Below are 67,158 nucleotides of genomic sequence, written 5' to 3'. Positions count from 1 at the left end.
GGAATAAAGAGGTTATAATTTTATTTTTTAGATGAATTAATATTAATATAATAATTAATTTAAAACTTTAACTTTTTTTAAACTTTAAAATTTAAATTTAAAAGTTAAATTAAAATTTAACAACTTTATTGAATTGACTGAACATTGTTTTGATTTTATTGAATCCGGTTCTTTGTTTGATATATGAATGTGATGTGTTGTAAAGTAAATCTACTATTAATTAGAAAAAAGGTTATTAAAAAAAAAACTATAAACATCTCAAAAATATTACAATATAGTATATATATACTATAGAATATAATAATAAAATAAATAGTAGTGCTAAGAAGTTGGAGTAGTTGGTTGAGAATAGTCTTTTCTCTTTTCTTGAGTATATGATATAATGTTTAATTTAAAATTGATATCATAATTGACTAAAAATTTGATATCTCATTTATCATTTCATTTTTAGTAGGCACAATTTTTTGTTTTTAGAAACATTCATTTTTTTAATTTAATTAGACATGTCTTATTGAGAAGAGCCTAAAAGGTCAAATTATAAAGACAAATGTATCTCTAGAAGCAGGCGCTCATTTCATAGAATCTCTTCACCTTCAAACTGCAGCTGAGTGCCAAGAAAAGTGCTGTGAACATGCAGAACCCTGCAACACAGCTGTTATCAGAGTTAAAAATGTAAGTGTTGTGAGTGATTTGAGTTTGCTTATTTATTTTTTTCTAGACACTAATATTAATTTACAAACTTATCTTATATACTTATAGCTTCAAGTTTATTAAATAATATAATAAATCTACTTTCTCATGACAATGTTCTTACCTAATAACTATATCGATATAATAAATGCATAATAGTATAAGCCGGGGGTTTCCTGCTACCTTTTCGATTGCAAATCTCCTAGTGTCTGTTCTTTTGATACGCACTCCGATTTTAAAGTGATTCAACTGTCTTCATCCTCATCATCTGTGCAAGAACATCAGCTAGATGAATTAGCTAGCACATCTCAGCAGGACAACAGACATTCACATGCCTCCACCTCGCCTACATCTCCTACCAATGTTCAGTGCTTCCCTGGCTTCCATCCTGTTGCGGGTTCATGCAGTAAGTCTGCTTGCTCTCAGTTCAATTTTGTTTGTGAATAATCATTAAACTAGATTTTAATTCCTCACATCTTTCATCAGTTAATTATTTTGAACAATATTGAACATTACTAACAATCAGGAAAAGATTGTCAGAAGTTGTCCTTTGAATGTTTAAATGTTGACCAACCTTCACTGAGTCAGTGCATTGCCCTTTACGACAAGTGTGATACGTTCAACCAGTGCGATGATGGTTCAGACGAAGTTGCCTGCTCATACGATCAACAGCAGGACCACAGAAACGACGCCGCTGCTGGTGGTGGGGCTGGTGAGAAAGATGATAATGGCAGCCACCACACCGCAGGTGAGATAGTTTTTGTAGGGAAAGTTTAAAGTTTTTTGCTTTGAGCTTGAGATTAGGGTTAGGGTTAGGGTTGTCATGGTTCCGGGGTGTTTAAAACTGTTTAAATTTTGACAAACGGGTCCAACATTTTGGTAGTGTAGCCCATTTTTTTGGCTTATCATGTCAATATTTGGTCGATTTCCAACATAAAATGGTGCTTTTTCTGTTAAAACAAAGAGTTTTACTGACTTCTAATAGAAGTACTAAAGGTAGTTCTAATAAAAGTACTACTCACCGTGGGGGGAGGCAACCCCGGCCCTCCCCTTAGATCTGCCGCTGTCAGGGTTGAGTATTTGAAACGTTATTTCTCAGATTTAGGTAGTACACATGTTGTATACATACTTACTCAAATTTTAAATTTTTTATGTCATAATTAAATAATCTACTGTCATAGTTTTCTATATTTCTAATCAACCTTACAATGATCAGATCATGCTGAGAGGAGGTTTCATATTTTTTAATGATTAATTAAATTACTCTGATTGAAATTTTTATTTCTATGCTCGCTTGCATTCACAATGTCCTCATCATCTTCTTTGGCTGCTTCAATTGTTGCCATTGTAACATCATCATCAGTATCATCATCAACAACAACAAATGATCTTCCTATTCACAATAAACTACCACCGGCCATGACGACTGCCGCAACTGCAGCAGCTTCTACTACGGCGCCGTCATCCACGTCTACCCTGACCAACAATGTAGGAGGCATTGCATCTGCTGGTTCGGGTAATTATGTTGATGGCGTCAGTGAAGCTGGAGACAGGAAGAAGCTCATTGATCGTGCTGAAGAAAATCCCACAGGGCGTTCAAATCGAAAAAACAATTGGAATTACCCAGCTGATTATATAAGTAATAATGATGACTCTGATGGCAGGGATTATAATGGAGTTCATGTCAAATCTAAAAATAGTCACGATTTCCAGAAAGTAAGATATGAAAGTGAAAGTAGAGATGGGGGTGTGAAATTAAATAATTACAAAAGTAAATCTTATTTCAATGAAGCAGGTCCAATGGCAAGAGGAGATAGGAACAGATTGGCTGGCAAGGCTACAACATCATCCTTGGGTAGGCATAATGAAGATTTCAGTAGAAGTTCACTTGTAAAGCATAAACCCTACAGCACAGCTGTTGATAAAATGTATGCTGGCCAGGATGTAAATGAAAACATCGCTGACCAATCACAAAATGGGTATCATTTTGAAAGAAGCAATCAGATTGGTCGAAGCAGAGGTAAGGACAAAGGTGCAATTGATCAGCAACCAAGTGAGTATAATTATTTCAACGAAGGAGGTGTTGGTAGAAGAGGTCCAGACATGGATGACATGTACGTAAAAGAGTTGTCTGCTTTCAAGATCAAGAATCATTACAACCGTGAAGATGCTGATGGTGGCAACAACAGTAAAGATAACAAAGTTGATGGTGATGGAAAAAAGGTTCTTGGTGACAGCGTAAGGGAGGAGGGAGAAGGTGGCGAGAATTATTCGAGAAAGTCAAGTAAACCTTTTTTAAAATCCAAGCAGCCAGCCTTGAAATTGTTTTCGTCGCCGGCCTCACAATTCAAACATGGCAGAAGCAAAAACAGCAGCAGCGGCATCAACAACGACAACAATGACGATGGCGATGATAATAAGAACGCCGATGAGCGCCTCACTAACCAGCAACGCTATTCTCGTCCGTCATCATCTTCTTCATCGTCTTCTTCTTCTTTGTATATGCACCAATCAGCTGAACCCCGGAATGGCTATTTCAAGAAATATTATCGAGACCACTATAAGAGGAGAGATGATGATGGGGAGGAGGATGCCAGCAACGTAGATGACGAAGAAGTTGCATCGTACAATGACCGGTTCGTCAATCCTGCGGCTGATTATTTACTAAGTGACTCGAGAGGCAGCAGATACAACAACAATAACAACAGATACTTCAACGATTACAATGATTATGAAACCAAGCTTAAATACGATCCGGTCTATCGGGACTTGTTGCTGGATAGATACAGATCCTATTACAATAGTAAAGTTGGACGCCAAATGAAGAACCACAATGATCTCAATTATTTTGATTTGTTTTATAGGGGTAGAGGTAAAACGTATTAGAACTGATTGTTTGCTCTTTTTGTTTATACTTCTGCCTCTGTTTCCCTCGATTTATTTATTTTCATTTCTGTTGAATTATTATCCATTTGCACATTTTTTAGCTATTCTAACCATTTATTTCGATATTTTATTAATGTTCGTTTCGTTTTTATTTCACGTGAGGAATGCTGTGTTGATCCTATCGTTGTATTATTCATTTCTGCCTCTGGTTGGTTACATGTCAGTTTTTCGTTTATTTTCATCATGGACGGTCTTCAAGTCTCATTTTAATATTATTTCTGTTAAGGTTTAGTTTTTCAGTTTATAAAAATTTAATTTTATCATTTTGGAAATTGTTGGCCTTAAATGAATTACTTAAACATTAAATATGTTAATTAAAGTAATGAAATTTACTCATTTAAATTTATATTGTGCTATAATGAATTTATTACCAGACCCTTCAACTGAGATGTTGGAAACAACTGATCATTCCAAATCAACCCCGCGTTTCTCCACTGGTTCGCCTACAGAACTGCTTCCCGCGACCACCGCACCAGCTCCACTCTCGACGACAGCAGCTTCAAAATCTGCAGATAGGAAAAATAAGAGTAGTGTTGTGGCGAATGTAGGTCAGAGAGAGGTCAACACAGGAAGCGTGTCACCACCTCAGATGATCCTCGAGTTGGTGAACACTCACCACCGTGTACATGGCACTGATAATGAATCTTATGATAATTTAAAAGGCGGAGCTATAGTAGCGTTATCGTTGGGAATCGCTTTGACGTTGTTATCTCTAATCTTGCTATTCTGCAGACTGCAGAGTTGCAAAAGGTTAAGTAGGAAGAACAAGGCAAAAAATATGAGCGGTGATTCAGATTATTTAATCAATGGCCTCTACCTCTGAAAATTTTATCTTGTTACGTGCTGCATTCACGTTCAATATGGCTCTGAGTTAATGATGTGTGCTTCATGTTGTTGGCTGGTTGGTTGGTTGGCTGATGATGCATTTTACACATTTCTACGTTGCTTTTTAGCGAGGAGGTGTGCCAGGAGGTGAATCTCAAATTTCGTTTGATCGATTGTTAGTGTTTGCATTCGCCGTACATACTTGCGCATGTATATACTTATATACAGCATCCATTACTGTTTATTTATTTTTTTAATATTTTGATGTTTGTTATCTATTTAAACGTATTCATAAATTTATATTATTTATTATATGTATATATTTTTAGACATTTTTGAAGCCGTGGAAATAAGCTTCAAATTGTTGATGATATTATATGTAAATAAGTTTATGTTTAATTCTCGAGTAAGTTGTTTTGAAACATTCCCATTATATTTCATTCATGTAACTCGGACTCAAACAAAGTTCGGTTCATTATTTGTTGGCTAATTTTATTAAAACTCTAATCTTAATAGTCTATTAGTCCAATGGAAGAAAATCAGTTTTTGCCAAACCGGGAATTCTGTAGAATTGTTTGGATATTGCATAAGTTTTTTGCACGCGTGTAAAATACTACTGAAATCGCTTTTCGGAAAACTGAAATTTTTAAACATTCTAATTTTAGTAGCTTCTAGTAAACGATAGTTAATTTAGTGTGAAGTTTTATTTTAGCGAAAATAACTCGAGCGTGTTGTATTTTAATGTCATGTAACCAGTGTATGTCATATCATTACGGAAGGAATCCTGCCTAGAGTGTTTGGCAGATTTCGCAACAATGCAAGCATTAAAGGGTTATGAATATCGTTTGATGTCAATCGTGTTTAACACGAGTTAAGAAGTGAGAACAAGAAGACGACCGTAGCGTCAAGCCACCACTTGTTTATGTTAACTTTTAACTGATAGCTCATTAAATACCTACCATGACCAATGTGCATTTCTATCAGATGAGCACAAGAAAGTTTTAGTTTAAATTTTTGTTAATTTTTATACAACAATCTTAAGATCTGCAGGTTTCGCAGCATGTCAGACAATTGATGCTGACTAGAGGTGAGCGGAAATTGAAATTTGTTCTCAATTCCCTCCCATTTTTTTCTCATTCCAGATTCTCTCCAAAATTCCCATTTTTAAAATCAAGTAAGGTTAAAAAAAGTAATATCAAATCGAGAAGTTGAAGGCAGGCATTTAAACACTTGTATATCTTTATGGTGGAAAAACGACGGCAGTCTGAATCGCAGGCATTGCACCACGTACTGTCGTTTTGTTTTTAAAAAAAATTGTCCAGTTTTACCAGAACAGTTACCTCCAACAAAATCTGCAGCCAGATTTCAAATCTATCACGCTTACATGATCTACACTGGAAAAACTAGATCCAGAAAAATGTGGATGAAAACTCTTTGATGACAAACAATATATTCTCTCTCAAGCTACGTTAATCCAGCAGCAGATAACATGCTCAAAGTTGTTCGTTCTAAATGTCACACAACATGTCAAAAACCATCGGCAGGTAGTAGTACTATATCACAAACATGGTGTTAAGAAATTTTTTTAAAATCAAGATTGCTAAATTTACCTTAATTTACTTGCATTTGTTTCAAATAAATAGAATTAGCTAATAATCTATGTATTTTGTTATTTCTTTACTTTACTAAAAACACTTATTCAGTTTAAAACATGTTATTTAGCGAGAAAATGAGCATACTTTCAAGTAACCATGACTTTTATCTCCAGAGTAGAATTTAGTAATATTTTCCGGAAGTCATTTATACACATTATATCATTTACCCTATTTGCGCTGTTTAATGCTTGTACAGAACTTATTAAGGATTATTCAATCCATTGATGCATTCTAAGCATATGAGTAGTTATACTTATAGGTTGTAACTTGAGGTATAAATTTTTTATATTTATAAGTCCTTATAGGTTATAACTTCCTATACCTCAATGATTCAAACATCTGCCTGACTATTCCCACAGCACGCCGAGTTTCAGCGATGAAGTTTGGGTTGAAATGTACATAAATGGTGAAACTCCATGCGTTTTCCCAGCTCATATCGTTTGGATTCGACTCGATTCGACTCGATTTGCACGTTTTTTCTAAGTTCGCTTTTGGCATTTGTTTCGTGAATTTAGCGTTAAAAAGGGGTATTTTTATTTCCCTCTTAGTTACTTTATTGCTCTGTGTTTTTTAATTAGTTTAAAAAAGTTGTCTGCGGTGGACAAATTTTGTTTAATTGTCAATAAGTTTCCGGTAGAAATTCTCTTTTTGTTGAATTGAAGTAAAGTAAGGTAAGAAGGTGAACTCGTGTTTGCGTGTGTGTCATTCATTTCATTACTCATTTGTTCTTCTGTTCTCCTTCTTGTTCCTGCCTCCTATGTTTGTTTGCATTTCAATTGGGTGTGGTTATGTATGTATGTATGTATGTATGTATGTATGTATGTATGTATGTATGTATGTATGTAATGTATGTATGTATGTATGTATGTATTTGTAGTGTGTGTAATGTACTTTTTAACTTTAAATTTAACTACTCTAGTGTAAAAGTTTGTTATAATTATGAAAATGTAAGTAATTGTGATGTAATTTAACACATTACTAACAACAGAACAAAACTCTACCTAGTCTTAATCTACCTAAAGGAATCTCATATCATAGATATAGCTAGAATTACATGTACTGTAGAGAAAATTCTATTTATAATTTTATTCATCTTATAACAATTGTTTTGTATAGTTTGCAGTATGGTATAGAAAGGTTTTTATACTTTTGATTTTTCAAACCACAAAATGGTTTTGTGGACCCAAACCCATTCACCATTTCTTTATAATTCATTATGAATAATAATAAATAAATAAATTATAAATTTTAATAAATAATTTATAATTCATCATTCATTCATTCAGCACTTTTCAAAAACTCCATAGATATCACGATGTTCAGTAACGCTAACACGAAAAATGCCTCAAGTTACAGCAGTGGCCCGCAGCTGATGAACATGGCCAACCTCACAATAGCTCCTTGTGCAATAATAATGGTTGGCCTGCCTGCCAGGGGAAAGACATATATGGCCAAAAAGCTGTCCAGGTTATTGATTTTATGCTACAAAAACTAAAATACTAGTTTAACTAATTTTTTTTCCTCCTAAGTTGGTTATAGTAAAATTATCAAGTCTTTAGAGGGAACAATGTGTGAAAATGTATTCGTTATTTGGTATGTTGGTGAAATTTTGACCACCCATCTGGAATGTAGGTATCTGAATTGGATCGGGCTGAACACAAAAGCTTTCAGTGTTGGAGATTATAGGAGGAAGGCATCCAGTAGTTTCAACAACTTGTCAGATTTCTACGACCCTAACAACATTGAAGCGTCAAAAGTGAGAGAGAAATGCATACTGGATGCGCTGGGTGATCTTCAAGCCTTCCTCATGGACAAGGGAGAGGTTGCCTCATTTTACACCATAATCTCTTCTTCTTCCTAGTACTAGATTCAAATAGATTTGCACTAGCATTTGTACTACTAGATTATTTAGGCATTTTTATTCATGCTAGGGGGGAAATATTTTGAACTAGCAGCAGTTCTTTATTAAGAAATGCTTTTTTAAAGGATAAACGTATGTTCTGTTTTTGTTGCTTTAGTGATAATGTATCAATGTGTTATTATCGTTACCTCTGGTTGCATAGAGATGATGGGTGATGATGTTTACTTCATTGGATAGTTGATTCACTTTACCTGTTAACTGCTGCAGGTTGGCGTGTTTGACGCGACGAATGGAAGGCGTGATGAGAGGCAGCACATCTTCGATGTCCTCACTATAAAATGTGGCTTCAAAACCTTCTTCGTCGAGTCATTCTGCCATGGAGACAAGATTGTGGAGGCCAACATCAGGTTGCTCCTCTTACTTTCTTATATATGCTTTCTTGCAGGATCCAAGCTTTCAGTTTAATTCTTTTCATGTTATTCTCATTCTTGTACATTTTGCATTACTTGCTATCGGATCATTTGCTTTGTTTATCAATTGATTAATTATGTTGATTAATTATTCATAATTGATTGGTTGGTAATTAATTATGTTGATTAATTATTCATAATTGATTGGTTGGTAATTAATTATGTTGATTAATTATTCATAATTGATTGGTTGGTAATTAATTATGTTGATTAATTATTCATAAAAAGTCGATGTTGATCATCACCACATCAGACAGGTCAAGATCAACCACCCGGACTACAGGGGACTGACTGTTGAAGAGGCTGTTGCAGATTTTAAAAAGAAAATTAAGTAAGTATGCTCTTGTTGTTGTTGTTGTTGTGTATGTGTTGTCGGTCGGTCGGTTGGCTGTTTGATTGATTGATTAAATGAATGAATGGTTGATTGAATGATAGGTTGGTTGACTGGTTGATAAATTGTATCAACTAATAAATTGTATCAACTGATAAATTGTATCAACTGATTGGTTGATTGTTTGCTTTGTGGTACGGATGAGTGTTATTTAAATTAACCTTCAATGCTGATGAATAAGGCGAGTTTCGTTTTAAAATTTTGTCGCGTGTGTGCCACGACTCGACAAACAGACGCTTGGAGCTTGAGTACGAGACAATAGATGAGATTAAGGATGAGCACCTCTCCTATATGAAGATCATTGACCAGGGTCGCATGTTTCTTGTTAATAAGGTCGGTTTTCCAATGGTGTTGGGTTTATGATGGAAACTAGCTTCTGCATGATGTTGTTTGGTGTTATTATGAATTGTTGTAAATATGAATTGTTGTAATTATGAATTGTTGTAATTATGAATTGTTGCAGTTATGAATCAGAGGGCTGTTAAAGATGAATAAATAATAATTTTTGCTCGCTTTGGATCAGGTTCACGGTCATGTAGAGAGTCGAGTGGTCTACTATCTGATGAACATACACGTCCTACCGAGAACCATCTACCTGACCAGGCACGGGGAAAGTGTGATGAATCTCGCCGGCAGGATCGGAGGTGACGGAGATCTCTCTGAAAACGGAGTTGAATTTTCGAAGGTCCTCACAGATTACGTCAACAATCTCAATAAGCCCAATCTCAAGTAAGATCTTATCCATTGTTGGATTGCTGGTTGGCTGGTTGGTTGGTTGTGTTTGATTGGTTGGCTGGTTGTGTTTGATTGGTTGGTTGGTTGTATTTGACTGGTTGGCTGATTGTGTTTGATTGGTTGGCTGGTTGTGTTTGATTGGTTGGCTGGTTGATCACCTGTACACGCGAGTTTGTGCTTGATACTTTGTCAATTGTTTGATTTAAATGTTAGATAAAAATTGAACATGCTTTGTAGGATATGGACGAGTTTGATGAAGAGGACGATACAGACAGTCTCAGGTCTCAACAATCAGAAAGAGCACTGGAAGGCATTGAACGAAATCGACGCTGGTGTCTGTGAGGGGATGACCTACCAGGTGCGGCGGTCCCAATCAACATCCCCAATTCATCATCCATTTACTTCTTTTTCAATTTTTATATATTAATTTATTAATAATTTTTTAACTTTTCAATTATATTCCTGCCCTGTAAAGCTGTTGTATTCGTCAGGTGGAGTTCGCGAACATTTATTCTTTCATCTGTACATTAGTTTTTTTTTTCAATTTTTATCTTCCTTTCATATGTTATGCAATCTTGTTGATACAGATCATCACATTTTGTTTGTGTTGGCTACGTTTAACGGAACGGTGTTGTCTTTCCTGTTTGAGTGATCCGTTCACCAAATTATGAATGATATATTATAATTGTATCGTGATATATTATAATTGTATCATTATTTTTCTAGGAGATCCATGAAAAGTATCCAGAAGAGTTTGCATTGAGGGATAATGATAAGTATCATTATAGGTTATTTCTCCTTCCTTTTTTCATGTTTGTTCTGTCATTCGCGTTTACTGGTGCTGTGTTTGCATGTTTCTTTCTCACTCTCTCTCTTTTTCTCTCTATCTCATTCACTCCTCTTCTCTCACTCTATTTGACCATGTAGTGCGAATTATCCATGATGATTCTATGACAGAAGTGTTATCTGTACTGACTTCTGATGTCGATTTTACCAGCTATAATGATCACGATGATCGCGATGTGAGTATAAAAAAGATTGTGTTGATGAAAATAGTGATGTCGGTGTCTTGTTTGTTGTGCCAGGTATCCAGGTGGGGAGTCATATGAAGATTTGGTGGCCAGATTGGAGCCAGTCATCATGGAGCTGGAGAGACAGGAAGATGTCCTGGTTAGTCATCTCTTTCTCTTTCTCTCTCTCTCTCTCCTCTCTCTCTCTTCTATCTATCTTGCACCTCTATCTGTCTGTCTCTTTTTCTTTTTTTTAAGTACTATTGTCTTTTTATGTTCCCATCCCAATTTGATTTAAAATTGTGTAATGCTTTGTCTATCCTGCCTTGTTTGCAAACTGTTCCTTACGCTCTCAAGTTTTGGCGAATTTTTTTGCGTGTAAGTGCTTGGCGGAATGAAAGCCGCCGGGTCCAAGTGGTTGAAAGCGTCTTCTCCTGGCTCGTGTTTTGTGTGTGGTGCGTCGTTTAGCGCGTATTCTTTCATATACGCTTTTTGGTTTTTTTTTGTTTCTCTAGTCTTAACTTTGGAAGAGTCTGTAAGATCATCAACCTTTTTTCTAAATGCGACTAAAGAAAAAAATGTGAGATTAATATTAATTAAAATCATTACAAACTGTGAACAAATGTAAAACTAATGCTGTTTGAAAATGCGTGCATGCATTGCATAGCTTGCTGGATGCAATTGGGTAGCAAAAGTGAAATGATTCGGACGCACGCAGGTCATCTGCCACCAGGCTGTGGCTCGCTGCTTGCTGGCCTACTTCATGGACAAGCCCCAGGAGGAACTTCCATATTTGAAGATCCCCCTCCATAACATCATCAAGCTTACTCCTGTCGCCTACGGGTGTGAAGTTAGTTCTCATCTGTTTTTTTTTATTATCACGCAATAATTTTTTCACTTTGAATTGTAACTGGCAAAATGGCAATAGTTAGCAATCGAAGCCTGGATATTATTTCTTGTTAAAACCAACAACAACCAACAAATAGATTGAGTTTATCAATCTGAACGTGAAAGCCGTGGACACGCACAGACCACTTCCAGCAAACTTGCAAGTCACTCGGAGTGCTCATGATGCCTTGGCCACTGTACCACCAACACCCACAACTCTATCTATTTAGGAAATTATTTTTTTATTCATCTATATATATATATATATATATATATATATATATATATATATATATCTCTGTGTAGTTTGAATATATTTATCAATCTAATGCTCATTGCTGTTTACTACTGATTAAAATCACTGGAACTAGTGTGACTATTTATTATCAGTATCATAAGCATCATATTTGCATTGTTGATTACATACTAGCTAGTGTCACTGCACGGTTTTTTAATATAATTAACGCATAGGAAGATTTTTAAATAATTTTTTTTACTCTGGGTTGCTCCGTACAAAGGTACGTGTTGGGTTTTTATTTTCGGGTGCTTTTTAAAAGTTATTTCCTGCTTACGGTTATCTGTTAATTTACTGTTTTTGTTATATTTTGTCATATCATTAATTATGCATTATATTCTGAGTAAGCTAATTTCTTTAAAACGAATTTGTTTTTCTTATTGTGTCCCGATATGGTCGAGTGAGTTACTCTGGTGCCTGTGCGATCGTCCGTGCGAGGCCCGGCTTTTGCAGTCTCGATCGTGTTTAACGGTAGATATGAAAGCAGTTGGGGAAAAATTTTATCTATGCTCATGTTTCCCATCGCAATTAACTTTTAGTTTTTATCGTGTAAAAATTTTCTCGACGTACGTGAATAATTTCTTCGAATGATCCGTGCATAAATTTTCTCGAGGTAAGTTTGAATTCGAAAACTTTCTGTAGTTACGTTTTTTATTAATTTTTATTTAAACAAAACTTTTCTAACAATTTTGAATTTTAGGAATCTGTCTATGGTTGCTTTGCTAGGCGACATGACATCATTCGTGCATCTGGTTTATCGTCGTCATGCATTGTGGTGGTCCATTGCGGGTTTTTTGGCAAAGGGATTGAATATTGGCCGATAATATAAAGGGGTTGTCACTTCATTCAATGCAACTCATTACCTTGCAAATTTGAGAAAATAAATATACCACCAAGCTAAGATTCTATCTAATTTTGTTATAATTCAATTAAATTAAAATAGTAATTTATAATTTCAAATAACATTAAAATTAAATCACTTATTGAGTTATTAATTAGCTTCAACTGTTCATTTCTTTATAAACTCTATCAACACCATAGAGGTATCTTATAGACAAGGTATATATTGATTAAGCTATAAGTTAATTCTACCTCAATGATCAACGCCTTGTTTTATTTATTTTATTTCTATTACAATACATTAAAAATTAAAATTTAATTTTACATTTGCAAATTTAATATTTTTTATGTTTTTGCCTAAATATGAAAAAGTCATTCAGGTAAATTTATACATATACATGTGGATGTGTTTTTTTAGTTATTTTGTGATCAAACTTTTTAGTTTTAAATTTCTTTTTATCCTAAACTTAAATTATTTTTCATGAATTATGAGAGCTTGTGCTACATAGTGTTTAAAATTGAATTTGTCGAAATGGCATATCTTTATGATATTTTTTCATGTGTTAGATTTGTAAACTATCTATTTGACTAATTTAATTCAAACAGGATGCATTTTCTTAGTTAATTAAATAATTTTTTTGTAGCAAGTGAAAATGATGAACCACAAGTTTGTTTCTGCTACTGGAGACCTATGTTTAACACAAGTTGGAATTCTCTCGTCAAGTTTTCAACTTTCTTATCATGGCTGAGTTGGACAACGCTTCATGTACTTTAATTTTATAAAAATGTTGTTTGTGTTAATAATATTTCGTTTATGAAACCTCATTTCTTAATTAGTAGTAGAGTAGGTTAGTGCATGTAAAGATAGGCAGACAAGTTTTCAAAAACTCAGAGAGTTCTATAGCGTTAACAATTTTACATATTTTAATTCATTTCATTTTCATTCATTTTTATGTCTAGGTTGATATAGGTTCGTAAATTAGTTTCCGATTAATGAATTGGCGTTACAAGTTACTCCTGCTGGTAAATTAAGTAAAGGCGAGAAACAAAATGAAAATAGTAAATCTTCAGAGTTATTTGAATCTTTGTCCAACTAATTAACATTAAAGTCGCCCGCTATAAAAGTTTTGTCGGCGGGTTAGATGGCGTGTAAAATCAAATTGATTTTATTTAAAAAAGGCTCAAATTTATAATTATAAAAAAGGCTTACATTTTTAATTATATATTCACATATTAGATTAGTTCGCTTAATGTTGATCTCCAAGCCAGAAAGTTATTCGAACTTTCTTATTGTTTGTTTTGTTCTGGTAAATAAAAAGTATTTTTGATTTGATTTGATACATACATACATTCAATAATTTAAGTCTGTTCACATGAAATTTTTAATATTAGAAAACCAATTGTTCTGGTAAATAAAAAGTATTTTTGATTTGATTTTGATTGATTAAATATGCTTAACAGCATTGTGAGTTTTAAAATTCTTTTGACTTAACATTTACTATTACTGCTGTTGCTGTGTAATAACATTGTTATTTATGATGGAATCAATCGTTACTAAAATGTTTGTTTCGACACATAGCGAGAGTTTTTTCGTGCTTCCGACTCTACATCGTTGACGAAAGCGACGCATCTGCTCAACGCGTGCAATGATAGTGTGAGGAAAGCAAGTAGCAGTTTGAAAGTTTATTTAACTGTGAAAAAATATCGATGAAAAACAATAAAAATTTATAATACATTTGGTTAACGATTGGTCGGTTGTTTCTCACTCGAAGAAGCGTTTTGATTCAACTGGTCAGACCCCTCCAAGGTTTTCAGGAGGCGAAAGAGAGCGCCGGCTTCTCTGATCTTGCTGAACTCGATGCAGAATGCCTGAACCTCTATGAAGATGTCCTGTCAACGTTGTTCGTCGGTGAATTAGATAGGCAAATTAATTCATCTGAGAGTTGGTGAATGATTGGATGGGTGCATGGAGGTGAGCGGCTGAAGGGATCGCATGTACTAACCCTTATGTCGATGACCTTGTTTCTTATAAGTGACTGAAGAAAAACACAGACGAGCCGTACGTACCTGTGGGGCGAGATGTTATCGAGAGATGTTGCGTCACTGTCTGCTACATTTTTCACGTACATTTATAATTGCATGCATACACGCACATCTTACGATCGATTGATTGATCGATTGATTGATTATAATTGCATGCATTCACGCACATCTTACGTACTCACCACATTTTTTTACCGTTAAATCATAAATGAATTTAAAAAGATATGAAACTGCTGAGGTATGGCGGGATTAAATAAAACAAAAATAAATTAAATAAAATTGTGGAGAAGAAGCGACCTGCACTGAAGATACTTATCCTTGGTGGTGTCGCAGGTCGATATGCAGTTGGAAATGTACAGGTGGATGAACTCTGTTGGCAAGTCACAGACCTGAATATGTCATCGTTGTACGTTTATTCAATTTTTTTCTAAAAAATATTCACTAATTTCATTTGTAAAAATGCATAATCGGCGAGTGCATACGTGCATACATTACACACGCAGAGATATATTACATACACAGAAAAATATATACAGTATTGTACGAATTCTACAGAATTGTTGGCATTAATTCGGAAAAATTCGTACAATACTGTAAAAAATATGGTCTCCTTCCAAGAAAAATACATACATATATACTTGAGAATGATTTACTTGAGAATGATTTACGATCAACCGTTAAAAAAAATCGAAAAATTAAGCAGGATTTTCATTAATAATTGCAATTTCTGACAGTCTTAATCCAATATATATATATATCTTTTATAAACACATAAGCTTATACCGAGGTTTACATAGAATCAAACATACAAAAATACATAGGTATTTATACACACACACAGACACAAACATACATACACACAAACATACATACATACACACAGACACAAACATACGTACAGTGGTCAGTCTGTTGACGACCTCCATGGAATGCAAAGAGACCTCCATGTTGACTAGAACTCCAAAGTAACTGGCAACACATTTCAATCATTACATTGGTTAGTTAGTTAACTAGTTGATAATTGATTAGTGTGTTGTCGAATGGTTTTCAGTTGTAGGTTTATTCACTTAACATTGAATTTTCAAAAAATTAATAATGTTAATTATAACGAATTTAAAGAAATGTTGAACCAACTGACTCAGATATCTGGTGACCTGCCTGCATCAGTCTGTAGAGGACTTCAACTGCCACAAGAGGGTTGTGCTCTACCAGATCAGGCAACTATTCGTTTGTTCATTAACCAAATCGTTAATACATTAAATAAGTCAATTCTTTCGGACAATTTATTACTTCTAAGCGCATACTGTCACAAACTCAATGAAAATTATCTGATAACCTTTGCAGCAGTTAGGCCAACATGGTGGACGAGTTTTGGATTCCTGTTTATGAATTGTTGGAGTTGGTGTTGCTGCTGGATGGAGAGAGGTCCAGAGATGGCCTTCAGCAGCAATTTGTGGCCTTCATCATTCAGGGCGGTTGTGGACTGCAGCATCGCTTGGTCCCAATGTAACTGGTGTTCTGACGCTGGCAACTGCAGCCAGGATAACTTGGGTGGGGAATCAAGTGCAAGCATCAGTGTATGGGCAAATAATGTACACTAGCACAAAGCAAGAAATGAATAAAGAAATAAATAAATAGAAAAGTGAGGAGTACTTCTTCATCAAGAGCCGTGTGGAGAGGCGGGATTAAAGTGATGAACTCAGGACCAACCGACCAATCAAAGAAAGAATTGTTCTGCTCCATTATGGCCTCAAGTGTCTGTCTTTGAATGTCGGCATCTGTTTGTCCAGGTTTGTGCAACCCTTCCACACTGTGAACCGTTCAGATTTGTAATATTAAATAACTCATTCATAACTAATTGATAGATTATTTGATGGTATTATCATCCACCAATCGTTAAAATCATCCAACAGCCAATCAACTATGACAAACATTCAATCATTACTTCATTGGCTTGATATCAGGTTGTGGCACAATGCAAGGTATGTATGATCTGGTATGTATCGGCATTTCTGATTGGTTTTCAGTTACTATAAGTTGTAGGCCGGTGATTTCGATTGGCTGAAAAAAATAGAATGAGTGATAAATATTTGAGTAATAATTTCATCACATCATTCAACATTCACCACTATCATCATCACCATCTGATGATGATCACGACGATACAGTCACCGACATGAATACGAAGCAGAAACACGTACCGGCAGCATGGAGACGTCCATCTGTAAGACTTGAGAGGGAGTTTTCTTGGAGAGCTGCACGAATAAGTGAAATAATTGAATTGCAGCAGTACATACATTCAGCTGGAGTCTTACGTAGAGTCTATCGTCAAACATATATTAATGTTTTGAAACTCATTAATAAGGACCGTCAATTATTTAAGCGTTTGTTTGAGCAAGTCAAAACTCATTTCATAAAATGTTTAACGAGCAAATTAATGTGAAAAGACAACAAATAGAATTAGCATATAGAAAAACAGTGGGTGTGTAAATTTTAAAAAGTACTCTAGGCAAACAACGCAGTTTAAATACATAGTGGAAATAGATGGTGCAACATTAAAAACAAAACATGGACAGTGCATGGCAAGCCCACATACACCTACTTCTTTTATTGGAGAGGTGATCAGTTGTGACAGGAAATACTTCTCTGATGCTGAAAGATTCGTTGGCACAGCATCATCTGACTGATATTTATTCATTATATTATTTATTCATTCATTCTATCAATCATTTATTCATTCGTTCATCCAATCGTTCACTCGTTTATTCATTCTCCTTGTTGAATATATAATCCATTCTAACATACAGATACACTATTTGAAAATTAATTAAGATGGAATTACTAATAACTCGAACATAATCTTTTCTTCACCAGAGTTGATTTTGCACAAAATTTGTATGTAAAATATCATCCAGTTGAATAAGCATACATGAGACAGCACGGAAACAAAACTAATTTAAATCACAAAACATTCACTGGATAACATCAAAAGTTAAAGATTGAAAAATAACTGCATAAAAAATGAATAAGCATTACATTATCAAGTTAACACACATGACCAACCAACTGACCAATTGTTTAATGATGACAGGGAGGAAAGGATTGAGTGAGATGGGGTCGGATGAGTAGAAGTCGACGAGCAAGTACATGATGAAGAGTCGTTCAGAGCCATGCTTCAAAAGGTCCACACTCTTAAGCATTGTCACCTTGCAATTAAACATCAAACTCAACATCATGATGAGCAATCAATAATTCAATCCAGTCAAGAAGTAAATTAATTAAAATGTTCACAATAGTGAAAATAGAAAACATTAAATGAAATTTTTTTATTATTTTAATAATTAAAAATCCATTCAATTTGTTCTGTAATCCTTATTATTTTAAAATCTAATTAATCTTGAAAAAAATTACTACTATTATTATTAAGAGATGTAGTGGTGTGAGGGGGGCACTGAAAAAGGTGGAAGGCACGTTCGAATGTAAGAAATGTGTTCATGGTGTGATTAATAGAACGGACGCAAGGACAGGGTTGAGTGGTGGTATTGAAAGAGTGGAAAGCTTTGTTTATTTAGGGGTTAAGCTGAACGCGGATGGAGGATGTTTGAGCGCTGTTACGACTAGAGTTCGTGTGGGATGGATGAAATTTAGGGAACTGGGTGGGGTATTGTGTGGAAAGAAATGGTCAGTGAAGATGAAAGGGAGGGTATATAAAGCATGTGTGAAAGCAGCGATGGTATATGGTGGTGAAACTTGGGTGTTGAGGGGAGAGGAGGAAAGTGTACTGCAGAGGGCTGATAGAGCTATGGTGAGGATGATGTGTGGGGTTAAAGTGAAGGATAGGAGGAGTAGTACAGAGCTGAGGTCGATGATGGGACTGAATGAGGACATTGTGACATTGATAAGGAGATCGGAGGAAAGTGTACTGCAGAGGGCTGATAGAGCTATGGTGAGGATGATGTGTGGGGTTAAAGTGAAGGATAGGAGGAGTAGTACAGAGCTGAGGTCGATGATGGGACTGAATGAGGACATTGTGACATTGATAAGGGGATCGAGATTGCGGTGGTATGGACATGTGTTGAGAAGGGATGAAAGGGTCGGGATTAGGCGAGCATTGGAGTTCGAGGTTGAAGGAGTGGTAGGAAGGGGTCGTCCGCGATTGGGATGGAGAGAGCAGGTGGAGAAGGACAGGGTGAAAGCGGGGTTGAGTGATACTGAGGCGAGTGACAGATGTGAATGGCATCGAGTGGTATTTCGGTTTCATCATAGGTAGCAACCCCGATCTCAGGGAAAATGTCGTCTAAACGTGTGTTGTTGTACTATTATTATTAATCAAGCAAAAATAATAATTCTTATCACTTCATGTTTTTAAAAAAACTTAATAATAAACAGTTGCTAAACTGAAATTTAAATAAAATTAGATAACTAAACTCTAAACTAAACTGCTCTCTAAAGCTAAACTAAACTGATGTCTAAAAAAAATAAAAAACCATACGAGGGCCAGTCCGACTTTGAAATGGAAGTTGTCCATTTTATTTGGGAACTGCTGCTTAAAAGCGTTTGCAAGCTGTTCAAAAGTTTGTGACTGACTAGATTCCTCCGACAGCAAACTAGAAAATATAAATGTGAATTTTTAGAAATAATTTGAACCATTTCAGTTTATTTTATTATTTGTTCATATATAAAAAATTTAATTTAAATATTAACATTAACATTGACTAATTTTTTTATTACATCTATAATAATTTAATTTAAATATTAACATTGACTAATTTTTTTATTAAATCTGTTATGTTGCTAAAGTTATTTATATTATAATTATTTATTATAGATTTTTATTTTATAATATATAAAAATTTCCCCCAACAAAACAAAGTGAAACATCAAGCTGGTCAATTCAATCTAATTGACTCAATGATTCAGTGTCAAATCAAAAGTCAAACACAGACAAACATAAACATTTATCAACATTTTTGAGCAAAAAACCTGAGAAGCGAATGAATCTCTTGCAAGTTGAAACCTTTCCTAACTGCATGATTCTCCGGTGTAGTCATCTCGATTCAATGAACTTTTTTTAATGAGAAAAATGTTATTTTTGCGAGAAAGACAACCTACACATTTATTTTTTAAAAACAGATATGAACAAAACTTTTAGTTAAATGTAAACGAGAAGGAACTTAGCCACAATCCAGAACGACCGACCTATATAAAGTGATGCGCGCTAAAAGATCATAAAAAAGAAGACCATTCGCTTAATTCATGGCAAGCGTTCATATATTGCATTGCATTGCATTTTTAGATTTCTAAAGCGCATCTATTGAGCTATCTTCAGAAGCGCTAATTGTGCTTCGTTTTGTTGAAAAAATGATGTTTCAAGCCAGCCTTAATCCAATATATATATATATATATATATATATATATATATATATATATATATATATATATATAGACGTAAAAGACAGTGAAAATTCGAATCATTACAGTCATGAGAGCGTATAGCGATATTTTGAACAAAGACATTTTTTTAAATATTTATATTCAAATATTGAGGGAGCTCAAAATAGGCTTGAGCCCGAATGGTTAAATATTGGGGGGCTGGAGGCCGAAAGTCCGTACAAGTCGCCGCCAGTACACCAACCAACAACATCGTCAATTTTTTATTGCCCAAAATTTCCCCAACTTCATCATAATCCTCATCGTCGTCGTCATTGTTCCTAGCAAAAGCATCATCGTTATCAAAGTTGATGACTCCAGTGAATTGAATGTTGAAACGTTTGTTGCAAATGTTGTTGGATGATGTGACGAAGTTTATGAACAGCTTGTGGTGGTAGGCAAGTTTTAGGATGGATGCGGTGAGGAGAATTTTCATCTTCCTCCTCCTCATTATTTTTATTATTATTATTGTTGCTGTTGTTGAGATGGCGGTGGTGGTTGATGTCGGTGGTGGTTGATGTCGCTGTTCGATGGCAAGTTGGACGTGAACCACAAAATTTGGGCAGAAGTGAATGCTGTTTTCATTATTTTTACGATCAGCCCCTCCAAACGTTTTTATGATTCCGTACCCATTTATGACGAAATATTTGGCATCTGACGAAAAGAGAGGAAAAAATCTGGCGGTGAATCTGGAATTTTTGAACAATTTTAGCTGAGCGACGGCAACACCAGTCGCCAGATTTGGCTCTATAATAATTTCTCTGTCCAGTTGTTTCCGTCAAATGCTGAAAAATTATATTTGAGCAAATTTTTTAAATAGATGTTGTTATGCTCAGTATTATCGTCAGCACAATCACTTTCGTAATTTCTAGAAGTTGAAAATTTTTGGATCTCCAAAAACTTAACGTGTCATTGGTCATGTTGTTCATTTTAACATTGTTGTTCTTGTGACCAGTGGTGATCTTCATTCATCTCAGCTTATTCTTACATCTCTTTCTTTTTCTAAGAATGCTCACATCTTTGGCCGCGAAAGTTTTTGAAAAATTTGCGCACGTTGATTTTTGGGATTTTTCAATATTTGATTTTTCAATAGACCATCATCGTAATTTTGTCGTTATCACTATCACCTTGTCATTAATGACTGTGTTGTCATCACCGTACCACAGTCATCATCATCATCATCGCCATCATCACAACATTTGTTGTTTCATTCTTTTTCAATTTACTTTAATTAATTAACTTAGCTAAAACTGATGAAGAAGGAGAAAAAGGAGTAAAACACAGAACCACAGCCATCTAAGAATTGCTGAAGCGATTTTCATTGAACAAAAAAGCCGCAAATCAACAAGCAGCAAAGAATAGCAACTTCATTACCGACCAGAAGAATATTAATGAAAGACATTACAAATAAACGGACAGGACAAAGCAGATTAAAAGCACTTTGCACACACGTTACGAAATCGTTGGAGGAAATGACGTCACGTCAACAGTGGTTATTCAGCAGTATAATGAACAAAATTTATAAAAGCAAAATTAATTAGCTTTGAATAAATAGTACTTGGAGCATTTCCTCACACAATGAACTGAATTCTCTTCAGTCTCAACTCAATTCTGAACTCTCGCGCTTGGATCTAGCACTTGTGAAGAAATGAAAAACTAAAAAAGCTCTTCTACATCGGCATACCGTAACAAATCAATTAAAATTCCATTGGCGCGTAGTAGTTACATACCATGGATAACATGTATTATCTAGAATTCTATGTTACATACCTACACGAAATTCTTCCGATGTAAAGAAGAACAAAGATATAAAAGTCAGACGAACGAGGCGAGGATTTGCTAGAATGGCAACAGTAAATCACTTCAAAACAATTACGCTTCTATTTATTTCCAAGATTTTAAAATCAATTTGGGAATTTGCGATTGCGAAAAATTACATTATGACTACAATGAATACCATCTGCTTTTTTAAATAGTAAAAATACGTCATAGTATATCAATCAGTCAAAAAACAATTAAAAAATGAATTGAAAAATAAAACAGCAATTCGTACTCATAATCGTGAACCTATTCAGAATGATGTTTAGTTCGCAAATGCTCTGAAATGTTCAAATCAGTTTGCAGTTTTTCTAAAAGGTTGATAAGAGAATCTCGCTCGACAGTTAACTTGTCGATGATCTCGTCCTTTAACTGGTTTTCTTTTTCAATTTTCTTTATAGTATTCAACAGTTTTACAAAAGAGCTGTTGCGTTTAAAAAGATCATACGGCAAATGTTATCAGTGAGTAAAGCAAGATCGAAAACTCGGAAGAAAAAAGTATATTTTTTAAATTAAAACGTCATACCAGTCTGTTTCTTTGTTTGACGTCCCCTTGCTTTCATGGCTGATGTCGCCAAAATTGAAATTTTCATCGATGTTGCAAGCAGCGTGCATTCCATCACTTCTCGCTTTTTAGTGACAAAGTTCGTTACAAATTATTAAAGTGGGATCATTAGAATTATCTAATTTGCAAAAGTGATATAACGCGAAAAACCTCCAGTCCCTCCACTGACAACAACATTGCCAGACTTATTTCTACTGACGACGATGCGTTCGAGCCACACCGCCTGATCACCTTCATTGCTCTGTAAAAAACACGTGTGTGCTTCAAGAAGTTGACGTTAATGAAATTATTACTGTTAATTTTTCTTACGGCTATATTTAGGCAAAAGTCATCAAGCGTCGCTCTGACTTTAAAACCATTTTCAAGATCGTGGCATTCTTTGCTATTAAAATTTTCACATGTTTCTTCTTCCGTTTTAATTCTGGCGTCTGATTCGGAATGATTTTCACCAGCCTCTCCACTGAGAGCTTCCACCAACTTATTCAAAAAGTCCTGTCGCATCTTCAAAACCAACTGCGCCACTTGAATATCAACGTAGCCAGCACAGCCGGCGTTGGAGTGTTTACAATGCATGTGCACCTTCACACAGCAGTCACTTCTTTGCTTGCTGTTGCTGTAAGTTGATGATTTGTTGTTATCATCAGCTGCCAAAATTAATAAATTACGATGAATTCAAGTGAAATAATAAACCACTAAGATATAAGCATAAAGTATCAATCGAATGTAGTAACTAACTTGAAGAGAAATCATTTTTAAACTGTTCATGGCTAACATTATGAAAAAAATTCGACTTCACATCAGTGACTCTTGCTAAAACTTCAGAGTGAACGACGGCTGCATTAATGTTGGAACTCAGGAAAAGTCGCATTGGACTTTCAATCATCAAATTTACTAAAAGTTCACTCGTTTGCAGCGTTATCGTTGATATGGACACCTGCATTCAATTTTTTAAAATTCCTAAAATTATTTAATTCAAAGGCTTAATCAAACCAGCAATTCAATTAATCAGCTGACCAGTTTTTTGACAGGACATGATGACGTCACGGACGAAGCTTCAGTTACTGCATCACTTTCGTCTTCTTCTTCTTCATCATCATTCCAGACTTTCTTCCTCACGAAAGCCGGACTCTCAGATTCAACTATCATCATCATCGCTTTTTCCTCTTCATCATTTTCGCCAACGTTCAGCTCCAGTTCGTCTGGCGTCAATAAAAAAAACAGCAAAAGGTTCGATGGGTCATAATTGACAACGAATGAAATAATAATATTTATGAAACATCTGTCAGACAAGGGCGGTGGTATCGAAGACGCGCGTCACGAATAAGAGCAAGTCAACTCGTCATGCAGAAACTTCGCGTGGAGCCCGCCATCTAGTTAGCTCAGTCGGTAGGAGTGCTATTTGGTTCGAATGCTGTTCGTCCGAAGCTCAAAGACTATGATACGACGACTGAGCTGCATTATAACGAATTAAAAAATTAATTAACTGTACACCAGAAAGATAAAACTGGTTTGACCGTAAATCACGTCCCAGCACCTCTAACATGTTACGATAAATGTGCGTCTGAAAGGTGATTGAATGTTGTCCTGCCGGATGAACAATGGAATAAAAAGGTCGATAAACTAACTTTGGTGTTGCTCTCGTAAATGGTCATCAACTTTCATCATTTTGGCGAAGGAGAGTAGAGAAGATGCAGAATTGTGCTTAATTTGGTTGAGTAACTTGATTGGTGAATGATTATCGACGACTTTGAACGGAAGACGTTGATTGGTTGATGCCAACGTGACAGAGCAGTTACTCATTTCGATGTTCGAATAACTTTCCCTCAATCTCGTTGGTGACGAAGACGACAACGCAGTTGCACTCAACATATCTGCTTCACACAACCCGTCCTTTTTGTGGCTCATATTTCCGCTGCTCTTGCCGCTAATGTGGCGGCTGCTGTTATCGTCCGCACGTGAACGAAAGTGTTCGTCGTGGTTTTTATTATCAAGAGGCGTGACTGGAGATTTGAGGACCGAAGAGGAGGAGGAGGAGGAGGAGATGGGGTAGCAGGAGGGCGATAATGACAGGATGTTCACTTCAATGTCAGGTATTAAGATTAAAGATTGAATTGTACATTTCATCAGCTCAGGGGCATCACCAGAATCTATCTCGCTCGCGAAATTTGCCTTCAAGTCTTTGTCAAAATTATAAAATGAATTTAATCCAAGAGGTCAATAAACAAATACGAAAATCAAAATATTATATTTCCATAAATACTCATGCAAAATATTTGATTTACAGAAATGCATCAATTAACCAGACTGGTTGTCCATCATCTCCTGCCAGCATTGGCTGGTCGCCTGAAGGACGTTCATTAAAAATTTTAAGTGTTGCACATCGATCACTGCTTTAATCTTTCTATTTGCATACATCAGAAGGCTGGCATGAGCCGTTAAATTTGTTCTAGGGTCCGAAGATGGCCATGATGGCAGTGATGATGACGACACACACTTGGCATGGTGGAAAGTGAACCAAAGAGTAAGAGAAAAAGACTGAACAAAGGCTTCCACTTTTAAAGGTCTGTGGGTCCTGTCTTTTGGGCTGTTATCCATGTTATTACCTTTTGCGTCGTTCTTACCATTAGAACCGTTCGAATGATAATTTTGTTGTTGTTGTTGTCGCTGCTGATGTTCTCGTGCACGTTGTTGTTGTTGTTGTTTATTGTGTAGAAGAATATCGGACCAGAGAGGATGGCAGGTGATCAGCCAATGCGAACACTGCCCTGTCGTGGTAGATTAAGTCATATCTACGTTTCAATAACATTGCACAGCACCCAGTCAAAGTTCAATTTCTAATAACTGCTCTTAATCATCATCATCCTTATAGCCATCATCATCCCCATCATCATCCCCATCATCATCATCATCATCATCAAGCACCTTCATCTTTTGTTAATTTTTCAGTAAGATAGCAAGCAGGCATGATAAGAGGCAGAGACGACGATGAAGACGACGACGACTTCAGAGGCACCTGCTTGTAGAAATGTGAATTTTCATACATTGTTGCGTGTTTCGCGTCACAGTCGACATGGGCGTTGGTCAGCAGCAAGCAGGAGGTTTGCAGTTGGAGCAAGGAAGCGTCGCCATGGTAACCTGCTGATGTGCTGCTAGGTAGGCAGATCTGATGGCAAGGAGTTTCACACATAACACCATCTAAATAAGTACCGTCACATTTCCAAAACTATTATCATCCCTCTCAAACCATACACCATCGTCATTTTATTATCATCGGCATAATAAAAAGGTCAATGGTCTCTCACACTCTCCTAAAACTTAGAAGAATCAACAACACACACACGCACGCTCACACACACACACACAAACGATCAATCACACCCAAAGGGAAATCTATTTCTTTCTCGTATTCAAACCCGGTCACCGCATGCACTGCTAAACAGGGCCAGGTGCCTTTAAACATAACCACTAGGTCATCACGCTGAAGAAGAGTAATCATGATCAACAAGAACTTTTTCATCGTAGCCGTTATAATTTGTTAATGACAAAGATCACAGTAGAAACCATCTTCTTCTTCTTTATCATCACCCCCATCGTCATCCTCATCAACTTCTTCTTCATCATCATCATCATCACCACACTTCTTATCATCTCAAACATACCCTGGGCATCACAGCTTTCAGCCTCACTCTCGTCCCACTGGACTTCTTTGACTCGAGTTTAGGCAAATTTTCCTAAGAAGTAAATTTTGAACAAAATTGAAAAACATAATCATCAGCTTCGTCATTGTCATCATCAAAAAAAATATGTAAAAAAAATAAAAACTTGATAATCATAATTTCGATCACGTTCTCACGCCAACAAATATTATAATTCAGCCAGCAAATATCATAATTTAGCCAGCAAATATCATAATTCAGCCAGCAAATATTTTAATTTAGTTAACATTCAGCTTCAAAAATGTAATGAATGATTTGATTGAAAAGATGAGAAAGAGAAAGACAAAGAAAGACAGAGACATACATACATAGAGACATACAGACAGACAAAAAGAGAAAACTTACGGCTTTCTTCATGACGTTGAGAATAAAAGTATGCAGCCAAACTAATGAGAGATAATCTACCGACAGACAGATCGGATTGATGGTTATGAACATTGAAGACGACAACTCCGACGATGGTCCCACGCTAGTGTAGTTGGTGACATCTACATGCAAAGTTGACATGTCCTGAGGTAGGATGAGTCGCTTCTTGTCCGAAGATAAAAACTTTTTGGGTTTTGATCTGCTCTTGTCGTGTTGCGTTGAAACTCTGTAGAGGCAAAAATCCTCGAGACTGACAACCACACATTCTTCCATCATGAAGGCAACACCCCTCGAAGGATCATTGACTGATGGTACGCAGGTACTCAGCTTACCATCAATTTGCAAGAATTTGTTGAACCACATTTCTGCCTCTCTGCTGCATTCGTTGAAGTGCAACCAACCACTTCTTGATGTTCCTTCAAATTTTATTAAAAAACCAGTAAAATGTTGAAGTACGGACTGTGTAGGGAATTAAATTACATCTCATTCCAATTCACTGAAAGGTTGATCTAACATGAACAACTTTTTACGTCAAACAACAGTCAGTCTACACAACGATGGAAACCCAAGATCATCTGCTGAGTTTGCATGCAATCTTTAACAAACTTTAGCTCAATAAACATCATTTAATAAACAATTCTAAGTGATGCAAACAATGAAGTTGACGAATTAAGTAATGATGTTAATGACTGTGGTGCAGATGCAAGCCAACCTGCTTTCCTCCACGGATAGTAACTGAATTCTAACTGGATGATGACGAGCTGCATGGCCCCGCCTTCCACGTGACTTCTGTAACCTTCATTCTCTGTTTCATATTCCGTTCAATCCATCTATTTAATCATTTCTGCACACATCATCAATCCATCCGTTCGTTCATTAAGCGTTGTAAGATACAGACAGACATAGTAACACACAGATATACATATACACAGACAGACAGACAGAAAAACATACATACACAGACACAGACAGACAGATAGACACCTTGGTGAGCGTCGTCAGAGAGGTGAACTTCTGATCTATTGATGATCAAATGACATGATGATTCTGAAATGTTGAACTTATTAAACAGCATCAAGCTAGCATGCTGCTGCTGCTGTTGTTGTCGTGCCAGTTCTTCATATTGTTCTCCTTTTCGATGAAAATGTTGCTCAGTTTGTTGTTTTTGTGGTTGAGGTTTTCGTCGTTGTTGTTGATTTGGTTTAGGATTTGCATCTTTCAGGAGCAGCTGAGATGACAACCATTTGGGAAAAGTTAATACGCATTGTGCTGCTTAATAAAAATTAATGAATACAGATTATTTTGGAGTAAAACGAGGAAACGAAGGAACGTGAGTAAAGGAGTTTAAGAAATAACTAAAAAAAAAACCAAAATGTGACAAGAGAATGAAAAAGAAGAGACCTGTGGGTGCGTGTTGATGATGTTCATGAGGTCCTGCACAAAAGACAATGCAGCAAACAACTGACTATCCGTCACGACCCACAGCAAATCATCCATGTGCAGTTCAATTCTCGAGGTCAACACTGAGGAGTCTTTTGCGACCGAGGTTTGCAAACATACTTACATATACTACACTGTACACTAATAATCGCCAAATAAATACACACACACACACACACACACACACACATATTATAAAATTGTACGAACGTATATCGAATGCATGCATGTCGCATATACAGTTATTAAGAAATATCTATCACAGCATTTTCCATATTGTTGAGTTTGTAACTGAGTTTTTCAATTTTTCGAACAATTATTTTATCGATATTATTCAAATTAATAATAAAACTTCTAATTATATTAAACTGCATTTTTCATAAATTCCTTTACATGAAAGCTTTTTTCGGTAACCTTCACCATCATCAGTGTAATAGAATTTGTGATATTGTTATACATAATTCGTCAGGTATTTATAGTATTTTTAACAAAGTAATTCTAAGTTTTATTGTGTCTTTGTGTGGATGTTTATTACAGGGTTTCTATTTTCTATTAATAAAGCCTCTGCCATTCTCAAATTGCTTATATTATGGTTGTAAAATTACACTTTGGTATTTGAGTTTAATATTTTTTATTGGTGCGAATCCATTAGATGATTTTTATTGCACCATTTTGTGTATTCGTTTTTAACCTTCTTGATAAAGTAATAGTAGTAGATCCGATATATATATATATATATATATATATATATATATACATATATATATTATATGTGTGTGTGTGCGCGCGTATATATCACATAGACACATGAACGACTAAAATTATAAACATGAAACATTTAGAGAGGATTATATGAGTAAATATATTTGTAAAGATGTCATTAAATTAGTTAGTGTTGCAGAGAGCAGATTTCTAACCAGAAAGGTTTTTCTTAAGAGTTACTCGAATTTTTGATTGGTTGGCAATGAGTCTCAGAGGTGTGGTGGCAATCCAACTAGCCAATGCATTGGCTTCAATTCGAACAGCTTGCCACTGAACTTGCTTGAAGATGAGAATGGAGCCTTCTGATTGGTTCTTGATGCGAGTGTGGTCGAGTGAGGCACTCCTCCACGCCGGCGTGCAACTATCGACTGCCACCTGCGACATCTGCAGTTCATTTGGTAATATTTATCGTTACTCATCATTCATTTTTGTTCAGGTTCCTACTCGTCGTCTGGTGGCTGCTGGATCTTTGTGTAATTGGATATCTCACTTATGTTTCTATAAAATTTGACATTAATAAGTAGATCAGTAACGAATCCATCAAAGCATCTCAAACAGCCATCAAGATGTTCAAATTCAATCACATATAAGTTAATCACAGTAAACAAGACAACGTAGTTCATAAATAGAGTTCATGTCACTGACAATTTGATTTATTATATAAGATACAGACATGGGCAAAATTACAGACAGACAATCAGACAGACATAGACAGCACAAACCGACTTGGAATGAGGCCTGGAATGAAAGCGACTTGAAGTTGATGTTGATGGCGTTGATACTGACTGATATGCCATCGAGGACCTGCTCAATGTAGCCATACTTCCCTGTGCTAAACATTGAATCATCGTCATTATTTGACCATTTTATAATTGTTGTTATTGCAATCAAAAACAACAATTGTTTAACATTCCTGTCAAATAGTTATTACAGCAAAACATCAGCACCATCATATTCCATCTCTCCTCCATTAAATTTCTACAGCTTTATCACATCATGAATAGAAATAATTATATGAAACGAACCCAAAAGCTGATTTGGAAGAAGTTCTGGAAGAAGAAGAAGACGAAGATGATGGCGGTCGGTAGTAGCATGTTTCCATGTCAACTGTCACTTCATCCAAGTGCTGCATAAACATTAAACCACCATTGCCATCATCATCACCACCATCAACATCATTACTATCATCATCTTCATGACATCACCATCATCATCATCACCACAATAACATTGTTATCACAGTAATGTAGGAGTTGTAAGACGATGTTTTTAGAAGATTGAATAGTGAATTCACCAATTAGCCATAAACCTTCATTTCAAAAACAAACCAAAACTATCGGCTGTGTGTTTAGCTTCATCCACTGAATCTGAAAAAACATGACCACGGTATTTCATCAACATTGGAAGAAAAAACAACAAAAAACCAAATACATGCAAAGATAATTTGAAAATAGTAAAAACCTTGATAGTCATCTTATTGCAGAATGCTCTGTAGATTCTGATCCATGGCGGCATGTCGAGAATGTTCATGAGGACGATTTCATCCAGCTCAAGGTTCATCAGATCCCCTTCGCCTTTCATGGCGCTCAGATTTATCTGGTCAGCTGACATATTCTTGGTAAACCTGCGCAATTTCAGTTATTATTCCCTAATTGGAAGGTGACAATTTATTTCTTCCAAATTAAAAAATACCTCCACTGCAGTTAGAAATATGAAAAGTATGGCGATTGAAAATTAGAAAGTAACTAGCTGTTCAACATGTGATTTAAAAACAAGAAACAAAAAAAATAACCCAACAGCTTACAGATTAAGTATAAAAATTATTACAATCTTCATCTAACTACTGAGAAGAATGTTGTTACTTTTGTTATTTCATTAGAGAAGTGTTATTTACAACATCTTGTTAAAACTCATAAAAGTTATTTAACAAAAATAATCCTTCCTGGCTCCATGGAAATGCAAGCAAATATATCATTCACTTACCCATCCCTGATCAACTAGAAATTCATAATCAAAAGAAAACTGAATTTGCTCATTAACATAGGAATATGTTTTTAATAATTTAATTGATTGAAACATTTATTAATCAATAAAAATAAGTCAACAAAACTGACCGAATAAAATTATGATTCAACAAAATCATGAAAATCATTTAATTTAATTAATATATTTAATTATTAATATAGCTACTAAATATAGTTATAGTCATACAGTTACTAATCCTTCTTGAATAATATTATGCTCTATATATTTTATATATATATTCTATTCTATACATAACATTTTACTTATTTCATGTTAATCATTCATCTTGCTTGTTTTATTTCCAAATTACATACATATTAATTTGAAAAGCATCACTAACTTGGAAAGTTGCTTCAGTAGCTGGTTCTTCAATAGGCCACTCATGGCTGCCAGTGCTTTTTAATTTAATTAAATTGAATCGTTTGTTTACTGTCTGGCACTCAATCACCTAATCCCCTAATGATCTGTTATTTATTATTAATTAGGAATGCGATAACAAAACTATCTTACTTTACTTAACAGATAAAATATATTAATAAAGTATTATATATTTAAATTATAATATGTGGTGTCAAATATAATGAAGAATCATACAACATACAATGTGTACATACACTGTGTGTCATACTGTATTAATAATTCAACAAGATTTAGAGTTATGTTAGTAATTAGTTAGTTTGGATTTTGGAAACATTTATGGTTTTTAGCTGTTTTTTATTCTCATTGTCATTTCAAATTTCCATAAATGCCAGTGCCATTCTTTCTGCAATAGTGCAATGTTTCTCTACTATTTCTACTATACCCTACAATTTTCATTTTATTTTTTATTAAAAAATGTTACGTTAACAACTAACAGTTGCTGCTTCCAGCTTTCATAAATCCACAATTCGAAAATTTTCGTACATCCCTAAGCAAACCGAAACCCTGCCCCTACTAACCAAACTAAATAAAAATAACCACAGCCCGTATTTGCACAACAGCGAATCAGTGACATCCAAAGTTTACTTTTAATCACTTAGAAGATGTCTTGTAGACTCATTCTAGTTATTTATTCTTTCTTGCTGGCTTGTCGCTTACACGATATAAATATTTCGATAAGCATATATGCGCATACACCGTATATATAGATTATAACATAATATATATAATATTTGTTATATTCTATATACGTGACATACAATACAATACAATTTTATTCGAACCTCCTCAATGAAAAAAAAGAACAAGGCTCATGGTGACCGTGAAGAGTCAATAAAGACTCATCGAGCGAGCACAGCCACCTTTTCAATCGACAAAGAAAAATAAAAAAATACAAGTCTTAAAATTATAAATATGTGTCTAATTTTGTACGAGAATTATACTAACACTTTGGAGAGAAAGATACATTACTAAAATTACTAGAAAGTTATAAAATATTTTCGAGATGTTATTATCAAAAAGAAATAAACCAAAATATCGGCAAATATTAAATATTAGGCAAAATAAAGAATAAATTATAAATACCTCATTCTATTACACTCATTCTAATACTTCAATGATCCAACATAAGTCAATTAAATCACTCAAACAAGAAACACACCGCACACGATTCAACTACCAGCAACGATTCAATCATCATCAGTTTAACACACTTACAAGAAAAACATAACTTAAAGTATCAATATATAGCAATCATTCATCGGCTCAATAATACCAATTCAACAAAACAAACCAGAAACACACCACTCGCAGCCCCACGTTATATAAAGTTGTATATAGTTACATAGAGTTATATAGGGTTAGGGGCAGGAGCGCTCTATACAAAACTAAAAAAGAAGAAACAAGAAGGAAAAGAGTAGGACCGCCATGGAAAAGCAAAAGTTTTTATTCTGCGTAGATGAAAGTAAGAACTCTAGTAACACTATCAATCTGAGAAGAAAGAGACGTGCTAGAATCAAAGATAGAGCATGGACTGCGAAACTTGTAAGAAACATCGAGTTTTAGAATCAGGTAAGATAATAGGAGGAATAGTAAGAGTGTTTAGAATTGTGAAAAAATTCAAATTCATTGCTGTAACACAAACACAACTCACCATCAATTACCTAATACGCGTGTACTTTCTTTGTACCGACACAATACATAATACAAACAAATCAAGACAACCAAATTTGACATATTTCTCGAAGAAGGAACGCCAAATTAAATATTCTGCACCAGGCTGCTAAACAAAAATTATTCTATATATTATTGTAGAGTCAACATTAAAAAGTTAACAACTTTCCTTTACAGTGAAACATTAAATACGAAAAAAATTGAGATTCCTGTGTAGGCCACGTTCACAACTTGTGGAAACTCTCTTTTATATTTTGCCAGACCGTCACATTCTGAAACAAAATCAAACTCAGTCATAACGTGAAGTTAGAATAGAACAACTTATTTCAAATAAATATTAATCATCCAATCACCTTTTTTGATTTTTCAATCTGTACAAACGCCATCCTAAGCAAAATGTGACTGATGTCTGAATTTTTTTCAGCGTGAAAACGCCGAATATCTTCCGTGGCCGTTTCACAGGCGTTCCTACATACGTACGAAATTATTTTATCATTATCTTGGCCATGATTAAAACACAAGTCAAAGTAAAATATTATATCATGTTAAAAATTATTAAACAAGCATGGCTAATAAAACAAGTTGGAGGCACGAAAATAAAGATGATGCTGACGACCATAAATGTATTGAAAATGACGAGGACGATGATGATGAAGATAAAAAAATGTGTGGTGAGAAGTAAACTGATTGGTTAACTTGGTGTCCCGTTGTAAAGCATGGAACATCTCTTTGGAGATGTGAATATCGTGTTCGATGCATTTCAAATGAGCCTCCCTCTCTTCATTTGATTCGCAACCAAATATCCGCTCTTTCATATTTTTCATTAACGAATTCTTGACACCTACACCTTCCATCTGTCTTTCTTGCTGCTGCTGCTGCTGTAACTGGGAATCGTGCGAGTGATTCAATTATGGTGATTGAGGAGACCGTCACGTATATATTATAATTTGGAAATAAATACAATATGAATGGACTGAATAAAAATGAACAAATAATAGTAATTAAATGCACAGGTGAATGAATGAATGAATGAATGAATGATCGAGTGAATGACAAAGAGGGAAAAATAATAAACTTAGCACCCACCACCAAGTTCTTCTGGCTTTCTTTATTCCTCAAACTTGCCTCCAACTCTTCACTATTTAGTAGCATCATCTCTTCTCTGAGACAAACTTTTCTAACAGAAAATGTTATTTCAGTGAATAAGTCCATTCAACAACTTTTTAAAAGTGGATAATTATCATCCCTGTTATAATCATTACAACTTTCGTCGCCAATCAATAAATGTATTTTGTGTGTTCAAGAGATCCACTAAGAACTTTGTGAAAGAGAAGCAGTAGTTCAAAAAAGAAGGCAGGGTTCCAGAAAAAGAAGAAAAGGCCCATTTCGATAACAGTGTCTAACTTTTAAAAAAATGTAAGAAAAATAAAAAAGCAAGAAAGATAGTATGATTGTGAGCCACAGTGTACAAGCTTAGTTAGAAGACCACCACCATCATCATCATCGTCATCATCATCGTCATCGTCACCATCATCAGTGGCAGTAATTGAAAATATGAAGACCTCAATGAATGAACATAACGCAGGCAGTCATGAAGGGACTCCATTAAAACATCTTCCTCGTCCATGAATGGCTCGACGTTCTGAGAGAACCTGTAATGCAACAAACCAACAGCATTGACTGGCCTGTTAATTAGGAATAATTAGGCAACGAAGGAATGGCTGTAACTCATGTTGTTATAGACGCTCCATTAAAAGAGAAATTAAAAGTTTTTGCTGGTGGTTATCTTATCACCAGGGCGCGAAACAGACGGTTGTTTGTTTTCAAAATGCCTGCATCCCTCAATACTACATTCAAAAATAAAACTTGCATGCCACAGTTCATATGTTGAGTAGAAAACATGAATAGACGAATCAATGAACAAAAACATGAATGGAGTTGTTAGTAAATGAATGAATCAACTAATAAACGAATGAATGGACAGACGCATCGAGGTAGTGACTAGCGGCTTGCAGCCCCCCAAAGCCATCTTCAACTGCCCACCATTCAATCATCACTTTCCCATAATCTCCGTGGTAACGATGAACAATATTTTCGCTGTTCAAGATTCTCTGTTCATTAAATTGAGTAACTCAAATTAATCATTTATTAAATGTATCAAGAGACATTAACATGGCAAAGCATGGGTAGAGAGAGACACACGCATGCATATCGACAGGCACCCACCCCTCTTATCTTGATGAGAGTGTTGATACAGCTGATGACGTTGTCACTGTATATTTTTTCCTTGTGCAACTGTTCATTCCCATTAAGTGATGAGCCTTTCTTCTTCTTTATCGCCATCATTATCGAAGTCAGTGCCTTGAAATCTGTCTGCCGGTGGTTTCATGTTATCACAAAACATGTTCAAAACTTTAAAAACTGTTTTGTAGCGTTCATTTTTGTTGCAAACACATTCAAGCGTTGCAAGGACACCGTGTATAATGATTTTTATAAACATCTACAGATTTGCATTCATTAATGATTAAGTACCTTGCTCTTGCAGTCACATGCAGCCAATCTATCTCTCCATATAGCAGAATCCTTTATTTTAAATTTAATTAATTTTATTTAATTAAACGCTGATCATTCCAAATGAACTTCATCGAAAATTAACACAAATTAATTAATCACCTCGAATAGAAAGCAGAAAAATATCTTGTCCATTGAAAGAATTTTGTGTTTGGCTATCCTCATGAGAAATTTCTTTGTTTAAAAAACACATTCAACAATGGAATTTTAACAAAAAAAATCAGAGATAATTTAATAATATTTTATTATCAGTTACATTTGAACAAAGCACAAAGATAAACAACTCTTCCTCAAACAAAGAATAAATAAACTTGAACCTCCAGGCCTATCCTTCTTTTTTCAATGAAATCACTTTCAGTTCTGTTATATAATGACAGAGGAATTGAGGACCTACCAATGAACTGAGGTGCCTATAAATTAAATTCAATAAAAAACATTTCACATGTTACAACAGGAATTTACTAAAATGTAGATAACACTATTTTTAACAAAAAACAACCTTTTTATAAGGCAAAGGGGGAATAATCAGGTTGGGGTAGAAAGATATTAAATAGTTTCTGAGAAGTTCAAATTCCGAATACCTCCTCCAACAGCTGGTTGGTGCATCACCATATTTAGGCATGTTGCTGTCGATGACCCGGGTTTCAATGCAGTAAACAACATAAGACTCTTTCATGTTTGCATTTCTTTTTTCAGGATCATTCACTGTTATCTCCAGCCATAAGTGCAAACTCTAAAAATTTTAAATTTTTTGATAATTAGATTTATATTTAATTATTATCTTCCCATGAATTATGAATACTACTTATTATTTACCTATACCAACTTTTTTATATTTGTGTATTTTTAATAATTCTATTGCTATTCTATAAAAATTTATTTTTTTATTAAAGTAACTGCAAGCTGTATCCTATTTAATTAACATAATTTTAATTAAATTCTAAATAATTCATAATGACAATGAATGAATGATAATGAAAAAGCAAAAGTACAAAAAAATGTTATCTTGAACTACAATTGTGAACTGAACTCAATGGCAACATGAACATGAATCTCACACCTTTCTATCATGATTAGTAGGAGGACTAGTTGCAGTAGGAGTAGAATCACTGACACCACCAGCATCTGCTGCTGATGAAGTATCCACACCAACAGACAAGCCAGCTGACATTTCAATTTAATTTAAGACATGATTTGAGAAGAACTTGAGCTTTTAAATTTTAATTAATAAATCAGCGATATTATAAAAAAAAACTCTTCAGCCGCAAACTACGAACGACACATTAATAACTTTTTTCGTAAGTACAAAAATTGAATTAAATTTACTTTTAAAACAAATTAAAACATGCACAGCCAAACAGATTTTCAGCCATTAAACGAGTGTTCGAATTCCAGGTACACGGCTTCTACTCCACCAGCCATGCACCGAGAATTTTGAACGTCGGATAAAAAATTTTTCCAATTTCTCGCTGCTTCTTCTGTTTCGAAATGACCTCCGTATGGCGTCAAACGACTTGCAACTGCAATACAAAACCCAACTCATGCAACTCAATAATTGTTATAACTCAATTTAAGGCCACATTGGAAATAATTGATATTAATCATGATATAATAATAATGTCTCTCTCGATTTAAACGTCAATGAAATTACATCATGTGCTAAAAACATGTGAAAGCAATCAATTACATTTTCCCCACATAAATAAACACATTTCTGTACAAATATAAATATTACATCAAAAAGTTTTCAGGCACAAATTGTATACTGCATATTTGACCAATGTGGAGATATCGGAGCTGAAATGGACTTCTCAACTCAACGGAAGAGATTGGGAAAAATGTATCAAAGTATGCACACACGTAAAATAAAGTTCATCACAAAATATAAACTTTACACGAATAAACAAAAATCACGTTAAAACGACCGCCCACTCAAATATAACAAATTAATTTTAACTTGTGCCAGCCACCTTCATCATTTCAACTTCAGAGGTATTGCTCAAATCTAAAGCAGTTATTCAACCATCGTAGGACATACTGACCAACTTGTCAATAATTGAAAAAAAAAGGATTTGTCCTAAAATCAAAAACCTCAAACTGTCTGCTGACACGGACGGGCTGAAGAATTTGTTACTCCGCCGTGAAACGTTCATTTCAAGTTAATTACAAATAGAGTCCACAAAAATTACATAACCCAAGTATGTTAACGAGTGGAAATACGGCTGATCATTCATCAACATGCAAGATGTTGTAAGGCATTTTATAAAACATCGTTTAGTTGCATGATGGTTAACGTCTAAATATATGGCAATTATTTGAAACGAAATCATCGCCTGATACTAACTAAACTGAACTAAAGTAGACAATGAAAAAAGAAAACCATTATAAAAAACTTTGACTGCCAGGCAAATAAAATAATAATATTATTAGTAAAAATAGATTTCAGTATTTGAGAAATGACATGACAGTAGTGCAAAAAATGAATGAAGATGAATTGAACCAATTATAAATTATCAAAAAGACTGGAAAATAAATGAAATTGCTAGTAACAATAGAAATTCTAATAATAAATTTGAATTTCTCGTTGAATTGATTGGTTGACATCTGATCAGGTGACGAGTTTGAATCTTCCGTCCAACAAACCATCCGACCAATCAGTGAAGTGAATGAATGGCGACGCGAATTCTTCAAACATCTGAAGTCGGCAGGTTTTCTTGCTGGTGCTCGTGATCTCTTGTCTGCTGTTGTGTGGTCGAGAACACGATGGTCACCAGATGCAATTAAAAACAAACAAACAACCACGTACAAACGCATACTAATACACACACAGACACACATCACCACGGCTTTCGTACGGATGAAGATACACATTTTTTTTCTTTTTTTCTCACGCATATAAAGTTCTAAACACAACAACAAAACATGAATGCGTGGATACAAACATAATAATGCACACACACACTTTCATTTTATATATTGAATAAACCAAAAAAGAGGGAATAAAAAGAAGGAAAGAAGTAAAAAGAGCAACCCGAACAACCTGCTTATCGATAGGAGCGACAGCAACTGCGCTGTTGGTGTTTGTGGCAGTCGTACAACCACTGGCGTAGAGGACATCTGGCGTTTTGTTGGAGAGGCTTTCCAGTTTGAAGTTCTGCAATGATTTGAGGTGCAGCGGGCAGACAAAATCATCACGCATTTCAGAAGTGCGTGGTCGAAATAAACCAATCTTCTTGCTGGGCTGTTCAATCAGTTGTTAGTTGTGCGTGGAGTTGTTGTGGTGTGTGGTAGTGGTTGTTGTGCGTGGGGTTGTTGTGGCGAGGTTGTGGTTGTTGTGATGTAGTTGTTGTGGTGAGGTGTGATTGTTGTGGTGTGTTTTTTATTTATTCTTTAAAAAATCAGACTCTGAGACGCGGAATCCGTCAGAGCAAGCAATTTGCTCTGACGGATTCAGACCATATCGAATCAAGCATTCATGCTTGTTTAAAGAATTATAAATGAGAAATGCAACCCTTTCTGGTGAAAAAGAACAGACGGGCTGAGAATGGAGAGATAGTTGGAAGGAAGCGTAGATGAAAGTAAGTACGATGGATGGCAGTATGAAATGAATGAATGAATAAAAGTATAAATGAAGGAAAGAAATGAAGGAAAGAAAAAATGAAAGGAAGGAAAGATAAACATTAGAAAGAAATAACCTTGACTTTTTGATTTGTTGAGAGTGGTATATAGTTGGCCTCATTCTCAACACTCCTCTTCATTTGTTGCACTTCACTGCCAACCAGAGATACAAAATGTGTCGTAAGATGGCGTCTTAGTAGCGTCTTGTTTGACGGGATGGACAGTATCGCCGCCAGAACATCGGCACTGAACCTCGGCTCCAGAACCTGGGCGGGCGGAAAAATAAATCCATTAATCAATCCATCAACCAATCCATTAAAAAATCCACCAATCAATCCACCAATCAATCCACCGATCAATCCATCAACAAACAATAAAAAAGTGGACGATCATTAATTAATTTGATCAGCCCAACTAAAAATGATTTTGAAGGAATTTTAAAATGAAAAACGAATAAGCGAACGCACGAAAGAAATGAATGAACAAACGAACGAAAGAATGAACTAGAGAAAAAAGAATGAATGAAAGGGAGGAAAGAGAGCGAACCATCAATCCTCCGTGTACCCCGCTGCCTCTCAGGTTGGGTGAATATTCAGAGAGGTCGATGCTTCTCAGCCACTCCATCACCCTGTGGTTTGTCCAGGTGCAGACCTCATGCGGGCAGTTCTGCAGGACCATCTGCACGTTCCAAATATTCAGCGCACTCTTTATTCAATTATCATTTTGTTGTGATGCAAGAAGATGCGGGCGAGGCATTAAGCCCATACGCCCGACCCTCAAAAATGATGAAATAAAATAAACATTGAGCATACACCAGCACCTAAATTTGTACTCAAATACTTATTCTTGGGTACTTGCGAAGAATCTGCCGACATTTAAAGACGGCACACGCACCACTGTGGCACGCCAGTGGACAAGTCGCAATAAACTCATTTGAAATTCTACCGTTGCCTATGAAAACACACTATGATTGCAATTAATTCACAGGGTCAAATTACATATTCAATTACAATCATTATTATTTTAATAGTATAATGATATTAATTAATTAATTAATTATGGTTATTTGAATTGGGCAAACAAATGGTTGCATTCAAGTACTTATATTTTTCAGTACTCGATACTCAGACTAAAGTACAATTTCAAGTACTTAGCCCTGCCAGTTGAACACACCTCACGAGTACTTACGTCAACACTGGTATAGATAGTTGAGACAAGTGGCAAAAACTTGAAATAGAAACATAACAATCGGATCAACTTCAACAAAAAACTTATAAAGGAAATTTCCAGCCTAAATTTACTGATCTATACGTATTCATAGATTCTGTTTGATCTGATGGAATGTTGAGATATTTGAAGGAGGTATGTATGCAGAAGAGGAAGTGGCGACAACCTCCTCATTGGATGCTGGCCTCCTCTTCAGGGCCTGCGCGTCGAAGTTGTGGTGTCTGAGGACCTGGATGCCGCATTTGAAGCTCATATGATGCATCAAGCTCATCACCTTCAAGTTCTGCAGGTCCTCCTGCTCATTCATTTGTGCGTTCGAATATTTTTTCATCTAATCAAAAATTAAAACATATTTTATATCTATTCAATTCATAATTCATTCATTCATTCATTTCTTCATTCAGCTATTCAAATAATTGTACGATTATTCAGCAAAATATTTTTTAAGCAATAGTAATTTTTTATGTGGTAAATATAGAAGAAAATGAAACACAGATAGTCAGATGGCAAGACTGAAACAGATGAAATAACAATCGAACAAAAGAACAACGAGATACAGAGATACACAGAGAAACGAAGAGACAGACACAAAAAGAAAGAGAAAAACAAAGGAAGACATAGAAAGACAGAGACAGAGAGAGAGAGAGAGAGAGAGAAAGAGAGAGAGAGAGAGAGAGAGAGAGAGAGAGAGAGAGAGAAGAATGGACCGAGAAATACTCATGAAGCAACAAACATTCGTGAGATAGTTGATCATGCAGCCGTCAATACGAGCATCCAAGAACTGATCTTTATACTGCGGCAGTCCTATGTCGTCGAGCCACTCTGCATGTTCACGCGATGGCATCATGATGAGGTAACGAGCAATAAGGGTGAAGTGGTGATGATAATATATGAAAATATGAATTTATAATCTCCATCACTTTTTATTTTCATTAAATTTTACTTTTGCCAGCCTTGTAGCATTTTCTCATGGAATTTTGTTGTCAGTCAAAATTTCGTTCAGCTATAATTACCCCGTACAGATGAACATCTCAACCATTTTCATCGTGATATCAACTCGACGACAATCACCATCAGCTCACTCACTTTGCACCCAGTTGTGGTCGAGGGAGATGACGGGAGAGGTGGGGTCAGATGTGATGACCTGCATCGCCAGTTGCAACTTCTTCCTGTGGAATGCATTCTTCATGCCCAACTCCTTCAAATAGATTCATACATGAACAATAGAAACACGTCACAACACGCATCATCGTGCAATACACACACACACACACGCACACACACGAAAGTGGCACATATGTTCGTTCAAACACCTTCTCGAGATCATGCGAGGTAGCAGTGAGGAGCTGCTCTCCTGATTTGAGCCATCTTTTGCACTCCCCAGCGTAACAACTCAATCCCATGCCATGCATCCACAGTGCTATCCTATCCGCATCCCAACTGCTGAATGAATTCTTGTCCATCGAGTTTTTCAATCTTTTAAGTGAATATATATATATTCAAATGTGAAAAAATGCTAAAAAAAATAATTTTTCATATGTGAAAGTGAATTACGTAGAACGTTCGCGGACCACAAATAAAATGGCCGCAACTTGCCTGCCTCTGTCTGAAGCAGTCCACTCAAATCCAAATATTTCATTTATTCTACCATAGGAGATGTTTAATGATTAGGTCGAGGTACGTGACGAGAATTAAATTTTGTAAAGAACAAATTAAATCGAACTCAATGGTGAAACTCGACCGCGTTGATAAGAATAGAACGCAACATGTAAATGAAACTGAAACGCACGTAAAGTTCCAACTGACAACTTAGTGTATTCATGTGAAAAATTAATGAAATCAGTTAATCAAATACGGTTAAGGATATTAGCATCTAACTCAAAATTAATCCTATTGTTGTTGGTGTTCCATCCCAATCTTGGCCCAGCAGTTGACCTCAACGCTGACCTTTTGAACTCTTCCATCTTTCCATCAAACTCCTGTGAATTGCTCCTCCTTAACCTAGAACAAACGAATAAAATATCCTTCATTAATTTTCAGTCGGTGAGTCCTTTACTTCTTCATTCACTTCTCAATAGTCCGAAAATTTGACACTTGGGAACCCATATCAGAAAATTAATTAAGTAATTAATCAGTCAACTAGAGCATAAATTATGTTAATGAGAGAATATGTGAACCTATGAAATAGCCTCTTGATGGTTTTAGCTGTTGATGATTTCTTCTTATCTTGTTCCTGATTGGTTGGCTGGTTTTGCATGGCCTTGAACTCTTGGGCAAGTTCGTCCTTCAACGTCTCGTCTCCATTCGCGCCGCTGTTATTGTTGCTCATACCTACATCATCATCATCACCACCATCAACATTGGACCATCTGATTGTCGTAACTATCTTAATTATATCTTAATTAGCAGACATTAACATCGACCGAGAAATTTTTGTTTCAAATCAAAATGTGTTAGAGTTGCATGCACGTACAAGCAGCAATCACGAACGTTTTCATTACGTAGGCATGTTTTAACGCATGTTCGCTTGCGTATGCACGTTTCTACATAATACTTTTTACAGAAATTGATGAAGCGGCATTAATTCAATTTGTATCAGATTTAAAATAATTCGTTGAGTCTTGCGAAAGATGTGAAAAGATTTTAAACTAGGTTTGAGACTAGTATAGGCAAGTAAATGAAGCCATAGCCACAAGTATCATAAGTTATAACATAAGATGCAACTGACTCCCAGAACCGGCTCCGGTCGGATTTTTGTTTTTAAATCTGGTACAGTCTTAATAAAAATACCCATGTTTCATGTATGCTTGGTAAAAATATATATTGCTATGTGCATGTGCGTCTGTGTGTGCTTTAACGAGAAAAGTAAAAATTAAATGTGCAAATTTATAGCAAACTGATGAAACATTAACGCCACTTAACATGCATAAAAATCAATGATGGAGAATATAATGAATGAATGAACGTGTGAATGAATGAACGTGTGAATGAATGAACGTGTGAATGAATGAACGTGTGAATGAATGAACGTGTGAATGAATGAACGTGTGAATGAATGAACGTGTGAATGAATGAACGTGTGAATGAATGAACGTGTGAATGAATGAACGTGTGAATGAATGAACGTGTGAATGAATGAACGTGTGAATGAATGAACGTGTGAATGAATGAACGTGTGAATGAATGAACGTGTGAATGAATGAACGTGTGAATGAATGAACGTGTGAATGAATGAACGTGTGAATGAATGAACGTGTGAATGAATGAACGTGTGAATGAATGAACGTGTGAATGAATGAACGTGTGAATGAATGAACGTGTGAATGAATGAACGTGTGAATGAATGAACGTGTGAATGAATGAATGAACGTGTGAATGAATGAAAAATTATAAGCCAATCAAAACATTAAAGTTAAATTAAGCTGAATATTCAGGTGACAATTGTAGAACGATTAATAAAAATGTTGACGATCATTCTCATCATCATCATCACCACATCACCAGCATTCATCATCGTCGTCGTCATCGTGATTGCTTGCTATCAAACAATTACCGGAGAAATTGAAAACTTGAATCATGCATACGAGGCTACTGACTACTTTCTGAAAAAATATTACCACCAGAAATAAATCTGAAGTTGATTTGTCTCATGCGGACTGAAAAGTATGAGGCGTGTGAAATGGGTGAGGCTTGAAAAGTAAAATAGGTGATGCCAAGACTGAATTGAAAGCCTGGATGGAGAGCACGACGCGGTACATGAAGGAAGCAGCACGACATTAATCAAGCGTTGCATGTATAATATAATGATAGTTGCTCAAATAAATAATATTAAAAGCTGGTGAACTGCGTATCATTCTGAAGCACGAGATAGATAGATAGAATAGATAGCTATGTAGGCAGGTGATAGACGAGCATCACACGAATATTTGAACATGATCCATTGTTAGCATAACAAACGTGTTAACAGACTGCATGACAAGCCTTCCCTTCAAAATATATGACCTAACCTAAAAATCTTCTCGAGAAGTCGACCTTAGTACTTGACCTACTTTTAAAAAATAATTCTTTTGCTGATTCCTTCTGCTTAAATTGAACACCAACATCATAATTATAATCAGCAACAACAGAAGAAGGATCGGCATTACGATTGGCACCATCACCAGGAGCGACTACAGTATTAGTAGTGAGGGGGTTGTGAATGTTTTGAAGGGATGACGGGGAGGGCGATGATGTAGATTTCATTGCTGTGTGATTGCAAATATATGGGTAATCTTTCGGTAACGTACCAGATGCTGGACTGCTTGCTGTTGTAGTTGTATTTGTGTTGTTGTTGCCGTTGACAACCGTTGGCAAGAGCAGAAGTTGCCTTTTGCTTGCTGGTGGTGTCTGCAAGGAAAATAAAATATGAAAAAATGTCGATATTGTGTTGTGCTACAGCTGCACGCTAGCCACACTGTGGTTGTCTACTGCAGTGCTCCGCAAACTTTCGGTCGTCCGTCCGGTGTTCAATTTATTTAAGAGGCATGACGCCGACCACCAGCAGACGAATCGCGCAAGAACTCGCGTACACGCACGCACTCATTTTATTCAGAATAAAATAACAACCATTCAGCATTTTAAAATGAAAATTGTTACGTGCGACGAATGAGCTAGCTTCTTTTTAATGATTTCCTAGAAGCGCAGTTGAGATGGGGACAGTGCCACACGTGGCGATGATCAGACATCCACTGATACAAACATTTTCTGTACCTGGTTGGTCTTCATCACAGACGTGCATGAAAAACAAATCTCACGTAAATAGGTGGCGGCAAACGAAACAGTTGCTATTGGGCTCTGTCTGTGAGCTCTGGATATTCTGATCTGACGCTGATCAAGAAATAAGCGAATGAAGATGTGCTTTCGAACCGCATTTTCAATCGTTGCATTAAGCTCCAAACAATTATTGATTTTCAATCTAACGGTCAAATCATCTTCAATTTAACAAAATAATTCCACTCCAGCCGGATAAAATTGTATTTTTATTTTCAGACGGACAATAATACGATTGGAATATAAAATTATAAATGAACTAACCTAGCTTTAATTTTATATTACATTGAAAATATTTTAATTAATTGCAGGATAATTCATTTCGTCCAACTAAAGAACAACAAATAATATGCTATCTTAAAAACTTTTACACTTTCACGCCGGTTTGAAACATTTAAGAATTCCAATCGTGTGTTCAAGGAGCCGATGCCGTTCAGCTCGACCAAACCACTTAACTTGAGACGATGGGTTCCTTCAGCGTTCGCACTCCTTCCCACACTCGTCTCATCATCTAACCACGTGTTTTTAAAGCAGCTGACCACTTCCGCGTACAGGCCTACTATACTCATCTCACTCATTGAAACTGGTTAGTTATTATAAAAGCATACTTGTCTGGCGTATTTAAAAATGTGCTCTCAAACTGCTGACCTATCCCATCAGTACTATTCAATCAATTTTTCTTTGCATGGCTGATCAAGTCCAAGCTAGAATTTCGTTAATTAATTTTCAACACTTCTGGTAACTGGCAGCGAACTGACACCACTCTGCGGAGCACTGATCTGCTGTTATTGTGTGCTGCAGCAGCTGCTGCTTGGATTTGTTGTTAGTTAATGACACGTAATGTTGCGATGTTGTAATATTGCGATGTTGTAATATTATAATGTTGCGATGTTGTAATGTTGCGTCTGATACCTTAAGTTCGTGACCTCCAATGTTGGTGTAACTGTTGGAAGAGAGTGATGATGATGATGGTTTGACAGGACTGGGCAGTGCTGATAATGATGCCGATGTGGTTGTTGCATCTGTTCCTGAAGAAGAAAAGAAAATGTTGGTGTGGTTGTTGCTTGCAGTCGTGATGATGATATCGCTGCTGCTATTGATGACGATGTTGGTGGTGATGATGACGATGTTGGTGGTGATGATGACGATAGTAAAAAACGGTGGTGAGATGAATTACGATGTTTATAAAAAAAAATTATTACGCTGCTGCTGCTGATGATGATGACTATGAAGTGATGAAGATGATGAAGAGATGATGATGATGGAGTGATGAAGATGACGATGACAGTTAAGGCGGCAACTAACGAGACCACAACAATGTGTGATGAATCAATTCGTTTACTTGGAGTGCTTGCAGCGGTAGGGAATGCATGATGGATGGATGAGGAGGAAGAGGGAGAAGGAACGCCAGCGTCCAGTCCGCATTCCAACAATACTGCCACCACAAACATCACATTACAGAACATAACGTAACATCACGTCATAATACAACACAACACAAGCAATTGCATTACATAAAACTTAATCATTCGTATACATTCAACTTTGAATCAAGCAGCACGAGAGGGTCGGTCAGTTGAGCATGGTCATGCACAATCATCATCATCCTCATCATCATCATCCTCATCATCATCACCACCACCTGAAAATACAACACGCAAAAACGATAATGATGTTGCTAGGTTCACCTATCGGTTATTGTTTATTGCGTGATTTGAATGATTTGATGAAAGTGAACGAGAGGTGAGTGACTGACCATTGTCTGCATGGAGGCAGGCAACCTTCTGATGCAACAGTCTGTACTTCCGCAGCTGCTCCGACATCTCATCTATCTTTGCATTCTGATATTTGCATTTCCATATTATAACATTTCTCCATTTTTGTCTTTGTTATTTATTCATCATCAAACAATCACTTTTTTTTTTATTAAATTTGATGTTTACTGAATTTTCTTATGGGCATCATCTTCACCATCATCATCATCATCTTCTTCACCATCATTATCTTCACCATCATCATCATCTTCACCATCATCATCTTCCTCATCATCATCTTCTTCACCATCATCGTCATCCTTCCACACCTTTTCTTCATTGGTTGTCATCAAGTTTTCCATGGCTGCCTTCAGCTTTTCAACATCGAGATCTGTGTGCGCGTGTGCGTGCATGTGTGTGTGTGTGTGTGTAAACCAGCAAATACATAAACTATAAATATACTATAAACACACACACACACACACACACACACACACGCAAACATGTATACATACATATTATAAGCGTTTAGATATAAATTATATAAATAAATAGCATTGTATTTTATTTAATATAGATATGTTATGTAAAGAACACAAGCCACTAGACACAAAAATTTATAGAAGACCAAAGCAGATGCCTACATAGCACACATGTCAAGCTTGTCTAGAGTTGACTAGCTGGAAAAACTTGACACATTTGGACCGTGCTGATTTTCTACCAGCATTGCACATAATGAGTTATTTAAATTTTAAGGACAAAAAAACACAGACAAAAGAAAAAGTGACAAAAAAATGAAGCACACACACACATGCAAGCATGCATAGAGACAGAAAAACAAAGAGACATACGCTTCTTTTTCAGCCTTTCTAGGGTCTGTTCTCTTTCTAATGTTCTCTCCTTCATTGGATCTGTGTGCATGTACAAGGTGTTCATAGCAAATTAGAAATATGATTAACACGATGGAGAGGTTGACAACGCTTTGCACATAATAATGAACAGTGGAAATGTTGCAAATAAATTGTGAAAAAACATACACGTAGTTTTTGAATAGTAGACAAAAAAATATCTATATGCTTATAAAACCAAGAAGGAAGACGAACGTGATTTATCAGGGGAGGCCATGTTCATCAATTTGTTTCGTAACTGGTTCAACTCGATCGTCTGGTCATTGGCAGTTGCCTGAAGCTCAGATAGTCGACTCTGTCGAAGACATTGATATCAATATCATCATAAAGTAAAGTAGACGATAATAAAGTAGAAGAGGAAAGAAGTTGAAGACCTCATAAATACTGATCTGTTGATCTTTTTCTTTCATCCTCTTCTCCAAGTTGCAGAGTTTGCTCTTCAGGTCGTTGTTCTCAATGATGAGTCGCTGTTCAACTGTGCAATGCCCGTCCATCTTGTCATCTGTGCTTGTTGTCGTGCTGCAAGGTCCTTTTCTATTGTTCCCGGTCCACATATCCTATGTACATTTATCATCACTCACTCACTCACTCATTCAGTCAACCCTTTAATAATTTAACCACAAAAATTATTTGCAAATTTCACATTTGTTAATCATTGAAATTCAATCATAATAACATTTTACATTTGTATTTGTGACACAAACATTAGAACACAACAAAAACTCATGTCTACACAATATCAGCCAATTTGTAGAATGAGCAATAAGTTTATTACCTCACGTGTTTTTATTTGTGTAGTTTGTTAGTATGAAATAAATATAAAAAAAATTATGAATAAACATCTACAATTGATTTGAAATTTATATACATAACATACCCAATATTCAACAACATAATTTCTTAGGCCAAAAAAAATTGACAAGTTAAAAATAAAACATTTATTTGTTTGGAGCTGCTCAAACACTAATTAAATAAGTAACATCATCCTTATCATCAAATTTATTAGGCCAGTAGGCAGAAAAAACTTACTTCTTACAACAGTTTTATTTAATTTTTTGAACAAAAATTAACTCCAATCACTTATTCATACTACTATACCAGCAATATCTGTACTTAATAAAACTCAGTCATAAACAGAGCAAGCCAGTGCTTTCCCATTAGTAGAGACTAGACTAGAAAATTACTAACATAAATTAATTTAATCTTAATGTTAATTGAACCTTGCAAATCTATTCTACTTGCAATCAGTCGGTCAAACTTATTTCAAATTAAAAAATCAAATTGAAATAAGAAATCCGCCTAACTAACCAGATCAGCAGCATGAAAATTATTCAGAACCACCAATTATGAAATATTATTTTTTATTATAATTATATTAGAATATCTTTTTCAGTCTCTTCTTTATTTTATTTCCTTCTCTGAGAAAGTTTCTCACAATTTAAAAAAATCAACTGTTTTCTTTTCCCTAAAGCCCAAGAAGTTCCTTTTTCTTAAATTTATGATTTTTTATTAATTATTATTGCTATTGGTATTGGTGTTTACACTTGCTTGTTTTGTTTGCTTGAGTTTGTTTAATTGATCGATTTGGTTTTTGATATGAATTATTATGATTAAAAGAATATCATATTATAATCATATCAATCAAATTCGAGATAATAAAATATAATAATATGAAAAAATATGTAATCAAATCAAATGGTCTCTCTTTTCTTTTCTTTCTTGTTGTACTCTTGTTTGCAATTTTTTGCAAAACTTAATTTTTGAAAGGCACGTGAAAGCAATCGAAACTAAAAACAAAATGGAAAATTAATTTTCAGCGTCAGGCAGAAAAAAGTTTCCGGCAAGTTATCTCCTTACTTTGAACGCTTTTAAAAACTAAAAAAACAAACTAAAATAAACAAAAAAGATTAAAAAAATGGCGACTGCAGAGATGGGTAATAAATAAAAAAAGCGAGCGCTTCACACCAAGGATAATTTTACATACGGATAAACCGACAATCGTATACACCAGACCAACCAGATGAATGCAGCAATTTTACATAACTGATTAATAACATTAATTAAGCCATTATCGACCTCTCGTTTAGAATAATATAATGACAAACACTGATATAATAATGTAGGCTGGCGAGGCGCTATATAATGTTGGCTGATGACTCAAAAACTTTATGCAGTTCATTCATCTTACAAAGTCAGTAAGTTCTACAAAAATTTGCGAAGCTATTCATGAATGAATGGATGAATGGGTGAACGAATAGATGGATGGATGAATGAATGGATGAATAATTTATAAAACAAATGAATGAATGAATGGATGGATGAGCGAATGAACGAACGAATGAATGTATCATTAATGAATGGACTAACAACCAAATAAGTGAAAAGATGAATGGATGGAGGAAACGACTGAAAACGAATGATAATTGAAAAACCAAAATTAAATCAACGAAATTCATAGTTTTGAAATGAACCCAACCTCGCAATCTTTCTTTGACATACAACTGAACAAGTACATTCTATATATTTTATATTAAATTTATTTGTTTATTAAATAATTTGCATTTATTTTCATTAATTCATTATTTAATCTGTTTTCAATGCTTCGCCTATCTGCCTCTATCTCTATCATCCATCCATCTTATTGTTTAATTTACTTATTGAATCGTCTTCTTATGAAGCTTATCTAAATCCAAAACGTTGATAAATTTAGATAGATGGATGGATGGATTTTTTCCTAATCTCAAAAACTTTTCAACAATTGGAAACCAAAAGTTTAAACTCGGTGGATGATGAACGCCAATGATTTAAATACGTATGGTTAACAAATTCTATATATACTGCATGTTCATAACACAAACATTTAATCATCATTCACTCGTTTCACAGTAAGACAGTCTTGCACTTATACGCATTCATTCCACATACATATATATACATGCATGCATGCATGCACACATAAATACATAGGCACGGTACATATACACACACACGTACATGTTCACAAACGACCATTACATACACACATATACACTACCGCGGAACATACAGCCAACCAACTTTAAATAATTCCACATTAGCATCTCATTATTAGGTGTAACTGCAGTACATACATTCACTTCACTGGCAGATGCAAAGACTGCAGATGCGTGTTGTATATCTTTCACTCACCTACCTAATCCTATATTACGCGCTCAACTTATTATGCTAAACGTTTTCACTCCGCTTCCAATAATACAATTGCAGTAAAAAAAGTTTCAATGAGTTGTGTGGTGGGTTGCTGGTTGTTATTTCACATAGAGACGATAATGATAAGTATAATAACAATCATCATCATCACCATCATCATCATCATCATCACCACATCCGGAAATGCAACCCACGTGTCTTAAATTAACATTGCGATTGAACCAAGTTTGTTAGAATGCCGATGCAAAATATGGCATTCTACTATCTGCAAAAATAAAACATTTCATCCCACTATAATGTCCAGCTCTATCTCTCTCACATTGTTTGCCTCTATTCCTGTCTATCTTTCTCTTCCTATTCCTCACTCCCTCACTCACTCCCTCACTCACTCACTCACTCACTCACTCACTCACCAGTCCTTCTCTTTCATTGAATCTTCGAAAAGAACGCACCCTCAAACACTGCCCTTTCATTGGTTGGTTGCCTGATTTGTTGGCCACGTGACCTTCTTGCGATCTTTGCCTCACCTGATTGGTCAGCCAATCGAAATAGGAAGAAGATGAGGACAACGGTGATGATGGCGACGTGAGGAGGAGTTCATTCATTCTGTTTGAGAGTAAGTTGTCAGTACTCATACAACGAGGTACGAAAGAAACATTTGTTGTTGCTGCAGCCATATTCATGTTGTTGCTGTTGTTGTTGTTGTTGTTGTTGTTGTCATTGATGTTGTTGTTAGAGATTGGTTTGTTGTAATTATTGATGCTTTTGTTACTGCCGTTTGTGATTGCCATGTAGTTAAACTCTTTCGCAACTTGCTCTTGACTGGTCGAATCTCTCTGCCGCCAAAAGTTGAAGCTGTCATTGGTCAATTTAGTGTTCAATTTTGCATCCATAGTTAGGCTTGTTGTTGTCGTCGTTGTTGTAAATAATCACAACATCCAAATTGTAAGAGGCCTCGTCAACCAACGTAAGAAAGTGATTATAAGGTTAAAGGTCATTACAAATAATATAATAAACAGAAAACAAGAATGGTAATGGCGATAATGAATAGCATCTAGAAAGTTAAAGAAGCAAGCAACATCAATTGAACTCCTTATCTCAATCCTTCTGAAACATCTTCACTTGCACATTTCCTATAAATCCTGCTTCCCCCTCTCCACCATCTTCATCATCTTCGCCATCACCATTACAAAAACAACAACGTGTGAATGCATGCGTAAGAGGTAAGTATTATACAGTATTAAATTATATATATATAAATATATTTATATATAGTATTTTATATATATATATATTTACAATATTCTATAAATTCTACCGAATGTTTGGCGTTAATATGTTTGTAGTTCGTTTTTTCAATTTTTCTCACTAAACGAAAAAACGAACTACAAACATATTAATATCAAACATTCGGTAGAACTTATAGAATATTGTAAAAATTATGGTCTATTACCAACATAAATATATTATATATATATATATATATATATATATATATATATATATATATATATATATATATATGTATATAATTTGGAACGAGGTTAGGGTTAGGGTTAGGGTTGATATTTGGGTTGAATTTGTTGTTATTACTTTTTTGAATATTCAAAATAGTAATAACAACAAATTGGGGAATTATTTTTAATATATATATAAATATATATATATATATATATATATATATATACAATATTCTATAAATTCTACCGAATGTTTGGCGTTAATATGTTTGTAGTTCAATATATCGTGATATATATATATATATATATATATATATATATATATATATCTGTGTGTGTGTGTGTTTGGTGTGTTTGGATGGTGATGGTGTATGCAAGAACAATGAATGTCGACCTGTGTATTTACAAATGTTCTCAGAGGCGGATCCCCCAACGTACCATGAAAGAAGCGAGTATTGATCATTTTGTTTAAACTATAGTAATAAAGTAATATTAGTTATAAAAGTTCCTCAAGTAAAAAATTTAAAAATCATCCGCTCCCACCGAAACGGAATTTTACAACAAGAAGCAAAAAAAGTGTTATTAAGTTTGCAATTTTGAAATCATCTTGCACCGCAAAATCTGGATCCGCCACTACAAATGTTTGTAAATTTCATCTAAAATCTTTGAATTTTATTAATTCATGTCAATGGTTGAAACGTTGTGCTTCAAATTCATACAAGCGTAAATCATTAACACAAATGTAAGTTACTTACTTTATTCCCATGCTGGTTCTTCATAGGTTTTTGTTTCAAGTTGTTATAACTGTCACCATCGCCTTCCTCCTCTTCTTCATCATCTTCATCATCATTTTGTTTAGCTCCGCGAAGAGCTCTGTATGAGATGTCGTTCTTATTTATTATCATCCTCAAACGGTATATTAATTTTTCTTTATCCATCTTCTCACCTATGCTCTCCTCCACCGTCGACAATCTCAACCCACCTTCGTCACCATTTTCATTCTTTTTATTTATTTCGTCATCATAATCAACATCTTCTTCCTCTTCATTCAACTCCTTGAACATTTCCATCAGCGAGTCCTCATGACGACTGAGTATTTCTTCAACTCGTCCAGATTCCAATTCCAATGTTACAGCTGTTGTTGGTAATGTTGCTGATGCTGGCAACGATGTTTTACTAGATGTTGTAACCGCTGATGTTGAACACTTTTTAGATGAAGAAAAAGATGTTGCTGATGCTTGCGAAGATGTTGACAACCTCAAAACTTTCCTCCTCTTCACGCTGTTCAGGAGCATCGTTTCTGGAGAGCATCAAAATTGAGAATGATTATAAATAAATAAGCCACGATTGAAATTGCACTGAAATGCATCTGGGAAAGGTTGCCGCAACCCTAGAATTCCTATCAGCAAGGCAATCTTGTATCGGCAATATATTTTTAGTATCGGCTCTGGTATCGCCAACACTTTTGATACCGAATTTGATATCGCCGATACTTTCGAGCGTCAAAGAGATACGCCTATGTCTCATTAATAATAATTAAAATTTTCAAAATTTAGCGCGTTTTGAAAATGATAAATCCGGTACTTAAAATCAAGTTTTCCAGCCTTTTGTAAATTTTACAATGGTCCCGGCTGTATTTTACATTATGAAATATTACTTTCTTTTTTGGTGGTTCAAAAAATTAAAAAAAAACTGTTTAATATTTTACTTGACGTTCAGTTTTCAAGTCATTCGATTTATTTTATTAAAAAAGAAAAATGTAACTATTGCTGAAAACGAATGTGCCCCTATGGATAAATGTATGTAGCACCGCTTACAAGCCACAAAGTGTCCATTATAGTGTTGCTGACGTCATCTTCAAAGATGGGTACCGGCAATGGTATCAGCAATACATCTTAAAACCAGAATTGGTCGTGACGATGCATCCACTCATCCATCCTTTCATTCATCCATCCATCTGTTAACCTTCCATTAATTCATCCATCTGCTTCAGGGCGTGTTTTAAATTTTCATCATTATCCACAAATTTGTGGCTGACGTTGTTGTTGGTGAGGCTACTATTATCATTGTTGTTGTTGTTGATAATGTTGATGTTATTGTTAATGTTGTTGTTCCGCTCGATACCATTAAGTTGGGCACTGTTGTTGATGTTACTAACTTTGGTGGCGTGTTTGTTGACGCGGACGTGAGCGAAGCCGCTGTGCATGCTGCCGCTGCTGTTGAAATATTTAATCGTTATTATTAATCGTCATCACACTCCAAACATGATTGTTGTTCATTATTGTTTAATTCAATGAAATTACGAAATAAATAAATTCATGAATAAATTCACGCCCATGTTGTATCGTCTGCGTGTAAGATGGATCAATGAGGAAGAGGAGAGGCCGTAACTTTTTAACTTTTAATCATTTTTAATCATTGTAATTATTGAATTACCTAATAACTAACTTGAAAATGAAATCAAAATGTTAGGAGGAGGAAACTTTTTGGAATGAGATGGTGTTGCTCATCTCGAACGTTGCTGCAGAAGATGCTATTGTTGTTGTTAATGTTGTTGTTGTTGTTGGTGGTGATGTTGTTGGGGATGTTGTTGTTGTTACCAGTTGGTTTAGTTTTGTTTGGTGATGTTGTTGATGTGACTGTCGATCCAATAAATTATCATTCTGAACAAAATTTTAATCTAACGGTTATAAAACAAATCAACAATAAATTCATTAAATAAATATAATTTCTTAAACAAACTAAAATAAATTTTAACAGATCATCAATTATAAAAAAGAAACAAAACTTGTACATGGAATCTAATCTAACAAAAGCATACAAACAAGCCTAGAGGTGGAAAGAGATACAACATCTGTGAAATAATGAAACAATGAAATTTGAATCTCTTTCATAATTCTTGTAACAAGTCAGACAACTGCTAAGAAATTTAGGCTTACTTAATCATCCATTCATTTATTCACCACTCATTCCTTTATTATTCATCCACCCATTCATTCATACATTCGTTCATTCATTAAATTATTAATTCATTCATTCATCAATTCATTTACCTCTCTATTAATTCATTTATTCATTCATTCATTCATCCAGTCCAAATTTAATTTATTAAATATTTCTTAAACAGATATAAAAGATGTTTTTGAAGTAAAACATCACAGAACATCATATATATGATTGAACAACAACTAATAATAACAACATCGACCGCAAACACATACAAGCCAACAACAAATCAACTAACCAGCAAGTAAAGAAGGAAACGACGAATTAACGTAACAACGAAAACAGGTAACGACAACAACAACAACAGTCAAGTAACAACCAAAAAGATAATGGCATTTAAGCACGCAACCAACTAAATATAAATGGATGGCTTAACTTAGGGTTAACTAGGAAATATTTTGCAGTCACTTGCCCAATTATTTGTTTGAATTTACAAACACATTCATTCGTTCATTCATTCATTTGTTCGCGCGCTCCTTCATTCATTTGTTCATTCATTCCTTCATTAGTTCATTCTTACGTTCATTATTCGTTCGTGTAGTCGGTAATATTCGCAAATATAACACGCGTTCGAAGCACGTTCTATGTAAACTTAAGTCATATGATTAGCATAAAAAGCATAACAAAGCATAACATAACAAAAGGCATAAGCTGCGGGTTCCATACATTCGTACTAACTATGCAGCCGTATAACCAAGAAAGCAGAGCCGCGAAACACAAGACCTAACAACTTTTTCAGCAGCCGATAACTTCATACTGACCGTTCTTTTCAATTTAAAAGGACACTCGGGAGTTTGCTTCGCCTACGTTGGCGCCAGCGGAGCAACAGCACACCAGCACCACCGTCCACTTACAAACAAATGCATTTTTTCACGACAACATCGCCCATGGGTATTTAAACAGAACAATCCTATTATTGCCGGCACATATGAAAAACTAAAAAAATCGTAATTCGCGAATTTCATTAATAATCAAAAACTCCTTCATCTCATTTTAAAATGTTTTCGCTTTTTTTCAAAGGTAGGATTATAATTAGCTGAAATTGTAATAAAAATAAATAAAAATAATAAAGTGATGATTTTAAAGAAATAAAAATAAGTTAAAGTTCGTCGAAGTCTTCATCATGAGCGTCACGTGATCATCATTCATCGCCATCCGACCAGCATCATCTTATAGACAGCGAGCCACCAACAGATACCCCCTCGACTGTTTGGAAGAAGCGTCAGTGGTGTTCATGGCAGCCATCATGGCGTGCAGTGGCACCCAGACTTCGGCATGGGAGGGCCACACATCCATGAGCAAGATGGAGTCGGAGGAAGGGTGGTAGGCTGCTACGGGACTGTGATGACCAGAGAAGAAACAGTTCTCATCCAACACCTGTGCAATTAATTCATCATTTGAGGTTCTTCTTTTAAAATTTGAAACATAAAATACAATTTAATGAATTAAGTGCGTCATGAACAAGTTTGACATGTGAGGGAGCAGAAAAATGAGCTCACCTTATGATCATAGTTTACAATCACTCCAACTCGTTTAGATGATGATGATAATGAAGGAGGGGACGAGGACGACGAAGATGATGGCCCAAATGATTCTTGCACGTCCTTTCTAAACCTATCGATGCTGGTTACATCAGCATAGTTAATGTCAACATGGAAATAAAAAGCTGCAATCAAGCGAGCAACCTCACACAACGTAAGCCCCTCCCTCTTCATTCTCTCAACATCGATTACCTTCTTTAATGCAGGCAGCTCAAGAACGGTCTCTTCCGTCAGAGGAAATGGAATACAAATATCCTCATCAACACAATCAGGATCATTGGTTTCGTTGCTCCTGCCAATGTTATTGCTACTGTTGTTGTTGTGAGTGACCACATTAGTAGGTTTCGGTTTGGATGTTGTGGGTGGTGTTGCTGGGGTTGGAGCTGTAGCAGCAGGAGTGGCGGCTGACTGTGCTTTTGAAAAGGTAGGATACTGGCCGGCATTCAGTTTCTTCATAATGTTACAACATCCACCTAAATAGCCTTCACCACTCTTTATACAACAGGGATTTTCTTCATCTCCACCACATTCGCCTCCGTCCATATTGCATTTTGGCATGAACTCATACTCACCATCTGCATTCAATCGCACATTGTCCCAATCAGTTTTGTCAATTTCTGACATGTTGATGCCTGCCCTCAGAGCTGCATTCTTCTTTGCTATTCTTGTGGCTTCTCTTGCTTTTGCTTTTGCTTCTTTGATGGCATTGTATTTTTTGAATATTCCCATACCACCAAAGCCAGTGACTCCTCCGACACCTACGCTCCCACCCAGATCACAACCAATCCCGACTGGACCTTTATATTCACAGGCAGCTAGTCCCGATCCACCTATCCTGCAGCAACCCTTTCCACCGGAACAACCACAGGATTGTGTGCAGTGTCCAACGTTTGCAGTGTAGGCAGTCTTCATTGGACCAACCTTTGGACCTTTTTTAGTCTCAACAATAGGTTTTCCACCAGTTGCTGTTACAGTTGGGCCCTGCATTCCACATTCTCCATAACACCCTGCCTCGTGCATGTCGTTGTCCAGACAGCAAGAAGTTATTCCTTTATCAACTTTGTCAATGATGTTATTAATTTTTGTTTTGATGAAAACATCGAGAAAAGAATTTTGAGCCACAATCTTCTCGGGATTCATGGACGAAGTGGATGACATGACGCCTCTCAACTCGTTGTCCACAGATACGTCGGATATCTGCGTGGTTGGAAGTACTTTTTGATCAGCCATATCAGAAGCGTTTGTAGAAAAATTTAACTTTTGCGAAGAATCAACTAGAGAAGTTGCAGAATTGTTGTTTTGAGAGTGGAACTGATTCTCAGCAGCTGTTTCAGTACGAGTACGTTGTTTGCTATAGTTGTCTCCTTTGTTCCTCGATGAATTCTTTACAATTATGAGAGGTCGATTAGCCACGTAGCAGGCAAGTTCAGGGAAGTTTGTCTTGAAGCAGAAGCTCGAGTGTTCGTTGATGTAAGAGTTAGCGAAGCATGAATTCATCATCACACAACTGCTGACTAAACCGCAGGTCGTCTGACCGGACTGTTTGACGAAATTTTTAATTATTTGTTCGTTCGTGCAGTCGAGAGCTGTCGATTCCTTTAATCGCTCTTGTCCTAATTCAGAATTTAATGAAATCATTTCTATAAAATCAACCATTCATCTGAAATTAAACAAAAATTCAAAATATTTACAATCTCAATTTAACTTTAAGCTGAGAGTGACGAAATTAAAAGTTAATTTATGTTATTAGTAACTCCAAGCGAGACAGAAATTATGGTTAAAGTTATATATTTAAAGAAAACAAAATTTGAAACACGCAAAGACTAGCAAAAATTAAAATGAAACAAAACAGAATGATGGTGAATTAAAGAAAAATATTTATCACAAATCTTTAGAAAACAGCCATAAAACTTCACTAGCCAAGTCTTGAAGCAGATGAAGGTTGCAGCTTGAGCTGGTCAAATGGATGAGCATCAAAGTTCTCCAAACTTCTCAAGTTCTCTTGGTCTCATTATTTTATTTAACTTCTCTTAACTCCAACTTATATTATTTTCGTTTTTTAATATATTTTTTAAGGTTTTAACTTTTATCTATTTTTATAAATTTTTATTTTTAAAAATTTTTATAAATTTTTATTTTATTTTTAAGTATTCAGCGTGTTTTGTTCATGTTGGTAAGGAAATATTTTCCTGTTGAACTTTTTTTTAGTTTCGTATGTAATATGACGTCATCTGGTCTTAACGTGAACGTAACCAAAGAATTTTATTTATTTATTTTAAATGAATGTTTAAGCCACTTTTCTTATATTCTAGCAATTAATTAAGCTAATTAGTTTTATAGCTACGTATTGGAATCAATCTTTTCAATGAAGTTTAAATAATAGACTGAAACATAAATGGAAGATCATAGGAATGACGATTGGAATGAATGAAAGAACAAACGAACGTACGAACGGAAGGAATAAAAGAATGAAATAAATGATCAGTAAATAAACCATGCAATAAGTGAAGAGGAAGATGGTGAGGATGAAGTAGGAGACAAATACAACGAGGATCCAATTGGTGGTCTCACGCGCAAAGCAGAAGCAGAAAAACTGTTGCATTGTGGTCTTAATTTTCTACGCGTTGGACTTATTTTCTGTCAGAAATTTACAAAACGATTTTACAACACGTCCATTTAAAGTTTTTGTATTAAAAACTTAAGTGCTGCAAAAATGAAAATGTGATAAAATTATAACTGCAAACATACGTACACGTTGTACATACAAACATGCACTTGTTGTACATACTTGCAATGCATAGAAAAGTGTACAATAAATGAATGCACGATTGTAGATGAATAAATTAATCAATAAAGACATGTAAATATAAAAAGCCTGTTTAATAAGCAATGTGAATGTAAACTTATAATATAACATGATTAACTGTATAGAAAGTTAAAACGTTTATAAATAGGAATCACAAATTTAAAAGTTGCCAAAAATTAAATTGTATGAATGAATAAATGAATGAATGAATGAATGGATGGATGGATGAATGGATGGATGGATGGATGAATAAAAAAGAAATGAAGAATGAATGAATGATTTTTGTTTACAGCATTAAGCACGCCATCAATTTGGCAACAACGAAAGTGTATCATTCCTTTCCTTTGAACATTCACCAAATCCATTCCCTCATTCATCCATTCACTCATTCATCCATTTTTAATGCGTTCTTTCATATTTTTTTATCATTCATTCATTATTTCTTCCATCTATCGATTTATAAATTCATTCCAGGCTTTTGAAGTGCAACATCTCATAGCATCAAAGCGCCGGCGAACATGAGCGAGCAAATACATGCATGGATTAATGAATGAATTAGTTAATTAATTCGTGTAATATGTTGAATAAATAATTTTTAAAATAATTAAATTATTAAAAAAGAAAGGTAGGTAGGTAGGAAGGTAGGTAGGTAGGTAGGAAGGAAGGAAGGAAGGAAGGTAGGCAGAAAATTTTTATGTGGTTCCTGCCTGCCCCGCTCTGCAACTTGCAGCTGCAGAGTTGTTAGAAACAAATTTAATTGAGAAAATTTGATGACATTTGCACTGCTGCTGTTGCAATAAGCTAAGCAAAACAATTGATGATGATACAGCCAGAAGAATGCATAAAATCATCATCATTATCATTTCATCATCATCATCACTAGAACAACAGGCCGCAATAGCTCAACGTTCATTCATATAAATAATAAACCACCATCATCATCATCGTCATCACCACCATCAGTCAATTTAACATCATCATCACAGACGTCGTTTTCGTATTTTTAATGTTCATTATCCATTGTTGAGGAGCGAAATTTTAAAAATTCACTCATCGGAAGACTTTGCAGCACATCCCTGAAATATTTTCCTGCCACCTTCAGCCTCGTCGTGTTCGTCGTTTTTCAGCCAACTTTCCAGTTGTTTGTAGTCGGAGCAGACATCATCTTCCTCCTCCTCCTCCTCCTCCTCCTCCTCCTCCTCCTCTTTCTCTCCATCAACATCTCTCTTCATTTGTGGCTGCAGATTGCCTACTTTCTTGTCTCCATCATCATACACATACTGGAACAAATTGCCTCTACCCTCTAAAAACCTCTCTCCATTATAAGCACCTCCTTCTTCGTCCTCTTCGACATTCTCATTGAACATTTTGTGATCGTCGCTGCTACCTTTGAGGATGTTGTTAAATTTTGAAGCTAGTATGCTTAAGAGGTTGTTTTCTTCCTTCTTTTTCATCTTCTCGCTTGATTCCTCCGCGCTCTCACCAACGTCGTCCTTATCTCTCCTGTCCACGTGCCAACCATCTTTCTCGATCTGTTTGTCCAGTTTATTTTTCTTCATTCTCTCAGTCTCTTTTTTTCTTGTAATTTTTTTAAATTTTGGTTTTCTTTCGTTGTAAAGAAGGCACTCGTAAGGATTTGAATCGCAAAACGCGCCCACTTCATACTCTATGATGTCATCGTCCTGTTGTTTTTGTTTCTGTTGATTAACTTGCATAACCCTTTCTGTTTTTTTCTTGAGTGAGGAAAACCAACTTTCATCTCGTTGCTTTCCGTCTTCGTCCTTCTTCTTCATCTGGTCGTGGTCGCTGTTGGAAGTGTCGGCAGGAAGGCGCTTCATGTGATTGGTCAGCTTTATGGCTGACGTCACCAGAGCACCTGTTGTACCTGTCGCTAAGTATTTGAATTTAAAAATTAAACGTTTCATTCCTGGAAGACACGGTGATAAGGTTGATGACGAAAATGGTGGTTGTGGTTCATGTTGTTTTTGCACGCTAGAAGAAAAATCGTTGTTGTGATTGTTGTGGTTGTGGTTGTTGTTGTTGTGGTTGTTGTTGTTGTAGTAGTTGTTGTTGTGGTTGTTGCATTTGTATTCAGCGAGAATGGCAGCAGCAGTAGTGGTAGCTTTAAATTTGTACATCTCACACACCGATATTCTCAACTTCTTCATCGACTTGAAAGCCGACAATGACGATGATGATGACGAAGTTGCATTGGTGGCTGACGATGACACAATAGATGACATAGATGTTAACGATGCATAGAAAGTAGTAGAGGATGTGGAGAAAGCTGATGAAGGCGATAGCCTGTAGATCCTCCAACGATATACATCATCTTCGTCATCTTCTTCGAGGACATCCGACAGATGAGGGAGACTTTCATTCAGCTGCAAGGATGACGTACTCTTGTCGCCCATCTCATCTAATGTCTCCCAAGCAGCTGTGATCGACAAATTCGTTCTCAGGTAGCAATCGATCGCGGGCAGTTGCAAGCGGGGTTTGTCGTTTTTACTTTCTTGGATTCTACACGTCATGATAGGCATGGCAAGAGTGACAGCAAATAAGAGACAGCAAAGCATGAAAAAAATTTGATTCAACTCGTACTTGTCATTTTTCCTGATCTTCTTGCCTTCCATGTGGGCGTACCACACGATTCTCATGGAAACGAACAAAAGTCTCGAAAACGTCGTAAATAGATCTATGCTAAAGTTCTTGTTTTCGTTGCCGTCTGCAACGCTGCTGGACACGGAGTCTCGCCATTTTTTTGTAAAGTAGGAGATAGTCGCCAATGGAATGTGCTCAAACAGAAGAGTGAACAGCAGCTCCAAGTGCAGTGAAATAAAAGTTGTGCCATCCGTACGGAACAGGGATGTGATTGTGTTTGCAGTCTCAGGCAGATACGTTAGACAAGCAACAATTGTGAAAACGCACGACGGCAGCCAGAGATCACTCAGCATATCATTTTCCATACCGACTACCCTGACGGAGCCTGCATACAACTTCAATTTCACTTCCTTCCTCTCGCTGGCTCTGATGAAATTTACAAGACCCGCCAACAAATCTAAAGTCCCGAGCAGTAACATGGGAACGACCCATTTTAAACCGCTCTCAAAGTCATCTGCATCTCCACTTTCGTCCTCGTCACGTGACTTGTCAGCGTGCAGACAACAAATGGACTTTCTTCGCCACTTCTTGAAGATGGTGGTGTACGGTTGCGACCTGACGACTCGCACGAAAGATAGAAATCGATCCTTCAGCAGTGCAGCACGCGCCTTTCCTTCCTCGCCACCATCACTAAAATAATTATCATCGTTAATATTATTTTCATCATCGTCATTGTTAATATTGTTGTTGTTGTTGTTGCTGTCGAACTCAACTTTTCCAGAAGCTTCTTCTATATCTGGAATGAGGACACTTTCGATTTGCGAGTGGTTGATCATGGGTGGATGCAGGCGGGTAGTTCAAGTAACAAACTGACTAGCACCATTAAATAACATTACGTCGCAGCAGATTACATCAATACTAGAATTATACAAAAAATTAATTAAAATTACAGATTGTCACGCCAAATAATGGCGCAGAACAACGTGGCGTTACAAATTATATTACTGAATCACATTCGGTTAGTTCAAGTTACATTAAGTTACATCGAGAGGCAGCATTTGATGTCATCAAGCAGATTTTAGCGAAATAACATCAAATAACATTAAATAATATTATTCATTAAACAATGTTAACGAGTCAGTAGCGGATCAAACCTCCCACTTACCTACAACATATCAACAAATATTCAAAAATGACATAACAGGAGTCATATATATACATACATACATGCATACATACATGCATATATATATACATGTATATATATATACATACATATATATATATTATATATATATATATATATATATAAGTTATTAGTATAAAACAATTAACATTCATGCATTTGAGAATGTATAAAGAGTGAGGGAAATGCGCGTGCGTATATAGGCATTACGTATCATATAGTTCCATAATTTCATCAATACTGTGTTGTACAAGTACAAACATGCATTCATTTATTCAATTATTTCCACATTATTTTTCTTATTCATTTTTTCGTACAATCTCCTACCCACAGATGCATTGTATGAGTGATAAGTTAAGCTACCTTCTCGTTAATTCATTGTCATAATTGAAAATTACGTGATTCATTAATTGAAAAGAACTGGTCGCTTTCGAAACTGATAACAGTTTATTCATCCACCTAATCAACGTAGCAGACCAACTTGAAAGTGGAAAACGCACGTATGAAGGAAGATAGGCGGTCGAGGAGAGGTGGTTGGCCAATTTACGTAAGATGGAAAACTGTTTGACTGACCAGGCAGACTGGCTGTCAGCCTAATCAATTCCTTCATTTATAAAAGATTCAAGCAATCGCAACACCTACCTCGCAAACAACAACAATAGCAGCAAAACATCAACAACACAACATCATACCTCCCTACCAAGCAATCAAGCAACAATAGAAAAAAAATATAAATAACTACATCTGCGTTTACCAGGCAAGCGACATGAAAAAGTTTGAAGCGTAAAAAAGCAACATGAATGCAGCATTTACATTATATTGATACATCCATACATATTTGCACATATACATATATATATATATATATATATATATATATATATATATATATATATATATATATATATACATACACACACACATACACACACACACACACACATATGAAAAAGTTATATACATATATATTTAAAGATGTGTATCGAAGATGTGGAATGTATGGCAGCATATAACACAGGTGAGTTCAGGTGTGATCATTCGGTTATATATTTGTTTGTACATTTTTTATGCCTATGACGACGATGACAGCATGGCAATAACAACGCTAATGAATTAAACGCTGATGGGGTTGATGACGACAATAAGAAATACAAAAACAAACACAAGCTTCCATGAAACTTGTAAAAAAGCCTAGGCATAAATAAAAACATTTAAACAAACAAGTTGCTTGTCTAGGTGTATGCAAACTACAGAAATACCTGGGCATAAAATTTAAGTCTTTCGTACCGCAAACTATCAAATTTTAACATTTTCAACTGAAGAATGAATTGTGTTCAACTGACAATTTACTTGCATGTAGGTGCATGTTTCATGGCGTAGTAAAATCATACATGGTACTATGTACAGTACACATGCACGTAGCTCACTACGTGTGGGAACCACCAAGTGAATGCATGCATCGAAATAGATGTAGATTAGAATTTGCAATCTAACGAATGATGTGGAATGATGGATGTTGGACGATACCGAAGATTCGGCGAATCAACAATATAATATAACGGGCGAGCACTCCCCAGAGTCACACGTGAAATAACACATCACTATTTAGTGGGAGACGATGTTAATTGCGTCTCTCATTATTTATGACCGTATTTATTTATTTACCATAAATTGATTTGGTTGCTATCAGCTTATTACATTTGAGAAAAAATCAAACTTAACAGAACGTAAATATAACATTGAACAATTTTAATGGCAAGCTTCAGCAAAAAAAAACAGAAGAATTTTCAACAATTCTTCAAATTCATTTTTCTGAAAAGATTTGTCGTAGTTATAAAACACGAACAAATGGGTAAATTTCGTTGCTTTGCTGGGGATTAACTAAAATTAATTTAAACTGGAGCAGCGTGGACTTGATCCCAACAAAAATTAGGATGAGCGTGGGAACAGCAGCAGAGGAACATGAAGTCCTTTAGTGGTTGGACCGTGTTTGTAGATAACGGAGGCCTGCTCTTTTCTTTAGTTAGGCTTCCTGTAAAATCCAACTCACATCTCATTCATCGTGGTACAGAAATGAACAATTTATTTTTATAAAAAATGTGGCCAACGTGAGCGTTACAAAACTCATTCAATTAATACAGACCACGGAAGAATCATTGGGTTAACAGTTGTTGCCAAAGACTAGATAAATAATTTAATCATTAAATTATTAAAATTTGCGGAATCAATGATAACATTAAATCAAAATTAAATTTTAATGGTTGATTCGTTCATTTCTGTGATGTGTTAACGTGTTGAACGTCAATATTTTGATCAATTTTGTATGTGGCTTGTAAATTTTTTTTTCTTGTTAACCTTCTTTTGGCATTTCAGCTCCCACAATGGTGCTATGATCTACCTTGTTGACATTGGCCTTTATTGTAAATTATAAAAAAACTTGTTCTTATCTTGCATTTGGTTTTTATTTATTGACACCATAAATATTTCGAAAAACCAGATCTTTATAATTTAATTCGGCATGTACTATCGGAAACTCGCTGCCGATAGAAGTTTGCGCTTCACAGTGTAAAACACAAAATAAATACTTTTTAGCTCTTGCGCGTTTAGATTTATATAGTGAAAACAGTGAAAGTGAATATTTTTCTTATTATTTTTTAAAAATCAGAATCTGACAAACGCTGAAACTCTTACTACATGCAAGCCAATAGTATAAAATGGCAACGAAAAATAAATAACGGAATAAGAATGTTTAAGCATAAAAATGAAACGATGATTTTAAAAGACGAATAAATAAAATAATTAATTATGTGATTAGTAAATGATTTAGTAAGTAAGTTGTGATCAACAAGGGAAAAGAATGTTTAAGAAGAATATTTAAGTTGCAAGCCCCGTTGAGAATGAGGGAGTGGGGCATTATTTCACTACTGTTTTCCTGCTAATTTTATAAAGATACTTTTTTTCAAACAAAATGGAAAAGAAAATGTTCAAATAACACGCAACACACCGAACCACAAGTCACGACACGACGCCACACCACACCTAACCACACCACACGTTACGATACGACGCCACACGACACCACACCACACGTCACGAAACGATACCACACGACACCACACGTCACGACGCCCCACCACACCACACGTCACGACACTACACAACACCACACCACACGTCACGAAACCACACGACGCCACACGACACAAAACACACACATGTATGTATGTGTGTGTTTGTGTGTGTGCATGTATGACCGCGCAATAATAATAACAATAAAACAAACGAACAAATCTAGAAATAATAAGTAACGAATAAAATAAACGAATAGATTTAGCAATAATAAGTAACGAATGGTCTAGTAATAATAAACAACTTAACTAAACTTAACGAAAATATAACGAAAACACTGTGTTGAATGGTTGTTGTTGCTTGTATCCATGATATCATCACCATCTTGCAATATATCGGTACCAACTATCAATCACAACTTTGTTTTTATAGATAAAATGAATAAAGATACTGTTTTCATAAATTTAAAAAATTCTCAATTTGATTTCATTGCAATGTCGATGATGATGATTGTGACCTGACTGATTAAAAAAACATCAAATAAAATTTAATAA

At 35.5% G+C, this 67,158-nt stretch overlaps 11 protein-coding genes across 11 annotated transcripts in view; 3 read left to right on the top strand and 8 right to left on the bottom strand.

The window, feature by feature from the left end:
• HELRODRAFT_183242 (hypothetical protein) overlaps window positions 1-1,467 on the top strand; it is a gene marked incomplete at both ends in the record, with an annotated part of 2,710 nt that extends 1,243 nt beyond the window's left edge. The window contains 3 exons of the mRNA XM_009012274.1: window positions 502-672; window positions 850-1,096; window positions 1,217-1,467. Coding sequence (XP_009010522.1) covers window positions 502-672; window positions 850-1,096; window positions 1,217-1,467 — 669 coding nt within the window. The remainder of the gene's footprint in view (window positions 1-501; window positions 673-849; window positions 1,097-1,216) is intronic.
• Window positions 1,468-1,995: 528 nt separating this feature from the next.
• Window positions 1,996-4,976, top strand: HELRODRAFT_194826 (hypothetical protein; the record flags this gene model as incomplete). Its single annotated transcript, XM_009012273.1, has 2 exons — window positions 1,996-3,562; window positions 4,011-4,976. 2 exons carry the CDS (start codon window positions 1,996-1,998, stop codon window positions 4,457-4,459), a joined length of 2,016 nt encoding a protein of 671 aa, XP_009010521.1. The 3' UTR covers window positions 4,460-4,976.
• Window positions 4,977-6,608: 1,632 nt separating this feature from the next.
• HELRODRAFT_186255 (hypothetical protein) lies at window positions 6,609-12,154 on the top strand. Its single transcript, XM_009012272.1, has 12 exons — window positions 6,609-6,777; window positions 7,424-7,583; window positions 7,749-7,938; window positions 8,245-8,384; window positions 8,701-8,778; window positions 9,072-9,171; window positions 9,362-9,567; window positions 9,811-9,931; window positions 10,300-10,361; window positions 10,659-10,743; window positions 11,302-11,433; window positions 11,570-12,154. The coding sequence occupies exons 2-12, from the start codon at window positions 7,432-7,434 to the stop codon at window positions 11,699-11,701; spliced, it is 1,398 nt and encodes a 465-aa protein (XP_009010520.1). The 5' UTR covers window positions 6,609-6,777; window positions 7,424-7,431; the 3' UTR covers window positions 11,702-12,154.
• A 181-nt stretch (window positions 12,155-12,335) lies between these two features.
• On the bottom strand, window positions 12,336-19,877 carry HELRODRAFT_186253 (hypothetical protein). The gene is made up of 17 exons (XM_009012271.1): window positions 19,633-19,877; window positions 19,142-19,256; window positions 17,721-17,855; window positions 17,252-17,332; window positions 16,851-16,904; window positions 16,595-16,710; window positions 16,303-16,459; window positions 15,986-16,195; window positions 15,788-15,870; window positions 15,549-15,618; window positions 14,947-15,038; window positions 14,610-14,673; window positions 13,817-14,496; window positions 13,729-13,791; window positions 13,251-13,703; window positions 12,486-12,638; window positions 12,336-12,379 (listed from the first exon to the last, which is right to left on the bottom strand). Exons 1-13 carry the CDS (start codon window positions 19,698-19,700, stop codon window positions 14,347-14,349), a joined length of 1,395 nt encoding a protein of 464 aa, XP_009010519.1. The 5' UTR covers window positions 19,701-19,877; the 3' UTR covers window positions 12,336-12,379; window positions 12,486-12,638; window positions 13,251-13,703; window positions 13,729-13,791; window positions 13,817-14,346.
• Window positions 19,878-20,170: 293 nt separating this feature from the next.
• HELRODRAFT_183238 (hypothetical protein) lies at window positions 20,171-20,999 on the bottom strand (the record flags this gene model as incomplete). The annotated part of the gene is made up of 2 exons (XM_009012270.1): window positions 20,171-20,840; window positions 20,986-20,999. The coding sequence occupies 2 exons, from the start codon at window positions 20,997-20,999 to the stop codon at window positions 20,171-20,173; spliced, it is 684 nt and encodes a 227-aa protein (XP_009010518.1).
• A 5,401-nt stretch (window positions 21,000-26,400) lies between these two features.
• Window positions 26,401-31,768, bottom strand: HELRODRAFT_116796 (hypothetical protein; the record flags this gene model as incomplete). Its single annotated transcript, XM_009012269.1, has 11 exons — window positions 31,626-31,768; window positions 31,112-31,227; window positions 30,208-30,370; window positions 30,075-30,113; window positions 29,772-29,872; window positions 29,473-29,578; window positions 28,902-29,130; window positions 27,946-28,076; window positions 27,529-27,772; window positions 27,257-27,349; window positions 26,401-26,960 (listed from the first exon to the last, which is right to left on the bottom strand). The coding sequence occupies exons 2-11, from the start codon at window positions 31,153-31,155 to the stop codon at window positions 26,401-26,403; spliced, it is 1,710 nt and encodes a 569-aa protein (XP_009010517.1). The 5' UTR covers window positions 31,156-31,227; window positions 31,626-31,768.
• Window positions 31,769-32,160: 392 nt separating this feature from the next.
• On the bottom strand, window positions 32,161-36,798 carry HELRODRAFT_187684 (hypothetical protein). The gene is made up of 12 exons (XM_009012268.1): window positions 36,494-36,798; window positions 35,933-36,166; window positions 35,751-35,843; window positions 35,536-35,607; window positions 35,395-35,445; window positions 35,089-35,235; window positions 34,849-34,973; window positions 34,425-34,514; window positions 33,949-34,039; window positions 33,559-33,740; window positions 33,216-33,330; window positions 32,161-33,134 (listed from the first exon to the last, which is right to left on the bottom strand). The coding sequence occupies exons 1-12, from the start codon at window positions 36,602-36,604 to the stop codon at window positions 33,087-33,089; spliced, it is 1,359 nt and encodes a 452-aa protein (XP_009010516.1). The 5' UTR covers window positions 36,605-36,798; the 3' UTR covers window positions 32,161-33,086.
• Window positions 36,799-36,985: 187 nt separating this feature from the next.
• HELRODRAFT_116792 (hypothetical protein) lies at window positions 36,986-50,380 on the bottom strand. The gene is made up of 19 exons (XM_009012267.1): window positions 50,226-50,380; window positions 48,124-48,306; window positions 47,945-48,044; window positions 47,693-47,752; window positions 47,171-47,232; window positions 46,844-46,928; window positions 46,430-46,522; window positions 46,000-46,115; window positions 44,565-44,664; window positions 42,456-42,609; window positions 42,157-42,279; window positions 41,592-41,754; window positions 41,365-41,476; window positions 41,012-41,100; window positions 40,445-40,573; window positions 39,598-39,729; window positions 39,129-39,317; window positions 38,474-38,674; window positions 36,986-38,177 (listed from the first exon to the last, which is right to left on the bottom strand). The coding sequence occupies exons 1-19, from the start codon at window positions 50,262-50,264 to the stop codon at window positions 38,121-38,123; spliced, it is 2,187 nt and encodes a 728-aa protein (XP_009010515.1). The 5' UTR covers window positions 50,265-50,380; the 3' UTR covers window positions 36,986-38,120.
• A 19-nt stretch (window positions 50,381-50,399) lies between these two features.
• Window positions 50,400-56,156, bottom strand: HELRODRAFT_183232 (hypothetical protein; the record flags this gene model as incomplete). Its single annotated transcript, XM_009012266.1, has 5 exons — window positions 50,400-50,432; window positions 51,349-51,771; window positions 53,151-53,695; window positions 54,361-54,611; window positions 56,080-56,156. The coding sequence occupies 5 exons, from the start codon at window positions 56,154-56,156 to the stop codon at window positions 50,400-50,402; spliced, it is 1,329 nt and encodes a 442-aa protein (XP_009010514.1).
• Window positions 56,157-56,409: 253 nt separating this feature from the next.
• Window positions 56,410-58,629, bottom strand: HELRODRAFT_194818 (hypothetical protein). Its single transcript, XM_009012265.1, has 2 exons — window positions 56,901-58,629; window positions 56,410-56,778 (listed from the first exon to the last, which is right to left on the bottom strand). The coding sequence occupies exons 1-2, from the start codon at window positions 58,596-58,598 to the stop codon at window positions 56,572-56,574; spliced, it is 1,905 nt and encodes a 634-aa protein (XP_009010513.1). The 5' UTR covers window positions 58,599-58,629; the 3' UTR covers window positions 56,410-56,571.
• Window positions 58,630-60,794: 2,165 nt separating this feature from the next.
• On the bottom strand, window positions 60,795-63,185 carry HELRODRAFT_183230 (hypothetical protein; the record flags this gene model as incomplete). The annotated part of the gene is made up of 1 exon (XM_009012264.1): window positions 60,795-63,185. The coding sequence occupies one exon, from the start codon at window positions 63,183-63,185 to the stop codon at window positions 60,795-60,797; it is 2,391 nt and encodes a 796-aa protein (XP_009010512.1).
• Between the last annotated feature and the right edge of the window lie 3,973 nt (window positions 63,186-67,158).

Source organism: Helobdella robusta, assembly GCF_000326865.2.
Source record: "Helobdella robusta unplaced genomic scaffold HELROscaffold_102, whole genome shotgun sequence".
Lineage (NCBI taxonomy): Eukaryota > Metazoa > Annelida > Clitellata > Rhynchobdellida > Glossiphoniidae > Helobdella > Helobdella robusta.
The sequence above is the reverse complement of the archived record's forward strand: the minus strand, read 5'-3'. Positions and strand labels throughout refer to the sequence as shown.

What these genes read in the sequence shown, in the direction of transcription:
- HELRODRAFT_186255 (XM_009012272.1), top strand. Translation starts at nt 7,432, where the DNA reads ATGTTCAGTAACGCTAACACGAAAAATGCCTCAAGTTACAGCAGTGGC. An exon ending in TCCTCATGGACAAGGGAGAG is followed by an intron (nt 7,939 to 8,244) that starts GTTGCCTCATTT and finishes TAACTGCTGCAG; the next exon opens with GTTGGCGTGTTTGACGCGAC. An exon ending in CTGTCGCCTACGGGTGTGAA is followed by an intron (nt 11,434 to 11,569) that starts GTTAGTTCTCAT and finishes ACCAACAAATAG; the next exon opens with ATTGAGTTTATCAATCTGAA.
- HELRODRAFT_194818 (XM_009012265.1), bottom strand. Translation starts at nt 58,598, where the DNA reads ATGGTTGATTTTATAGAAATGATTTCATTAAATTCTGAATTAGGACAA. An exon ending in TTGTAAACTATGATCATAAG is followed by an intron (nt 56,779 to 56,900) that starts GTGAGCTCATTT and finishes TTAATTGCACAG; the next exon opens with GTGTTGGATGAGAACTGTTT.
- HELRODRAFT_186253 (XM_009012271.1), bottom strand. Translation starts at nt 19,700, where the DNA reads ATGACTACACCGGAGAATCATGCAGTTAGGAAAGGTTTCAACTTGCAA. An exon ending in TGGACGTCTCCATGCTGCCG is followed by an intron (nt 16,711 to 16,850) that starts GTACGTGTTTCT and finishes TATTTTTTTCAG; the next exon opens with CCAATCGAAATCACCGGCCT. An exon ending in CCTGATATCAAGCCAATGAA is followed by an intron (nt 16,460 to 16,594) that starts GTAATGATTGAA and finishes AACGGTTCACAG; the next exon opens with TGTGGAAGGGTTGCACAAAC.
- HELRODRAFT_187684 (XM_009012268.1), bottom strand. Translation starts at nt 36,604, where the DNA reads ATGTCAGCTGGCTTGTCTGTTGGTGTGGATACTTCATCAGCAGCAGAT. An exon ending in AAAGAAGGATAGGCCTGGAG is followed by an intron (nt 35,608 to 35,750) that starts GTTCAAGTTTAT and finishes TTTTAAACAAAG; the next exon opens with AAATTTCTCATGAGGATAGC. An exon ending in CTCTCATCAAGATAAGAGGG is followed by an intron (nt 34,974 to 35,088) that starts GTGGGTGCCTGT and finishes TTTAATGAACAG; the next exon opens with AGAATCTTGAACAGCGAAAA.
- HELRODRAFT_116792 (XM_009012267.1), bottom strand. Translation starts at nt 50,264, where the DNA reads ATGTACTTGTTCAGTTGTATGTCAAAGAAAGATTGCGAG. An exon ending in GGCCAGCATCCAATGAGGAG is followed by an intron (nt 39,730 to 40,444) that starts GTTGTCGCCACT and finishes TGGAACGTGCAG; the next exon opens with ATGGTCCTGCAGAACTGCCC. An exon ending in TCGCTCCTATCGATAAGCAG is followed by an intron (nt 38,178 to 38,473) that starts GTTGTTCGGGTT and finishes TCGACCACACAA; the next exon opens with CAGCAGACAAGAGATCACGA.